Source organism: Cryptomeria japonica, chromosome 5 (genome assembly GCF_030272615.1).
Source record: "Cryptomeria japonica chromosome 5, Sugi_1.0, whole genome shotgun sequence".
Lineage (NCBI taxonomy): Eukaryota > Viridiplantae > Streptophyta > Pinopsida > Cupressales > Cupressaceae > Cryptomeria > Cryptomeria japonica.
Window position 1 is genome coordinate 864086059 of NC_081409.1, and position 72089 is coordinate 864158147.

A 72089-nucleotide genomic window follows, 5' to 3' on the forward strand; every position below is an offset into this window, starting at 1 on the left:
CCCTTGATTTGGCGGGGGAGAAACCGTGTTGTTATTAGGAGGAGGGTTTTTCCCCGCAAATCGGACCATAGGTTGTGCACTCTTGATAGTCCTTGCATCTACAACCCTGTCATTAATGATGTTTTTGTTTTTATTCCAAAAGTTGGGTTTATCATTATTAAAGCGTGAGCAAGGGTCATATTTTGGTTCATTGTATATCTTGATAAGCCCCTTTTTGATGAGGGCGCGTTCACATTTTAATCCCTGGGTGATCATGTCATTAAAGGACTCTATGCCTTTCATGTCTAAATGGAATTCTATTTCTTCATTTAAGCTGGAAATAAATGTTTCCACTGGCTCTCATTTAGGTAGTTGAAGAGAACGTCTACTAGACATTTGTCACCATCGTTGCAGGAAAGCTAAAAATAGCTCCCCTGGTTTTTGTTTGGTATTACATAGATCTGCCATGGTAACATCGTGTTCTATGTTGTGTGAATAATGTGTGATGAACTTTTGGATAAGTTCATCAAATGTCCTAATGCCGCCCGTTAGTCAGGAAAACCATTGCATGGTTGTCCCTCCCAAACTCTAAGGAAAGAGATGCATTAGATATGTGTCTTCATATTCCACTTCTAGGAAAGCTGAGTGAAATTCCCTGACATGATCTTGAGGGTCTCCTTCTCCCCGATACTTTTCAAACTTAGGTGTTTCAAACCCTTGAAGAAAAGATGGCATATGTAGATTCCTATCAAAGGGATAGGGACAAATATCATAAGTGAAAACTGGATAGTTTTCACACCACTATGGAGTTGTTGGGCTAGATTCTTGACTTGTTGCCTCAACATGTCAATGTCATTAGGAGGAGGAGGAGGAGGTGGGGGATTTCTTTGATTAAGGTCATATTTGAAGTTATCTCGACCTCTTCCACCCTCATTATGACTATGGTGTTCCAATGCTTGTCGTAATTGTGCAGTACCAAAATTAGAGGGTAGTTTGGCTCCCTCTTGAGCAAGTCTTAAAAAGTGAGCATCAGCGTTGTTTTTGAGAATTTCATTGAAAAGTCGATTGAAGAGGGGGTTGTGTTGTGCCCTTTCTATTTCTTTAGGAGTGGGAGTACTAGGATTTTCATCATTTGTGTTTCCTCCAAGGGCTTCTTGGAATTCATTGAGATTGTCCTCCTCTTCCTCCTCGATTTCTAGTTGTCTAGTCCTTGATCTGGTTTGAGTCATTTTGTTTGAAAGTAGTTGTTTAAGTTTGGTGAAAATGATTATGAGTTGGTGATGAAATGAGAGATAAATGTTTGGTGAAGTGTTTTGCATATGAATCTCTAATACTAAAGGTATATGTTACCAAAGTCCTTCTGTGAATTGCTTGTTATGTTTGGTTGACAATGTTTGATATGATAAGGTTTAGAGAGGCCTGAGATGTGTTACAGACCCAACTACCTAGTAATGAGAGGATGCACTCATAGAATAGTTTTAACCTGTGTAGAAATGCCTCTTAGGATGAGTTTATCCTAGATGTAGAGACACTCTAAAAAGTGATGTGTTTGTGTTTGATTCAAGCAATATCAAAAAATAACTTAGGACAAGACCTCTTTATATTTCGAGAGTTGGAATGGATTGATGATGTGTGAATGTGAGAATGGATGAAATGTTAACTTCAATAAAAAATTTGTGTTACAAATGCGACAAATTCTTCCTCTTCGCTTTCGGAGGTTGGTGGTTCTTCCTGAGCTATGTTATATGTGATGCAGATGTCTGGAAAGAAGGAAGGATTGATTTTACGTCCCTTGTTTTTATGATAACTCAAAGCTCTATATTGAGTAAAATCTCTATGGTTTAAAGACTCTTGATAAAACACGTTGGATTTCCTTGAAGATATAGATGCATGTGATGTAAGAAGGTTCTATATGAGACAAAGATTTGTCTATTGACATAGAAAAATTTCCTTCTTTTGATGAAAGCCTTTGAGCTCAATGATCTTTTCTTCAAATTGATATGTTGATGAAGATTCTTCTTTCTCAAAATGTGAAGGATAGTCATATAGTTTGATACTTTGTTTTTTATTTTTGCCAAATGTTGGTGTTGAAAATTTGTGTTGGATGAATACTTGTTTTTGAATTGGTTTTGATTTATTTGACAAGAAAACAAAGCAAGCACACAAACACAATAATGTTCCCTAAAAGAAGGCACAAATAAGTGTGGGTCTAGATCAACACAATCTTTGGACTTTTTTATCCCTTTTCCAAATGTTTTTTAGTATGTTTTTCAAAAAATCCTGAAGTCGACTTAGTTTATCACTAGTCTTGACACAAAATGAAGACACTTCAAACACACTTTATCCCTAAGGTCAAATGGCCAGTTGCGATAATTTCAGCCCACATCTTGATATTTATTCAACTTTGGTACTACATACCTTATGAATCCTGTCGTGGTAGGTAAGGATGTGATATACTAAGTCTTGCACGAGCATAACAAATAGATGATCCCTATGATGGGGGAGTCACCACTTTTATCAAGATACAAGTATCCTTTCAAAAAGCTATGTTTCTACTCAAGGAAATATATTTGGTGAGTATCTTGGGAGAAAAACCATCTATGCTCTTGCACTGAATTTATCACAAATGTTCTCAATCAATAGAACGGGTGAGTTTATATATAAAAAAGTGTCTAGTAATTTTTGATTTTTTTGGACATAAGTTCATTCTGTAGTGAACTTATGGTGGGGCCCATTTGTCTTTTCGGCAAGTTACATTGTAGGAACAGCTATACCCAAGGTTACAGCTTTTGCTCACAATTGATTTCTATAGTGGCTCGAAGGATTTACTCCGTGAGGTCGTTCCCAAGAGTGATGTGTCTCTTGGAAAGCCTCTCTTAAAAAGATAAACTTTGAGTGTTACTAATACTTTTCTCTTGCACCTAGGACCACGAAATCCAAGGGAGAGGATAGTGTGTGTTATAAGTAGGACCACTCGAAACACTTGTTCTTTTTAACTAATTTTCATTGTAATGTGATCTAACTATTTGGAGATGTTACTCCAACAGATATGGTGATCTTTTTAACCAAGATATCAAAATTTTTGACATGTGACAAACTTTTGGAAAGAAAACCTGGTCAACAAAAATAAAGTCATGTAGCCTTTGTAACAAAAAAGGTAAATGTGAGGCTCTTTTTATGCACCAAATGAAAATTTGAGTTTATTTAGTTGCACCAAATAGAAAATGTGAAGTAGTTTTTATTCATTTGGGAAAAACAAGAAAGATGAAGTTCTTTGTTATGCGCCAAATGAAAATTTGAGTTTGTTTTAGTTGCACCAAATGGAAAATGTGAAGTTCATTTTATCCCTTTGTGAAAAACAAGAAAGATAAAGTTCTTTTTTTATGCACCAAATGAAAAAGTTGAGTTTGTTTTAGTTGCACCAAATAGAAAATGTGAAGTTACTTTTATCCCTTTGTGAAAAACAAGAAAGATGAAGTTTTAAACCAAAGAAATTAAAATGTTTAAACTAACTCCTTCAAAAACCCGCACAAAAAAATATCGTCCAAGGGTTAGTCAAATCAACATAAAACTAAACCATTAAAAAGCATTATCAAGAAAGATTAAGCATAGAAGCATATGAGAGATAAAAATGAATAAACATTAAGACTTCACTCATGATGCTCCCTATGCCATTAACTCTCCCTTGTTCCTCTCCTCTCCAAGTTCCCAAATGAGTGTAGCTCTCAATAGCTTTTTGCACTATTTTTGGATGTCTTATGGAGATTCAAGAGTATAAAGTAAATGCTCATGAAAATGCAAACATGAACAAGCTAAGAAATTAGATATTATGTAACTAACTAAGATTAATTTTAGACCAAAGTGAATTATGCTAAACACTCTCTAGATTTTGCTATAAGTTAGATGCATGCAAGTTTTTAGGATCATAGTTAAAAATGCTAGATGCTTGAGGATTTGAAAATGAGGAATGTGAGCTCTATTTATAGGTAAAATGGAGCAATGGAGGGTTGAGATTGAGTAGTCTCAACAAGGGTCAGGATTGAATGGTTTAAGATCCATGTGAGGACTTTCAACCCAATCCCAGGATGACAAGTGTCATCATGAGAGGGGTTGAGGGGAGAGAGAAGAAGCATTAAATGATTGACATGACCTAAGGGTTAACTTGGGAGGTAAGGTTAAGGTTGAGTTGAGTGAATAAATTCCTTATTCAAAGAAAAATGCTTTTATCCAATGGATAAACTCTTGTGCAAGAGTTAGTGAGGATAACCATGGTCAAAGTAATAAATTCTTGAGGAGACACATGGGTTACATGAGGGATGAGTTAGGGGTCAAAGTCCCTAACCATGAGTGCAAGTGGATTTAACCATAAATAGTTATGTAAGAGCCATTAATGGTCATGTAAGAGTGATTAGTGGTTTGGAAGACTTTAGAGGTTAAATTATTGAACACATAAAGCATTTAATGCTTTTCAAAGATTTTGGAGTCTTTGAGAAGTGACTCCAAGTTGCTTAGGAATGTGACAATAATTAGGGGATGGATTAGGCTAATTAGGAAGGGGTTAGAAGAATCTAGAAGGGGATTATGATTGCAAGTGGGTTTGGTGGGTGAGGGAAAATAGGATTTTTATTAAAATAAAATTCATTTATTTCAACAAATAGGTGCAACTTGCATTTTTAGGAGAATGCAAGTGGGGGGGATTTAATGATTTAAATAAATGTTTTATTTCATTTAATTAAAAGAGGAAAGGGGATTAAATGAAATCAATAGAATTTATTCATTTAATTGATTGTGAATTTAGTTTAATGACTTCATTAAAATAAATTAAATAATTTATTTAATTAATAGGAGAATATTTGAAGATGAATTAATTAAATGTTAATTTAATTAACTGTTGGCTAGTGGATTTTTAATCAAATAAATAGCAAATATTCATTTAATTAAACTAGACAAATTTATGTAACTACATCTTCTATATAAGGAGATGCTTCTTTCATTATCAACCCTCAATCATGCATTCAAACTTTCATATGCAATCAAGCCTTTTGCGATCAAGCTATCAACCACATTTTCGTTCTTTGTTGAGCTCTTGCACACACATAAAATATGAGAGAAAATATATCAAGAAAGATCAATGGAGATAGGAAGAATGGAGATTGAAACCCTAGTGGAAATTTGATGGTATAATCTTTGTGATTTTGTTGATTTACTTTGTCTTAGGTAATCTTCATATGTTATGGTGGATCTTTGTTGTTGTTAGGCTAGGGTTTTATGGTTGAATCTAATTTTGTCTTTCAATATTGATAGTTCCATTATCCACTTTCACCATAAATATTTTGGCATGCCCGGTGGTACTCTTGTCCCATTTGCATTTAACATCTTTGTTGCAAATTTTTGTTTTTGAAGTTGTAGATCTGATACTTTCCGATAACATTTCAAATTTTCCCGTCTGAATCTTTTGGTACCACATTTTTATTTTTCTGTCGCATCTCTGAGCCCTAGAATCACGTCTGTGTCTCCAAAAACATTTATATTTTTCTAGATTGTAGAATCATGTCTGTGTTTCTGAACCGCATTTGTTATCATTTTAACCATGTCTATGTTGCAGAGTCACGTCTGTGTTTCAGAATCACATTCGTGAGATTTATAGTCGCATCTATGTGGCAAAACCGCATTTGTGTGGAATACAATCATGTCTGTGTTTTTTTTTTTGCAGTTTTTGGTTTTTGTCTCATCTTTTAGGGTTTCATTTTATCATTTTGAACAGATTTGGTTTATTCGAGCTAATATCTTGTGATCTAGCTAAAAATTTGGTGCAGCTTGTCCTTGAAGAAAATCGCATTGTCGAAGACCCCTATTTCACAAATTCTTTTGGATCTAAAATTTACCTAAATTTTTTGCTTGCAGGAAGGGGTAATCATTTGAAACAACCCAAACTACTAACAAATCTTTGTTGAAGAATCTTGGCAAGGGTTTTCTTTTGACTTTCATTATGTGTCTTATTTTCATAGATTAACAAACACTTCAATTGGTGTACTAAAATTGAATCAGTGTCTTTTGTGTCTTTGAGCAATAGGCTCTTTTTGTTTAATCTCTATAGGGTCTGCCTCCTTGTGTGATCATTAGGACTACTAGTGAGGAGGGAATGACCCAAGTGGTAGCGAGGAAAACCCACCTCTTCCGAACCACTATAAATAACTCCATCCATGGTGAAAGCCATGGGTAACGTGTTCTGATTAGTTCATACCGACACTATGTCTCCCCATAAACCCGTTTGATCAAATTTATTTGATCAATAGTAGGGCATAATCCCTACCAGCTGGGAGTTTTATGTATTTACAGAGTTGAAAGTGTTGCATGTATGGCCACACGAGTGGATGCCTTTACTAGCACCTTTTTATTTTAGAAAGCCAAAAACCTTATAGTTGTTGGGGTAGGAGGTTGGACCTTTGGAGCGACCCACACACATATGGTTCTTAGTAGAGATACAAAGTTTTCCACGAGGAGTTTTTGTGAAGACTGGTGCTTGACTGCCCTAGAGAAGTGAGTGTCGAGGGTGGAGCCAATGTGGTCAAGCATCTAAGTATCTGCTCTAAATAGCGTAGCCTCGGGGGAGATCCCATGTGGGATCAACAGCTATTGTCTTGGCCAACCATAGGAATTGTGCTTGTCTTCTTTTAAATATTCAAACATTCAAGATCAAACATTGTGTCTTTTGTGTCTTCAAGTGTATGTAAAACATTTTTACATCAAACAAAACACTTTGTTTTGAGTCATTTTGAGTCCAAACACCTACAAACATAGAGTTTTCATCAACATTGTGTCCTCTTGTCACGGAAAATGGTCAAAAATTCAGATTTGGTCACAACAACAACTTCACAAATTGGAAAAATTGCACTTAGATTCTGGAAATGCGTATATGTCTGACAGAAACACGTTTGTGTCTTGTAACTGCATCTATGTAAGATAAAACGTGTATGTGTTACCATAGCAAACTACATTTACAAAATTCTCAGAAACACATTTGTGTCTTGTAACCGCGTCTGTGAAGTATACATGGGCGTGTGTATTCAGTATTGGGAAAATATGCAGTCCAGCAAAACAAGAGCAATCAGTTTTAGAATTCTTGAATTTCCTAGGTTATTTCTCTGAGTTTTTATCTAGCATTCAGCCTATTTTGGGTCTCACAAAGTTCATCATTGCTTTACACCTTGCATTACATTCACATTTGTCTAAACTTGAGTCAAAAGGTCACTTGCTTGTCCTCATCTTACTTTGTCAACACACTACATACAACAACATTTTTCTAAGTGGTCCCTCATCAAGGTCTATCACCTTTGGGTCTCATTTGGTCTTACTTAGAGTCAAGGTCAACTTACCTCATCAAGAGAATCTATCATCTCTTTGGAAGCCACACCTACTCTACTGCATACATACATGGTCTTACACTTTGGACATTGCAAGTACACCTCAGATTCATTTACATTCAACCCAACTCTTGGTCTTCCATACTCTTTCCATTTTCATCAAGTCTCACACATCTTGGTCAAGACCTAGTTCATGGTTGAAACCCATTCCCAAAAATCTAGGAGGGAAGATAAAGAGGCTCAAGAGTCTGCAAACATGAGTGGCTATGCGTATGACAATGATATCTTTTTCAATTCTGATCATACCACTTTACCTGACATGGACATCTATAGAAACATTTAGAATGTTGAGAACATGGATAATACAAACAAAAATGACACACACAATGACAATGTGGACAACATCTCAGTACATTAAACAGAAGTGGAAGACTCTATCATGGATCCCCATTTTAATAGATTGGTTGAAGAGATCATGAAAAGAGATAGACAATATTTCTTACAAGTGATGGCACAAAGTGGAGCCAAGATACCTCATGATTTTGATATGTCCCAAATAGTGGAAAATTGACCTATGCAAGAAAGTCAACTCAACATGGATCAAAGGAGATCTACCAGTGGAGGTAATAGAGGACCACATTTCGTGCCTGAGTCACCATCATCCTTGTTTCAAAAACCCTAGGTCCCCAATACACATGGTCAAGCTTATGATACTCACAAAAGAACATCTCATGAACAACTCCATCTACATAGACCTTTATGGAAATAGTATGTAGATAAATACACTCAATCACATACCAATGCTAAGGACCAACCTCAAAAGCAATTGGATATCTAGAGGCATGCTCAAAATTTGGACACAATAAAACCCCATGTCAAATTTGGGGGAACTACACAAGAACAAAGTCATGACATGCCTATAGAATATGATATGCATGGACAAAGCAGATATTCCATTCTTCATTATGACTCTATACTAGGTGGTTCCTATATGCAATATCATTATAGACCTCCTCCATATAAGAATGTTTATGATCAATACCATCCATATATACAATATCCTCCTCTTGCACCTGGTGGCTCAGGCATGGGATATGGCCCAAGAAGTCGATCTCCACCTAAGAATAATTTGGAACAATAGATAAAGGACTTAGAAAAGAAGATGGAGGACATCAATACACCAAAACCAACTTACACAATGAGAGATATATGTCCCTGTAGACGTCTAAAAATGCTCCACGCTTGCGGAGTCATACTTTAACATTTGTGCATTGCCTTATTTTAGGGTTCTTGCGTTGCATTAACATTTCTTCTATGTTGCGCACTTGGTCTTTATCATTTGCGAGCATCAAGTCCTTCTTCTGCATTCCTCATTTTTCTTGCTTTTGAATTAGGTCTTGTCGATAGCAAATTTCAATCATGATTTTGGTCGATCCTTGTCCTTGCCAATTTTGTCATTTTGCAATCAATTCGTCATTGATCCTTGTCCTCTTTAATCATGTCAATTGACGTTTATCAATTTGATCTTCTTGTCAATTTGGATCAATTAGTCATTGTTCCTCGTCAATTGGCGCATTTATCAATCAAATTATTTATCAGCATTGGTCTTTTATCAAGTCAGAATCATGATCAAATCGATCCTACATCAAGACCTAATTGTCGTCCTTGCATTTCTAATTCATCTTCTAGGGTTTTATGATTTATTCATTTAACCTTGTTTGTCATTTTCCCTCTAGGATTAATAATTTATTTATTTATCCTAAGTCTTCTCATCACAATTAAATATTTATTTAATTGGCTAATTAATTCTTCCTCTTTTTGTAAATTAATTAATGAATGAAAAGTTATTAATTAATTTACCTAATTTTTATCAATTTCCTAATTTCCAAGTCATTATTTCTAACCTAATTTTCTAATTTCTCCTAAATTCCTAAATGTCTATTTCTATTTCAAATTCTTGTCACAATTCTTGCATAGCAATTTGTCATAAATTGTCATAAATTGTCATAACTCCTTGCATAGCAATTTGTCATACACTTGTCATAATTTTCCTATTCTTGATTTGAATTTCCATTCAAATCAATTTCATGATAATCTTGTATTTTCTCCAATTTATCTATAAATTGGATGAATTTCTTCATCAAAGATCCCCAATGGATTGCATTTTCTTCAATCAAAAGGTTGAATCAATCACGCTTCTAGTACCCTTATGCTGTCGTCTCGTCTCGTCAATCTCGCTTTCACATTAGGCTTATGCACTTGAAGGTGAGATCCACAAAACAAAGCAATTTGAAGGAGAAAGAAGGACAATGGAGCCACATGAAGGAGACATCTGCATTTGGTTTGCTTAGATTTCATTTTGAATGTCTTGTCTTCATGTTTTCATTGAATGTAATTAGGATTTGTCACTGCATTTTAGTTTTCGTGATTGAGCTAGTCTAGGCTAATTCCTATTTGCTTTGATGATTTCTAGATTCCTAGCTACATTAATTGGTGAACCCGGTGTGAAAATGCTTGGATCTAATTTTTTTTGAATGTTTTGTGAAGTTGGAGATTTTTTTGTGGAGAAATTGCAGATTTTTCTTCTAAAAAAAAATAGTCATAATCAATTGATCACGTAAACACTTTCGTGTAGAATTAAAATAAACGATTTCTGGGTATATTAGATCATGTTTTTACCTTTCCAGATCATTTTACAGTTTGTGATTTGGATAAATATTGAGGAAGTTATGACATTTTAAATTATGCTGCTGTAAATGGTCAAAATTTTCAAAAACAAAATCATGCAACCTTCATCTAGATTAATTTAGCTTGGCAAATTAATCATGCATTCATGTAAATTTTATCTAGATTAATCTAGGGTGGTAAATTTGATAAATTTCACATAGATTAATCTAAGAGGACAAAGAATCACAACTTTTATGGATTAATTTTGATGGTGATTCATTTCTCTTGATTCTCTAACATTGTTGGTAGCTTTGTGGTGAAACGCTTGACAAAGAATTTTTTCACAAACTACTAATGAATTGTTTGCAGGTTCGCTAGTCAAAGACCAAGCAAATCAAACTCCTAACTTAGTGATTTTGCAGGTTGCCTTATATTCCAACCAAACTTTGTGTTTGCATTTTTTTTTTTAATTAGGCACCTAGTATGTTTGCTAAGTAGGATGGAATGAACGTGTCTTCACTTTGCTTGTTGAGTTTGACATTGGAGTAGGAGAGTATGCTCTCATCCTTCTTTAGGGTGATCAGAAATCTAGACCTTCGATACCATTCTCATGTTTTGGATTGTTTGTTACCTTTAGAGGGCCTGCCTTCCTGACCATTTGCTTTCGTTTGCAAGCAAGTGACAATCGTGAGAGGGGAACGACCCAAAGTGAGCACAGCTAGAGTACCTTGGCATTCTAATTCACTATAAATAAATACCTAATGGGCGAAAGCTTTGAAGGAAGGGTTACGTGGGAATTGTAGTTACTTGGGAAGTGATGACCCTTGGACTCTTTCTCATATCAACATCTAAGTAGGGCCTCATGGTCTAAATCGTGTTTGCGTGACTACATTTGTTTGGTATCTTGGTGGGCCTATGTCTCAATCATGCTTGCGTGACACCAAGGAGTAATGCTTAACAGAAATCCTTACTAAACACCTTGTATTTAGAGGCCAAAAATCCTTCTAGTTGCTTGAGAAAGACAAGTTCGGATACTTGGAAAAGATACTAAATTCGCCATGGGGAGATTTCCATCGGGACTGATGCTTGGCTGCCCTGAGAAGTGAGTGCCATGGAGGGGAGCCCGTGGGGTCAAGCATCTATGTATTCTCCTTGAATCTCATAATGAGTCTACCTCTCAAGTACCTACTGTCCTTACCTATCCATAAGAAATGTGTGAATGAGCATGATTGTCCTGAGTCTAAGTTGAAATATCTTGTTTTCTTTGCTTGTCAAAAGTTGAGTTGTGTCTCATTTCAAAAACAAGACAAATTGATTCAAAACAAGGTTAAACACAAGAGTATTTCATTCAACAAAGTTCAAAACACCTTCAAACATGGTTGTCAAACATTTTTCAAAATCTTGTCTCAACATTCATGTCACTTAGATTTAGGTTCATCCTAGGTTTGCATTTTGCAAATTCATTGTCAACTACCAAGGTTAGGTTTCACCTAGGTCATACTCCTTTGCATATCAATAAGGGTCATCCATTTGCATGTGTCCTCTTGCATTAGAGTAATACCATTTCATAATTCAACCTTAGGTTTTGCCTTAGGTTGACATTGTCATACATTTGCATTTGCATCCTTGTCCTCATAACATTAGGTCACATTTGCATACCCTAGGTCTCTTCATTAAGGTTAGGTCATTATCATATCATATTAGGGTCGTTGGCATAGTAATTGAACCTTTGCATATAGTGTCAAAACTTTGGTTTGTCATACTTGAGTAATACAAATCTTTGAATAAACCCTAAGTCATTGTTAGGAAGTCTAGACCTTATCAAACTTTTGTCTTTTTGTCATCAATGTCATTTGGTCAAACCTAGCTTAGTATCCAAGCATATAGGGGGGAGACATTGTCATTTTGTCCTTTTGTCACTTGGTCCTTTTGTCCTTTGAGGTCTAGACGTCATTTCAATTTCCTAAGGGTCTCTTTCTTAGATTTGCATTCCAAAAGTTTGTCCAAAATCTTCAAAAACAACAAAAACATAGGTTGCATTCTTGCCATAGATTGCATTTTCATCTATTTAGGTTGCATTTAGTGCCATATCATACATCATCCTTTTAAAATCAAAAATCCCAAAAACATTGCATAGTGACATGTCTATTGAAACAAGGTTCCAAGCACCAATGATGCAACAAAGTTTGACGTATCAACCAACAATGCAATCTAATTTTAATCCAAGGCAATCACAATTCTATCCAACCCAACAACAAAGCAACATTGATCAAACTTTTTATGATGAAACAAGTCTCCAAATACAAAAACTAGAGGAGAAACTAGCTCAAGAAAATGAGATTTTGGAACAAAGAGTGAAAAACATTGAGAAGAATAGACCACAAATGTCCAAAATGTTTCAAAAATTTTCAGGTTGAAATCCAAAGATTGAGCCAATTGATGTAAGATCTCTTCTTGAATGATCAGACATACCAGCTCTCCTCTCACAAATAGAGATGATGAAACAATTTCAAGAAAAGAGACAACAACATTATGTGCCTCCACAACAAGAACAAGAAGGTGTTTACTATCAATCAGATTTTCAACCATCACAACTAATTGTTCAACAGTTCGAACATTTCCAATAGACACAACCAATGGTCCAACATATACAACCAACACAACCAATGGTTCAATTTCAACAATATGTCCAACCAACTATACAATGTCCACAACTAGTTCAACCAATAGTGGAATATCAACAAGTTCAATCAACATATCAGTGTCAACAACCACAACTAAACATTCAAAAACAAAGGTTGCAACATGCACCAAGCCAAATTTTGAACGTGTCAAACCAATTTGAGCAACATCTAGTTCAATATCAAAACATGACATCAAACCAAGACCAACTCCTTTCCAAACAAGTTCAAATTCCAGATACAACCATGTCAAAACCTCGAAAGAAAGGTGGCTTTATTGCAAGGCTCTTAAGGAACCTACCAAGTGAGTTTTTTGAGGAAGATCAAGATAATACACTTATGTCTAGCAATGCCTCATCCCCCCATAAACAAATTGACTCTCCAGTGGCATCTATCCCTACACCTTTAGAAGTTTCCCAAGAACCTTCCATATTGTCCTCATCAAACAATACACCCAAGGGCTATCCATAATTGATTGCCAAAATAATCCAATTCATGATGCACATCCTTGTCATGTTTCAGAAATACAAGACCCAATGCCACCATGCACTTTATTTCCATTACCTGTTTTAGAGGACCCCATTAGAAGTCCCTCTTCCTCATGTTCAAGCACATATTCCTTGCCAGAATCCATCACAAATGTTCAAAGTGCATTTCCTTCATGCCAAAACATTGATCCCTTGTCAGAATCCCCCATGCATATCCAAAGTCCAACCTCATGTCAAGAGGATAATTTAGAGCATGAAGAAACGTGTCTTGAAAAATATCAAGATCAAGATCCCGAAACCTTATCATCCCATCCAATTGTTGACCAGGACCCCATGTTCCCATACACTCATGATGATTCCCCTATTCTTGTCCATCCTATCCAAAGTCCTATTGACACTCCATTCCTTGAGCAAGATCAAGATATCCTAGTTCATCCAATCCCAAACGATCCCCTTCCATTTCATGAAAAAAGTGTCCTTTCAAATCCCATTGGCATTCCACTTCCTAAGAAAGATCAAGATATTTTTTCCATCCTTTATGATGATCCCATTAAAAGTCCAGAGAAAAGCAACTTTAAAGAGGATTCCAATGATCTTCCTCCTTGTCAAGATCAAATTATTCCTTTAAATCGTCCACAAGATCCTTTTGTTCCTCCATCTCCTTGTCTTAATACTCCATATACACTCCAAGATATCATTTCTTTTGATGATTCCATTATTTTTCCCATTCCATCTCTTGAAGAGCCTGTCATTGAACCATGTCCACTACACAATCCTAATCCCCCTCATGATTCTAACGTGTTAGTGCAAGATGTTCATGAACCCTCGACATGCATAATGGGTTCTTCCACTTTGGTGCAATCCGATCCACTTCAAGATCTCATTATTTCTCTCATATCATATCCACCTCATAATGGACTCGTGTCTTCTTCCCAAAGAAAAGAGTATCCTACAAGTCAAGATATTCATAAAGGAAAAGGAGTAGACCTTCATGAGAAAGAACCCCTCCATATCAAAGAAGATCTTAAGGGTCATTTCTACACAACTCACTCTCAAGACGTTGGTATCCCTCCATCAAAATCAAGACATACACCTTCCCCATCATACTTTCCATCCATCTTAGGTCCTTATATCTCTTCCTCCTCTATGCAAGGTCAGCAAAGGCACACATCCTTGAGTAAATTTCATCAATCCAAAAGAACTCCATTTCATTCATATCCATCCATGCATTCCTTTCCCCCTCCAAGCAATTTGGATGCCAAGTATAAAAGTCATAAGTCTAGCAATCCACATGTATTCAAGGATCAACATGTCCAATATAACCGACATGTCAAAAAAAAGACCAATATGATCTATAAAGAAAAAGAATATCCAAAAGGCCACAAAGGTCCACTGAGCAAAATAAAGCAAAGTCAAAATATATATGGGTTCCTAAATCCCTTGTGCACGCAATGCACTCCAATGAACCACAAAAGCATGAAAAATCAAAAACCATGTGGATCCCTAAGAAACTCCTTGAAGCACAAAAGCCTAAAGAAACATCAAAATTGGCATCTAAAATTTTTATTCCTCCATCCAAACCTTCCAAGTCTATTCCTCCACCACCTTCTTCATCCATTTTGGGCCCTTATGTCCCAAAATCCATAGCATTTCCTTCGTCAAAATCTCAATATCCAAAATACATCTTTCCTCCATCAGTCCATCACCCCTCAAGGTGTGTGCCAATGTCGATGTTGCCAACATTTCTATCCACTCAAGCACAATTCTTCCAATACCCTATCCATTATCCAATGCATATTTTCCATCCTTCGATCCCTTTGATCCCATCCTTTGCATAAATCCTCGCCTTAGTTTCATCTTATTTTCCATGTCCTTATCCTACCAACATCTTTGAGCATACTTTTAAAGGTCATGGTCCATTTTTTTTTCAAGGCTACTATCCAAACAAAAGATGTTTGAGTCCTTCTTCCATCCCCTATCATGTGTCCATCTTCTATTGAAAAAGTCAAAATGCGAAAAAAAAAAAAAAAAAAAAAAAGAGACAAAAGAAAGAAAAAAAGTAAAGCAAAAATAATTCGTCCACTAGTGAAAACCTGGCAAACAGGCACCTTGGGAAAGTACCATGATGAAATCCTGGCAAATAGGCGTCATGCATAATCTATGAACTTCTTGCATACCGTACTTGGGGACAGGTTTTATTCTATCATATCCTTTTGTCCTTCATTGTTTCGTTATCCTATCGAACCCCTATCATTACCCTTCATATCCTATTGTCCCTCATGTCTAGTTTCTCTTTCCACCTTTGATCTTGACAAGGCTAAGGATCTTCATGAGCATCATGCATCTTGTTTGCAGCTTTTAGTCCATCATAGCTTTTGGTCTTTATCCATTTGCTTATTATAACCTTTCATCCATATTCCCTAGCTTATTGCAACTTTCTGCCACTATCCCGACCTTCAGTCCATGTCCCTTATCCAATCTTGGTCTTGCTTATCCTATCCATATCTTATCACTATCCACACACTCTTTTTCATTCCTTGATCTTGATCTGACATAAGGATGCAAAATTTAAACATGGTTTCAAACACCTCTTGGCATGTCCCTCATGCCATGTCACTGCTTTACATTGTCATATCCAATCTCTTGTCCCATCACGCAATAGCCCTTGAAAATTGCATCTGTATTGTCTCCATGATAAAAGGCCTTTTGGCTTCCCTCTATCCACCAACATTTCATAAAGCCTATTTATTCACCTGGCATATTCCTTGCCTTGCTAGACACTGGGGGAAAAATCATAAAAATTGAAAAATGTCCTGAAAAAAATCCCTTAAAATCAAATAATGTCCTGAAAAAATCCCTAAAAATCACATAATGTCCTAAAATAATAATAAAAAAAAAATCAAATAATGTCCTGAAAAAAATCCAAAAAAATCAAATAATGTCCTGAAAAAATCTCTAAAAATCAAATAATGTCCTAAAAAAATCCCTAAAAATCATATAATGTCCTGAAAAAATCCAAAAAAATCAAATAATGTCCTGAAAAAATCCAAAAATATCAAATAATGTCCTGAAAAAATCCAAAAAAAATCAACTAATGTCCTGAAGAAACTCCAAATCCAAAAACAATTTCTTTGGCATTTTGCATTTTGTCAATAAATGGTCCCCTTTGTGCATAGACAGATCACTGAGCATACATCCAATGACAATTAATCAAACATTGTGGTTTAATGAAATCACGCATTAACAGATGAACTATTCGACCAAGCAAGCATTCAACCTGATCACAGTTGTCACATCAATCGAAATAGCATCAACATTACCATTGGTCCTTGTCAATATTATCATGGGTCTTATATAGGGTGTGGTATACTCGAAACCAGACTATGTCCTATTTTAGATGGGGTACCACATTCCCCAGAACCAGACAACATGATCATTCTTGTTTTCCACTTTTGACAATGACGATCAGACTGTTTGTTTGACTTGGTTGAATTTATGCGTCTTATATTTTTACTGATTTATCTTTGGCTTCGATCATATTCCTATGTTGTTCAATGATGTCACCGAGTGATTTAGAGTGACCGGGATGGTTCATGGAACCTTTCCTTTTTTTGTTGTGTTTGCTATTTGTGGAATGTTTGTCACAAACTGGGGCAACTATATCATTGGGTATTTGTGATAAGTACGTTCACTTTGTGAACGCCGCACATACCTTGACCCTTGATGTATGCACCCTAGGATGCTTCACTCATTCCTTGTGTGCAATGTGTCTATCTTTTGCAAAAGGGGTTGCGTTCTAGCTTTGGCTTTCAATGCCATGATGCTCTGCATCCTCTTTGCTATTATAAATAAAGGTTCTCACCTACTTATGTGCATTTGTGAAAGCAAGTTTTCCTTCATCTCTAACTGTCCTCTGTCTAATTTCTTCTTACTAACATTTCTTCCATCAGTCTTGGCAGTCCGTTTGATCTGTTCAAACATATCGTCTTCTATCATTCTTATCGATCACTTGGCCTCTTTTCTGGATTTTTCTGGCCAATTCCTCGAGGGGGCATGCATATGTCATTGTTATTGTCTGGGGCATTTTCATTATTGTTCTTTGAAACAACGCTTAGAATCGCATTTTCTCAAAGAGGGGCAGAATGTAGACGCCTAAAAATGGTCAACGCTTGCGGAGTCATACTTTAACATTTGTGCATTGCCTTATTTTAGGGTTTTTGCGTTGCATTAACATTTCTTCTATGTTGCGCACTTGGTCTTTATCATTTGTGAGCATCAAGTCCTTCTGCATTCCTCATTTTTCTCGCTTTCGAATTAGGTCTTGTCGATAGCAAATTTCAATCATGATTTTGGTCGATCCTTGTCCTTGCCAATTTTGTCATTTTGCGATCGATTCGTCATTGATCCTTGTCCTCTTTAATCATGTCAATTGGTGTTTATCAATTTGATCTCCTTGTCAATTTGGATCAATTAGTCATTGTTCCTCATCAATTGGCACATTTATCAATCAAATCATTTATCAGCATTGGTCTTTTATCAAGTTAGAATCATGATCAAATTGATCCTACATCAAGACCTAATTGTTGTCCTTGCATTTCTAATTCATCTTCTAGGGTTTTATGATTTATTCATTTAACCTTGTTTGTCATTTTCCCTCTAGGATTAATAATTTATTTATTTATCCTAAGTCTTCTCATCACAATTAAATATTTATTTAATTGGCTAATTAATTCTTCCTCTTTTTGTAAATTAATTAATGAATGAAAAGTTATTAATTAATTTACCTAATTTTTATCAATTTCCTAATTTCCAAGTCATTATTTCTAACCTAATTTTCTAATTTCTCCTAAATTCCTAAATGTCTATTTCTATTTCAAATTCTTGTCATAATTCTTGCATAGCAATTTGTCATCAATTGTCATAAATTGTCATAATTCCTTGCATAGTAATTTGTCATACACTTGTCATAATTTTCCTATTCTTGATTTGAATTTCCATTCGAATCAATTTCATGCTAATCTTGTCTTTTCTCCAATTTATCTATAATTTGGTTGAATTTCTTCAATCAAAGATCCCCAATTGATCTCATTTTCTTCAATCAAAAGGTCGAATCAATAACGCTTCTAGTACCCTTATGCTGTCGTCTCATCTCGTCAATCTTGCTTTCACATTAGGCTTATGCACTTGAAGGTGAGATCCACAAAACAAATCAATTTGAAGGAGAAAGAAGGACAATGGAGCCACATGAAGGAGACATCTGCATTTGATTTTCTTAGATTTCATTTTGAATGTCTTGTCTTCATGTTTTCATTGAATGTAATTAGGATTTGTCACTGCATTTTAGTTTTCGTGATTGAGCTAGTCTAGGCTAATTCCTATTTGCTTTGATGATTTCCAGATTCCTAGCTACAGTCCCTATCCATTTGATAAAAGCATTCTGATGCCTCCATTTCCTACACATTTTGTAACACCAAAGTTCAATAAATACAGAGGCAAAGGGGATCCTAAGGCACATATAAGACAATTTTTCATAGCCTACATTGAGGTAGCAATAGAAGAAACATACTTAATGAGATTGTTCCCACAAATTCTAGGTGAACAAGCTATGGAATGGTTCTCCCAACTTCCGCCCAGTATTAAGTCATGGGGTGATCTAGCAGAAGCTTTCATACAACATTTCTCATATAACATAGAGACAGAAATATCAGTTACCATTTTATGCAACACCAAACAGAAAGATGGGGAGTCATTTTCATCATTCTTACAAATATGGAGGAATTTAGCCAGCAGATGCTCTTGTGAAATTTCACAAAAACAAATGGTAGAGATGTTTACACAGAATGTCAACAAATAAATTGGTTATGACTTGAGGAAAGCTTGTTTGTCCACTTTCAAGGACGTCATTGAGAAAGTCTTCACAACAGAGAAAGTCTTAATTGAGTAAGGAATCATCAAGATATTCAAGGAAAATAAGGAGGAATTTAAAGGAAAAGACAAGCCCCGATTTTGGAACAAGAACAAGAACACAATAAATGATGGCATTGTCGATGCTAACACAGTGAGACCAAAAATATTTCTTTCAGGATCAAGTTCTACAAACAACCAAGTAAATACTCAAGCAAATTCAAAACCACGAAGGAAATACACCCCATTGAGAGAATCACTTGGGTCAGCCTTTAAGAAGCTAGTGGCAAACAAGATAATAACAATTCTAGAGAATCCTCCATATGAGCCAAAGATCAAACCAAATTGGTGGAATTACGATGAGTATTGCAAATATCACAAGAGCAACGGACATAAAACAGGAAATTGCCATCGCTTGAAGAAAATTATACAAGATCTTATTGATAGAGGTGACATTGAGATTGAGGGACATACATCCAACCAAGAACATGAGATGTTTAAGGAACCATTACATAAACATGAAAAGGGAAAAGCCAAAGCCACATATGAGCAAGCCAACTATACCAAAGCGTCCTATAACTATGATTCAATTGTTAATCACATTTCGATGGACAACTATGTTTCTACTATTATTATAAAGGAAAAAACACCTGAAAGTTCTACCCAAAGAGCCAAAGTTGTCCTAAAAGGCATTGGACCTTCTTTTGAATCTACCTCTGAATGTAATGTCACAACTCAACGAGGTAAGGTCACTTTGCAAGGTGATCCAGATAAAACCACTGCTTCCTCCTTGACCAAACCTGAGTACGACCTAGTAGAATAGTTAGGGAAGACTTCCACACTTATTTCCATCCTTGAGCTTTTACGCATATCCCCTACACATAAATCCATCCTTGATAAATATTTGAGAGAAACCTCTATCCCCACTGATCTCAATGTGGACCAGTTTCAAGCCATGGTGGGATATCTTTCCATTCCACAATCTCTTATATTCACCGAAGCTGATGACGGCTTTGTAAGCCAACCGCATAATGGACCTTTACACATTGAAGCCTTCCTATACAAACATCAAATAAAATGAGTCATGATAGATGGAGGAGCTAGTCTCTATATATGTACTTTGAACACTATAATACAATTGAGATATCCTGATAAAGCTATGAATGCTACAAACAAAATTACCATCAAGGCATATGATGACGAAGAGCGTTCATCCAAGGGCACAATAACCTTACCTCTTAGAGTTTGGCCAGTTACAAAGCATGTGGTTTGTCAAGTCTTAGACCTCGATCTCACATACATCATATTGCTAGGATGTATGTGGATTCATGAGATGAGGGTAGTCTCATCTACATACCATCAATGCATTAAGTTTCCTCATAATGGAATTGAAGTGACAGTTAACGGTGATCCTAATCCATTTATATATTACAATAATTTGAGGCCAAAAGCTGAGACAATAATTTTGATCAATAGAGAGGCTATCCCATCATCTGTATATATTGACCCTGAGTCACTAAAATCTTCAACATCAAAGCAAGGTGAACTTAAAGGAAAGTATCAGGATAAAAGCATGGGTGAATACACTTAAATCAAACCATGTGCTTGAGGCAAGTCATGAATTCACCAAAAGAATATGGACAACCAAATCCTTCTAAAAGGGTATCTATCATTACGCTAAAATGGGATCCTACTATATTCCAAAAGTGGGGAAAATGGAGGAAGACAATTTATATTAAATGATTTACAAACACCTTGAAGATGATGTGCAAAATCACATTGAGATACCATGTGAAAAATATGGCAAAGGATTTAAAATATTATAAAAGTTTGGGTATGATGGTAAAAATCTTCTTGGCTTAAGAAAAGAAGGTATTACTCAACCTTTGCAACTAGAATTAACATTTAAAAATCAGTGCTTGAAGGGCCTGGGATTCATACCTTTCAGGGTAAACACTCAAAAATTAGATAAGCATTGCAAATAAAAAATTCCAATGATCAACAAGAGAGCCGCTATTCCACCGACTCCAATAGATGGGAATGGGGTTCGGACAAATCATCTAGTGATTATGAACTCACTGAGATATTCAGAGAACCAGGTGAACCCACAAAGAAGAATAATTTTATAAAAAATTCAGAGTTGGTCAAGAAACAACCCCTATGGATTCCTTACAGTCTTTGTTTTTAGGTTCTAGGTCGAAATCATGAAGAATGAGGACACCCATTCTTGAATGCACTTTTACTGATGACAATTTGGACTCATTCACGATTGACACAAATGAGGAGAGTGCCATCGATGACCTCGACAACTACCTTGATATACCTGAATATAACTATATCTTCACCCTAACTCCTACTAACTTTGAAAACATTGATGGCCTTCCCCTTGTTCACCACCAACTTATTGATTGGGACCATGAAGGACCTGTACAATTCAACACATTCCAAAATGATGAGGCCTTCATCAACTATTTAGGCATACGAGATGATCTTTCACTTGGGGACCATAAGGCTAGATACACTATAGAACTCAATAGTGTGGCATATTTTAGTTAGGGTGTTGGGCCTTCTAGTCGTAAAAATGTAAAAATTAAAATGAATCATGGGTTTTACAGTAAAAACCACATTGTGGCACTGTCTAACTCTAAAAAAGTAAAAAGAAAGGACGTAATTGAGGGTGAAAACCTCTCCGAGGCATCTGAAGATGGAAGGCTCGATATTCTCCCGGTGTCATATTAAGAAAAATCATCCAGGTTGGTAGAGGATACTATCAAGATGAACATACAACAAAAGAGATTCCACATAACATATTCTTGGCACAATCTCTAACAAAGAAACAAAGACTGAAGTTCATAAGTTTCTTCATAGAGAGACAAATCAATTTTGCATGGTCATATGTTGATATGCCTAGAATGGATCCTGATCTAGTAATGCATCATTTGACAGTTAAACCAGGAGCAAAGCCAGTGAAACAAAAATTAAGAAAGATTCATCCACAAGTGGTATTATTGGTAAAGGTAGAACTTGAAAAATTGTTAGGTGTCGAATTCATACGACCAATTGATTATCCTGAATGGATCTCCAACTTAGTACTAGTCAGTAAGCCAGATCGCAACATCAGAATATATATAGATTTCAGAGACATCAACAAAGCTTGTCCTAAGGATGACTTTCCATTACCAATCATAGAACTAATCATGGATCTCACAGCAGGCCATGCAATGTTATCTTTGATGGATGGATTCTCTGGCTACAATCAAATAAAAATTGCATCTAAGGATCAACACAAAACAATGTTTACTTGTCCCCGGGGAATTTTCTACTGGAATGCCATGCCCTTCGGGCTAAAGAATGTAGGTGCTACATACCAGAGAGCCATGACTACTATCTTTCATGATCTAATGCCCGTAACTATAGAAGATTATGTGGATGACCTATTGGTAAAATCATTAGACAGATACACACATTTGGACATTCTTTTAGTAGTCTTTGATCAGTTGGAAAAATACAAAGTGAGACTAAATCCCAAGAAATATGTCTTTGGAGTAACTTCTGAGAAGCTCCTTGGATACGTTGTTTCAAAAAGAGGAATTGAAGCCAATCCAACAAAAGTCAAAGTTATATTAGAAATTCCACCACCAAGGAATATCAGTCAACTTTTATCTTTACAGGGAAGACTCCAGTCTATACAAAGATTCATAGCACAACTTGCGGATAAATGTCATCCTTTTCAGCACTTGCTGCACAAAAATATTAAATTCAAATGGGATGATATATGTCAATGGGCTTTTCAGATACTCAAATATTATCTTCTAAATCCACTAGTCTTGATGCCACCAGTTCTAGAACAACCCCTGTTACTCTACATATCAGCTACACCAACAACATTGGGGGCACTCTTGGCACAACAAGATGTTGAAGGCAAAGAAAAGGTAGTCTATTACATCAGTCGTACTTTGGTTGGTTATGAGCTTAACTACACACCAATTGAGTGTGTGTTTCTTGCTGTGGTTTTTCCTTCACAAAAATTATGACATTACATGCTCACTCATTAAACTAAGCTGGTCGCAAGGATCGATCCATTGAAATATCTTCTCAACAAGGTGATTCTTACTGGCATACTAGCCAAATGGGCCATGATCTTGAGTGAATTCGATATTGAATATGTGGACAAAAAATTAATAAAAGGAAAAGCTATTACAGATCAGTTTGCAGATGCACCCATGATAGATGATGCTCCTCTAACTTTGTAATTTATAGATGACTCCATCCTGATGGTATCACACCCGAAGCCTTGGAAATTATGCTTTGACGACTCATACATGCAACATGGTGCAAGAGTTGGCATCCTCTTTATCACACCCCAAGGGAATTTCATTCCAAAATCATATCAATTATCATTTCCTTGCACTAATAATATAGTATAATATGAGGCATTAACAACTGGATTACAAATTTTAGTTTAGTGGAAGATCCAAGATCTTCATGTTTTTAAGGACTCTCAACTTGTAATTCATCAAGCAACTGATGACTACCAAACAAAGGATGAAAAATTAATGCCCTACAAGAGAATGGTAGATGACTTCAAGAAATATTTCATAAATATCACCTTTGAGTAGATACCAAGAGAACAAAATTGAGCTGCAAATGCCATGGCTACTGTTGCCTCACTGATTGATCTACTGCAAAATGAAACCCGCTATGAGTTCTTGGTGGATAACATTTTGGTTCCCTTGTATGAGATGACTCCTGCTGAGATGATATGTGTTGTTGGTCCTGATTCCCATTTATACGGTTCCATTTTCACATACCTTCATAACAACACCCTTCCTCCTGACTTATCAAACAACCAACGTCGTGCTTTCATCCACCAATATTCCTGATACATCATTTTAGCTGATATCCTATATCATCGAGGTCTAGATGGCACTCTTCTTAGATGTTTAGAAAGGGACGAAGCTCAAATTGTGTTACGCGAAGTTCATGAAGGTATATGTGGTCCACATTTTAGTGGTCCTACCTTAGCCAAGAAAATCATCCACATTGGATATTACTGGCCTAATATGGAAAAAGGTTCATATCACTTTGTCAATAAATGTAAGAAATGTCAAATTCATGCGCCAACCCAAGAGCTTCAAACAATTGTGACTCCTTGGCCCTTTTGTCAATGAGGACTTGATCTCATAGGTAAGATTCACCCTCCTTCTTCTAATGGCCATAAATTCATTATCACTACCATAGAATATTTTACAAAATGTATTGAAACCATTCCTCTTACACAAGTCATTGGAAAACACATTGCTACATTCATTCTTAACTATATAATTTGCCGGTACGGTATTCCTCTTTCCATCATCACCGATAACGAACGTCCCTTCAAGAACCAGGATGTTCGTGAACTTTGTGATCACTACCATATTACTCATCACTTCTCCACTCCCTACTACCCCCAAGGTAATGTCAAGTTGAGGCATCTAATAAAACCATTCTTAAAATCCTCAAAAAAATAGTTGATGGTGCTGGCCGAAATTGGCATATCCAACTTAATCCTACACTTTGGGCTTATCGCACAAGTGTTCGCACACCTACAAGAGCCACACCTTATTCACTTGTCTATGACGTTGAAGATATATTTCCTATTAAGGTCAAGTTACCATCTTTACAAGTCTCTTTGCACAACATTATTAGTGATGAAGATCATAGGGTCTCTCACTTATAAGAACTAGAACTATTGGATGAATGAAGACAAATGGCTTTTAATCACCTCAAGGATTATCAACAATAAATGAGTTGCAGTTACAACCACAAAGTAAAGACTCACACATTTGAGGTGGTTGACTTAGTTCTTAGAGAAAATCCTAAGAATCAGCAAGACAGACAGAAGAAGGGCAATTTCAAACCAAATTGGCTTGGTCCTTACATAATCACAATAGTCTATAGATTAGGTGCATATCAGCTTTTGACACCAGAGGGATAACCTTTAGAAGATCCTATCAACAATGTAAACCTTCGCAAGTCTTACACATAGCTCATAAGAATATCCTAATTCAAAAATAATTTTTTTTTTTTTAAAATATCAAAAATACAAAACAAAATATAAAAACATAAAAAATCATTACTTGGTGAAAGCCTGGCAAACAAGTGCCTTGTGACACAAAAAAAATCAAAAAATATCAAAAAAAAAAAAGTAAAGAGAAATAAATCTGTGCAATGGTGAAAACCACTTTGGTGGCGCCCTGGACAAGCATCATGGTGAAAACTAGGTCACCGACGCCATGCATACAACCATTGCTCCTCCTTCCTTCAGGATTCCATCCCATCCTTTCACTCTTGCACACACTCACAACCTATTCATCCATAATAAACTTACCCATTCCCATCATGACTTGTTATTGATCTACCTAAGATTGTTTAGCCATTCATAATAAACCGTCCTTTTCACCCCTTTCCATCCATAATAAATCAGCTCATATCTGTAGCTAAGGCAAATCCTACGTCTAGTGATGGGTGTGGAACTAAGAGCATCACACATTCCAAGGAGTATAGTTTCTTCCTATTTTCTTCAGTGTATCCACGCACAATCCACAATAAAGAAACACTCACAATAAAGTTTTTCCTTCTCCGCAATGAAGTATCTGTTAGATGGATTTAGTCAGTTTTAGATGAGATGCAAACATCAGCATTGGGCTTCAACCAATCAAATCTTTCAACAGACTCAGACAACATTATGGTTCAGTGCTATCTATCCTTTTGTGAGGTAAACATTGTGACCACAATAAAATAGACTTATACAAGTGACAAGAGACATTAAACTTGAGGACTACAGTGGATGTTAGTGTCAAGTCCTGGTTTTCTTTTGAATTTTTATCTTTTTGGTGACATGTCTTTTAGCTTTTCTAGGATATCTTTGACTAGATATTTTATCTCCAAGATGTCTTTGACTAGAAAGGCGGGGATGGGGTATCGTCACCTATTGTTTTTCTATCTGTGGATAGTCTCTTATTAATTATATGACTTGTCCAAGGATATGAGGACACTGAGAGTCTAGTGTGAATTGGGGCATTCCTTGTTTGAAACTGTCCGATCTCCATGCAAATAGGTACAATGACTTTATGGGTCGAACCTATATCTAGATTGTCATAACCTATTTGCCATAATAAAGATCAATGATGATAATAGCACAATAAGCTCTTTCACTTCCATATCTTTTATCTTCCATCCCCCTTTCTTGATTGACCTCCATCATCTTTTCTTGAGTCCGTGTAGCCCGCTATCACATGACTGAGTATAATGACACGCCAAAAATATTTGCATTTCATGTATTCTGCATCTGCATTACCAAATATTAGCATTTTATAAATACACATAGCTATCACAATTACATCACATCCTGCACACAACACATGTTAGCATATCTCATTTCATACATACATATAGATATCAAAATTGCACCATATCCTGCACACAACACATGTTAGCACATTTTACATTTTCATCATGTAAATAAATATTTGCATTATCATACTTATCTGCATTTCATACATTCACATTTGCATGACATATAAAAAACATAAAAGACCAAAAAATATATATATTACATTCCATCATGTACATATTTGCATCCATATCATAAGCATCACATAGATACACATGCATATAGCTTCTGCAAGAATGAATCATCTCATATATATGTTGGCATATGATGAACTAACATGTTAATATCATGATAATGTATGTTGTCATTGATGTCAATAAGTGTAAGAGAACTAGTATGCAGATTGAAAGAAGTTGGTGAACCGGTATGAAGAAATGCAGTGAACCAGTGTCGGGGTTTCACTAAGTGTGACTATCGGTTGGTAGTCTCAGCTCTAGGGTTTCTGGTTTGGTAATCCAGCTTGTCTGATGCAACCAATGACATTTTGTGATGAGTTAGCTAAGAGATGAGAATGAGATCGAGGTTCCATGTCAGCTTTGTGCACATGAAGGATTTCCTTGAGAATCTTGCGTGAGAAGATCGACTGCATTAAAAGTCTACCTCGGGAATGAACATTTTTCGTGGCGGTATGAGAATAAAATGCGATGAGTTACTGATTCACATGTGCGGTGAAGAATGAATTATGCATATTGTCTTGTGATCTGTTTGAGATTGTATTGCTCTATGCAAAGTGTTTGGATGGTTAGGATTGGACCACTTGTATTGTAAACCTAAGATGCTTAGGGTTTAGGGTTTATGCTACTGACCTAATTGTTGTCTATAAGGTCAATGATGTTTTTTATTGTAAGTTGTTGGCAAATGTTGTGTGTGTATCCGAGTGATGAGATACTTGCCAAACCAGTAAGAGAAAACTACAGAGTGTGATTGTAGAAGTAGAGGAACTGAAAAAGGATCTGCCTTGGCATGTAGTGCTATTATCAAATCAGAGTTTTTACCTGTTGTCTTCTAACCATTTCAACAGTTGGAAAATCCCTTTATCGGGTAGCTTTAATAGGCTTACTATAAATCCTCTAACCAGGTGACTCAAGTTTATTGAGCTCTTTAAATCCTCTAGCAAGGTAACCTTTAATAGGGTATATAGCCATCCCTTAACCAGGTGATGTTTAACAGGATCGGTTCCTAGCAGAACCTTATTGTAAAGTCTTTAACCAGACTAGGCTCCTAACATAGAGAGATTAAAAAGAGTTCAAAAAAATGCTTGTGGGTATTCATCCCCACCGTGGTTTTTCCCATTTGGGTTTCCACGTGAAAAATCTATGTGTCATGTGCTGTGCATTTTTCATGTGATGATTAAGGGTTCTTTGTTTGAGTGATTATGCATGCAGAGTTATTAGGTTATGGTATTACTGTTACACCACATGTGTATGTTTATTGGTGAATTTGTTATCAAGTATTGATTATATTTGAAGTGTTCAGACTTATCAGTTTATGTTATCTAAAGTCTTACTATGTTTAACTGGTATTGCCATGGTTAAGTTCAATAATGAAGACAACCGGTTGGTATTGCTTTAACTTGATAATTTGTTGAGAAAGTTTTTGTCTGTACTGATTCACCCCCCCCTCCCCTTCTCAGTACCAGTTAGGGTATCTGTTGTTCATCATTATTCATCAATTGGTATCAGAGCAACTCTAGGTCCTCGGTGATATAAGCTTAACCGCTTAAGGTAAAAGATCATGCCTTAATGATGAAGAGGGAAGGTCCTAAGTTCAATAGAGATAACTTCAAAATATGGAAGGATAGAATGAAGATCTATATCAAGAGTTTGGGTGCTAAAAACTAAAGCTATGCTGAGAATACCTATGTGATTCCTACTGGCACTCTGATCGATGATCAAAAGAGAGAGATTCAAGAAAATGGGCAAGTCATGGAAGCTCTTATTAGCAATTTTTCTGATATCGAGTCCATTGATGTACAAGATAAGGACACTCCTAAAGATGTATGGGACACATTGGATACTATTTATGGTGGTGATGAACATGTAAAGCAAGCTAAGGAAGAGAGCCTTAGAGGAAAATTTGAAGACATGAGGATGGTTGAAGGTGAGACCATTCAACAATATGGCATAAGAATCAAGACTATTGTTGGAGATATCAAGAGCACAAGTGGAACGATTGATGATGCCACCATTGTTAGTAAAGTTTTGAGATCATTGTTACACGTCTATGCAATCAAAGTTGTTGCTATCTAGGAACTAAGGTCTATTGACAAAATCAAGGTATCCCTAGACTTTATCATTGCGAAGTTAACTGCATATGGGTTGAATAGCTATGATGGTAGTGTTCAAAAGACTGAGTCAGCTTTTAGAGCATTTGCTACACCAACTAGAAAAGGAAAAGAAGCAAGTACCAGTTATGAATCTATGCAAAGCAGAGGTATGGATGATGAAGAAATTCTAATGGAGTTTGAAGCTCTTCTTGCCAAGAGACTTCCAAAAGGTAATGGAAAATATAGAGGTAAGCTTCCTTTGAAATATTTTTCCTTCAATAAGATAGGACATATAGCTGTTAACTATCCTAACAATGAAAATAAGGATAAACCAGAGAGGTTTAGAAAGTATAAAGGAGGAAATAGAAGAAATTGTCTTGTTGCAGTGGATGAAGGTGTTACTGATGAAGAATCTGAGGATGAAGAAAATGAAGACATAGTATTTGTAGCTATGAAGGAAGAAGTGTCTGACAAGAAATCACTTGTCTCTCGCATTGACAACTCTAATGAGTAGATAATTGATAGTGGTTGTTCTCGCCACATGATTGGTGATAGGAGAAAGTTTTTGTCTCTAGAAGAATATGATGGAGGTGTTGTCAGATTTGGCAATGATGCACCATGTTTGGTGAAAGGTAAATGATCCATCTCACTGAATGGAAAAATCAGTGTAGATGATGTCTATTGGGTAGAAGGTCTTAAGCATAATATGTTGATTGTTTCTCAGATAAATGATAAAGGACTCATTCTGGAGTTCAAAGGTGGAGTTTGCAATATAATTGGAAAGAGAATTGAACTTATTGCCATCAGTAAGCAAACCAGAGGTAACTTATTTCAGTTGAGTGGCAATATAAGTCGGTGTCTAATGGCTAAGTTTGATGACAGTTGGATATGGCATAGGAGACTTTGTCATATGAACTTTGATAATATTGTAAAAGCTAGTAAGATCAAGGCAGTAAGAGGATTGCCTTTGCTGAACAAACCGAAGAATTCCTTGTGCAGAGAATGTCAACTTGGGAAGATGTCTTCCTCAACTTTCAAAGGTTAGTCTTTCTCAGCAGAAAACTTACTTGACCTTGTGCATACTAATTTGTGTGGTCCTATGAAAACTAGAAGTATTCAGGGAGATAGGTATTTCATGATTCTTACTGATGACAGCTCAAGAATGATGTGGGTCATATTCTTGAAAGACAAGTCTGAGGTGTTTGGAAAGTTCAAAGCCTTTAGAGAATTAGTAGAGAAGGAAAGTGGTCAAAAGATAAAATGCCTAAGAAATGATCAAGGAGGTCAATTCACTTCAGATGAATTCAACAAGTACTATGAAGATAGTGGTATCAAGAGGCATTTGTCTTCCCCAAGTACACCACAATAGAATGGCATAGCAGAAAGGAATAACAGGACTATAGTTGAAGCGGCTAGAACAATGTTGATCCAAGGAAAGGTTGCTCACACTTTTTGGAGAGAAGCGGTGAGCATTGCAGTCTATATAATGAACTGGGTACTCATCAAGAAAGGTAGAGTTAAAACCCCTTATGAGTATTGGACCGGGAAAACTCCCACTGTGAGTTACTTTAAAGTGTTTGGTAGTAAGTGTTATATCAAGAGAGGTGAGAATTTGAGTAAATTTGATGCTAAAAGTGATGAGGGAATATTTTTGGGATATTCCACTAAGAGAAAAGATCTCAAGTGCTACAATAATAGAACACAGAAAATTGTTGAGAGTATCAATGTCAGGGTTGACGAATCCCCTGAGGAACCTGAGGAAACCTACAGAGAAGAAGTGGAAGATGAACTGGGTATAGCCTTCTGAGAACCAGTTAAGAAAGAAACAAGTAAAGATCTTGGTGTTCCTGTACTAGTAGAAGTTGCAGTAGGAGAAGAAGAAGAGGTAAGTGAAGAAGAAGAAGAAGAAGAAGAAGAAGAAAAGCTAGTAGATCAAGCTAGAGTCATTCCTAGGTATGTGAAACTACATCATGATCCAAAGCAAATCATAGGAGATAAATATGTAGGGATACTCAGAAGAAAAAAAGTGAGAGAAAACTCTTGCATGATTTCTAAATTAGAGCCCAAGACTTCCAGAGAAGCACTTACAGATGAAGACTGGATTAAAGAATGGAAGAGGAGCTAGACTAGATAGAAAAGAATGCAACATGGTCTCTGGTACCCAGACCAGAACACAAAAATGTCATAGGTGCCAAATGGGTCTTCAAGAATAAGCTAAATGAAGAAGGCACAATTGTAAGGAACAAGGCAAGACTTTTATGCAAAGGATATGCTCAGGAGAAGGGAGAAGACTATGGAGAAACCTTTGCTCTTGTGGCTAGACTAGAAGGTGTACGAATGCTACTTGCATTTGTAGCATTTAAGGGATTTAAGGTTTATCAGATGGATGCGAAGTCTGCATTTTTGAATGGAATCCTAGAAGAGGAAGTGTATATTGAGCAACTAGAAGGGTTTGCCTTATCAGAAGATAGTAACATAGTGTGTGGATTACACAATGTCCTGTGTGGATTGAAACAAGCACCTAGGGCATGGTATGAAAGGTTACACTCTCATCTTGTAAAGATTGGATTTTAGAGAACAAGTGAGGATAGCAACATCTACTTAAAATTTGAAGGTGATCAAATTCTGATCTGTGAAGTATTTGTAGATGACATAATCTTTGGAGGAGATGATAAAATGAGTCATGCTTTTGCAGATGAAATGAAGAAAGAGTTTGAGATGTCTCTGATTGGAGAGATAAAATTCTTCATTGGTTTACAGATTCAGCAAATGAAAGAGGGTATCTTTATTACCCAGTCCAAGCATGTTTAAGAGGTATTGAAGACCTTTGGCATGTAGGAGAGCAAACCGGTTGGTACACTGATGGTGAAAGGTTGTAAAATGACTAAGAAAGATGATTTAGCATTGGTGAATGAGAAGGAGTACCGGTCAATGATTGGTAAGTTGCACTATGTGGTGCATAGCAGACCAGATATTGCTCATGCAGTAGGCATAGTAGCTCATTTTCAGAAAAGTCCAAGAGAATCCCACTTGGTAGCTGTCAAGAGGATTCTTAGATATCTAAAATGAATAATTGACTATGGATTGTGGTATCCATATAATAGTGACTATAACCTAAAAGTATATACCGATGCCGATTGGGTAGGTAATGTAAATGACCGGAAGAGAAAAACTGGTGGAGCGTTCTTTCTTGGTGAAAGACTAGTCTCGTGGACAAGTAAGAAGCAGAGTTGTACTTCTTAGTCTACAGCTGAAGTAGAATATGTGGCACCATTTATCAACTGCACTCAAGCAATCTGGATGAAACATGTATTGGAAGGTTTCAAAGTACCTGTATCTGAACCGGTGAATATATTTTGTGACAACACAAGTACAATAAATATTTCCAAGAATCTGGTATTATATACTAGAACTAAGCACATTGAGCTTAAATATCACTTCTTGAGAGAGAAAGTTCAAAATAAGGAGGTTTTACTACAACATGTTTCCAGTAAGGAGCAACTAGTAGATATATTCACTAAGCCCTTACTGAAGACTAAATCTACCTATTTGAGAGGTGAATTAGGGGTTCTGCCCCTTCATGAAGTCAACTAAAGTTGTGTGCTCCACATCAGTTAGGTACTACAGTGTCAAATCTTTCTGGATTGATGTGTTGAAGGATGCTACTCCATAGGGGGAGTAGCATAGTACAGAATGGAAGCTTGTACCTCCACTTTGGCATTGTTGTCAAAGGGGGAGAAGATATTTGATGTATGGGGAGAAGATATCTGTTAATGCAGATACACTAGTCTATGATGTCTATAGTAGCAATGCTACACTGAGTATTGCCATCAATGCCAAAGGGGGAGATTGTTGGCATATGATGAACCGACATGTTGATATGATGATAATGTATGTTGTCATTGATGTCAATAAGTGTAAGAGAACTAGTATGTAGATTGAAAGAAGTTGGTGAACCCGTATGAAGAAATGCAGTGAACCAATGTCGAGGTTTCACTAAGTGTGACTACCGGTTGGTAGTCTCAGCTCTAGGGTTTCCGGTTTGGCAATCCAGCTTGTGCGATGCAACCGATGACATTTTGTGATGAGTTAGCTAAGAGATGAGGATGAGATTGAGGTGCCATGTCATCTTTGTGCACATGAAGGATTTCCTTGAGGATCTTGCATGAGAAGATCGACTGCATTAAAAGTCTACCTCGGGAATGAACATTCTTCTTGGTGGTATGAGATGAAAGTGTGATGAGTTATTGATTCCCATGTGTAGTGAAGAATAAATGATGCAAATTGTCTTCTGATTTGTTTGAGATTGTATTTCTCTATGCAAAGTGTTTGGACGGTCAGGATTGGACTACCTGTATTGTAAACCTAAGATGCTTAGGGTTTAGGGTTTATGCTACCAACCTAATTGTTGTCTATAAGGTCGATGATGTTTGTTATTGTAAGTTGTTGGCAAATGTTGTGTGTGTATCCGAGTGATGAGATACTTGCTAGACCAGTAAGAGAAAACTGTAGAGTGTGATTACAGAAGTAGAGGAACTAAAAATGATCTGCCTTGGCATGTAGTGCTGTTATCAGATCAGAGTTTTGACCTGTTGTCTTCTAACTGTTTCAACAGTTGCAAAATCCCTTTACTGGTATCTTTAACAGGCTTACTATAAATCCTCTAACTAGGTGACTCGAGTTTACTGAGTTATTTAAATCCATTAGCAAGGTAACCTTTAATAGGGTTTCAACCTTTAACAGGGTATATAGCCATCCCTTAACAGAGTGATCTTTAACAGGATCAGTTCCTGGCATAACCTTATTGTAATGTCTTTAACCAGACTAGGCTCCTAACAGAGTGAGCTTCAAAGTATTACAAAAACAAGCTTGTAGGTATTCATCCCCACCATGGTTTTTCCCATTTGGGTTTCCACATGAAAAATTTGTGTGTCATGTGTTGTGAATTTTTTATGTGATGATTAAGGGTTCTTTGTTTGAGTGATTATGCATGTAGAGTTATTAGGTTATGGTATTACTGTTACACCACATGTGCATGTTTATTGGTGAAGTTGTTATCAAGTATTGAATGTATTTTAAGTGTTCAGACTTATCATTTTATGTTGTCTGAAATCTTACCATGTTTAACCTATACTGCCATGGTTAAGTTCAGTAATGAAGATAACCAGTTGGTATTGCTTTAACTTGATAAGTTGTTGAGAATGTTTTTGTTTGTACTGATTCACCCCACCCTTTCAGTACCACTTAGTGTATCTATTGTTCATCATTATTCATCAATATATATAATAAAAGTGTCGTGACACAATGATGTCAAAATACATATGGCTACAATCACCCGAATGTGTCTACATCATCATACAAAAATGGTGCAAAAATTGATACATAGGGAGCCCTCTAAGGCTATGATGAACTCCCTCCCTTGGAGCCAGCAGGCCTTGATGGAGTCTGAGCCCTGGAAGTCCTTGCTCCAGGATCATCTCTCCTTCCCCCTCTATCTAATGGTGGTGGAGGACCCATGATCCCACCAATAGATGCCTGTCTCTTGTCTCTCCCTCCAGTGGTTGTCGTAGTCCATGATGGTCTTTGAAAGCTCCTAACTTGCTGATCTAGTGGCACAAATCCATAGTATAGATCTCTCCAGTAGGCTATCTCCTCATTTGCCTATAGAACATAGGCGTATTTGGCCCCTTTGTCCTTTGTTGCCCATCTTCGTACCCTCAGTGTTGTCTCAACCTCCATGTAGCGGTGAATAGCCTGATCTCTCTCCTACTCAGTGTCCTTTAGTTGTCTCCTAAGCCTAGCCCCATCTCACTCTGGCTCTTGGATCTCATCTTCATATCCTTGACAGATCTCTCTCAGGGATAGTAGCTCATCCTCCTCCTCTCCTCCCTCCTCCCCTTGTCCTTGTGGCTGCTCCTGTGGCTATCCCTGTCCTTGTCCCTATCCCTGTCCCTATCCTTGTACCTATTTGGGAACCTGTGCTACTAACACCTATAAAGGCAATCCACCTCTCCCCTTGACTACATGTACTTGTCTCTCCTCTCCTCCATCTCTCCTTTGATCCACTCTCTTCTCTGCCACTACACCTCTCCTCTGTCATCAACCTCTACCTCCACCATCCCCACCATCCCCCTCTATCGGCTTCCGTGGATCCATTAGCTGTTGAAATGCATGCTCTACCCAATATGCACTGTACTCTGCATCCATCCTTGCATCCTCCACCTTTGCCCAAATATCCCAAGGCATGAGAACCATCTCCTAGATATCTGTCACTTCCTAATCATAACACAGTAATAGACCCAAATGAGCCTGATCTCTCACTGTCTGCGCATACACCCGTGGCATCCGTTGTATCATGTCAAACTGCTTGCATACCCTATCAATCAACTTCAACACAATAATATATGGTGTCTGCCTGATCATATACCTAATCCTGAATACATATGACAACTCCATTGCATCATCCTCCCACTCCTCACAATCTTGATAAGGCCTCTATACCACACTGTCTACCTCATCGATCACTCGACACTAATACTTTAGCCTCCCAATCTATGGCTGGGAAGTGATCATATCATATAGATGCACATAGCTACCCCTGTATCCCTTTCCTCTAAAATGTATCTGTCGTGTAACCGAAAGATTCTCATATGCCCATACCTACAACAATGTCACTTTGTACCCCAATCCCATTGATCCATGATATACAAACTGATGCAGCTCATAATACAAGTGTACTAGCAGACAAGACCCCTATGAAAACCTGGTGTGCTCAGTCACCAATGTCTCCAGTGTCATCCCCCATCCCACAACCAACCCTCGTGTCGCCTTATCTAGACAGAGAAACACACCAACAACTCTTGCCAGCACTTCCGATAGTGCTAATATTGTAGCTGTCATGGTGTCCCAAGCCACGCGTCCTACTCTCATCTCCAGTCCCGGATCCTGGAATACTCCTCTTAGTTTACCCCTATCTCCCTCTCAATCGTAATGAACCAACTCCCCAACGATCAATATCCTTAGTATCATGTACACATCCTCTAAGCTAACTATCATCTCACCCATCGACAAATGAAATGTACATGTCTCCAAGTGCCATCTCTCAGCTAATACAGTCAGCAATCCCATGTTCGCCCCAAAATCAGGAATATACATAATGTATTGCAAGCCCATGGCCTCAATTGCTACTCTATGCTCAAATGTCAACTCTACTCGTAAACTCTGAGTCAAAGGGAATCTCTCCCATGACTCTAGCATAGGTAAGTCCTCCTACAATAAAGCAAATCAACTGTGTCAATCCTAGTCGTACTCCCTGTTCATCACAAAGAGCTTCTTTTTTATCCTAGTGCTTATATCTATCATATGGCACTTCATCCTAGTAGTAGTCCCCGTTCATCACAAAGTGTTGCTTTTATCTTATCTTTTAGGGCACCTACTTGAGTGTATCCTCTTAAGTATCTTATCCAATTGACAATGTATGTTCTATCACAGAATTGTCAATTTCAGTCTTATCCAATTGACAACATATGTTCTATCACAGAATTGTCAATTTCTTTGGTACTCCTTATTCATCATAAAGTGCCTCACTTTATCCTATCCTAGGGCCTCTTCTTAAGTGTATCCTCGTGAGTAGTTTCCTGATTGGCGACGTATTTTTTATCACAGAATCGTCAATCCTAGCCCTATTTGTTATCCTAGTCTTCCCTAGAGGACCTGTTTGAGTGTATCCTCTCAACAACTTATCCAATCGATAGTGTATGTTTATCATAGAACTGTTGATTCGACCTTAAAGACATAAATGTGCATTCATGACACAAACGCGCTTACATACTTCACATATGTTTTTGCATTTCATAGATGCGCCTGAAACACATAGACGTGCCTACCCTACATAGATGAGCCTGCATTTCACAAACGCGCTTGCATCTGACATAGACGCTTTTACAATCATAGACGCGGTTACATTCTATGCAAACACGCCTAACCTAACCAAACGTGTTTGGCACCAATGCAGACGCACCTTCCCATCTTTTGACCCGCTTGACAATTTCTACAACATGCCTAATATGTATTTATTGCCCTACCTAACATACATTTATGAAAAAAATTAATGCAACAAGGTACAAGGAGGTTTTGTGGTACTCACCGACTCTCCTGCATCTCTTGGCCTCTGATATCGGTGAACATGATCAAATCTATGCACCAATGCCATCACTGTTGATTACTCTCTCCTTTCTCTGTACTTTGATGTCTTAGGTGTGTGAATGGCATTGAGGATGTTTTCCCTCGTAGTCTACCTAAGAATGACATTGAGGATATTTTCCCTCATAGTCTATCTTAGAGACTACCCTAGCCCTAGTCTCCCCAGTCAGTTTTCTTTATCATGTGACTCTGTCACTCTATCCTATCTTGTTACTCCTTTCTAGGCTTTCTTTCTTATCGAGAGATTGTATGCGAGCCTTTCAGACAAATTCATCCAATCTCTTGAGGAAGAATATCATTCTCATCTTGGGGAATTTTATATTAGTTCATCTTATCTTCTTTGAAACAATGCGACAAGCTACATTATCTCAAAGAGGGGCAAAATGTAGACACCTAAAATTGTCCTGTCTAATTAAATAAATATTTCTATTTATTTAATTATTTAAGCCTAATTCTTCTATTAATTAAATGAATCTTGATTTATTTAATTAATTCATTTTATCCTTTTCTATCCTTTTTCCTCATTTAAATAAATACTTTTATTTATTTAAATTTTCCTTTTTCTAAATTAAATAAATACTTTTATTTATTTAATTGATCCCACTTCTTCTATTAATTATAATAAATCTTTATTTATTTAATTAATTCATTAGCCTTTTCTACCCATGACACATGTCATTCATCTTTTAACTCCTACACTACCTACCCTCTCATTATTTTCTTATTTCTTTTACCTACCCTCTAATCCTAGCTAACCATTTATCTTTTACACCTCTTAATCTTATCCCTCCATTTCTTACAGTGTCTTCTATATAAGGAGATGCTTCTTTCATTATCAACCCCCAATCACGCATTCAAACTTTCATATGCAATCAAGCCTTTTGCGATCAAGCTATCAACCCCATTTCCATTCTTTGTTGAGATCTTGTGCACACATAAAATTTGAGAGCAAATATATCAAGCAAGATCAATGGAGATAGGAAGAATGGAGATTCAAACCCTAGTGGACATGTGATGGTATAATCTTTGTGATTTTGTTGATTTGCATTGTCTTAGGCAATCTTCATATGTTATGGTGGATGTTTGTTGTTATTAGGCTAGAGTTTTGTGGTTGAATCTATTTTAGTCTTTCAATATTGGTTGTTCCATTATCCACTTTCACTATAAACAACAATAAAATTGAATAATAACAATAATATTACATGATAGAAGTTGTGGGATTGCAAGAGTCAAGTTCTCCTCATTAAACTTCCTTATTTTACAAGTTTTATGACACTTGGATAGCGATCAATGATATTAAAATCAACCATGTAATATCCTTGATGATTTTGACGTAAAAATAAATGTATTCAAACAATAAATGTTACAAATAGTTGCACAAATGTGTACCAAATTGGGTTTTAGTGACTAAAAGGAGAGTGTTGGAGTTAATCTTTTGAAATTTAAAAATGTTTAAATTGGATTGGTCTTGCATTATACAATAGCACACTCACATTATGGGATTGACATAGGATTTGAAACAAAAAATATCAAGATAGGTATTAGATGCATAGAAAAAGGGGCTAATGAAAAGGCAAACATATAGAAATATGTGTAAATGGGGAAATATAGTTGAATGTATGAAAGTGTATAAAAATGAGAATAAATGATAATGGATAAGGATCAAGCAAATATCCAAATCTTCTATAACTAAAAAAATGATTAATATGATACATATTCAAAGTTTTTGCAATAAAAAAAACATCTTCAAATTACTTTAATATAATCTGAAGTCAAATCCCATAAATTGATAAAAGATTTTAAGATAACCTAAAGATAGGACAACATATCCTTTGAAATATATAAGCTAATTAAAAGTAAAAAAGAACATGCTAAAACTAATTTTAATCTAATTAAGAAGTCAATTCGACATAAGAATTATAAAAAATATTAAAATTGATCCAAAACTAAAAAAACATTATGTTTGGAGGAGCAAAAGTGCAGGACAGGAGGAGGTCTGAATGTTCTTGGGCTTTAGAACAAGGTTAGGATGACAGTGCAGGATGGCAGGGCATAGCAAGGCTTCGAAATAGGACTACAAGGAATGGTATATAGTGGCAAGGTTCCAGTGTCCCCCATCAGGCTCGCCAAGGACAATCAAAGGATGCCCCTCATTTCGGCCAATATTCAAAATTTGACATCAACCCCTTCGTCAAAATCTTCAAGGATAAACCATTTATTAAACTGGTTTCAGACTTACCCTCAAGAAACCGATGGTTGAATCATTTCGCATGTCTACAAGACCAGCCAAATAGCCCTGACACTTTTTTCAATAGTCCTCTTGCTCATCTGGCCCGCTCATTTCATTCCCATCCTCACAAAGCATATTGTAACCTGCAGAATCATTTTAACTCCAACACCTCTGCCCAGGGAGCTTCTCTTAACCATGGGGCTTGTAAGGTCCCCAGTGGTCACCTAGGCCACTGTCCACCTTTTCAAAAATCATTCGAGCGGGAAAAAAAATTCAAAATTCATTTGGGCGGGAAATTTTTTTTCAAAATCCTATCAAAAAGCTTCCACTTCTGAATGCTTTTCGCTCGAAACACTGACATAAACAACTGATTTTTGACATCTGCGAAGCATTTCCATCCATCCCTCATCAGCCCTCTCTTAAGGTTTGCCTTGCCGAAGGGAAAACTGGAGCAAACCAAGAAGGAGATCATGGAGATCTCCTCAAGTTGAAACCAGAGCACTTGTTGTGGAAAAGAAAACTGGCAGAGTGTAAAGAGACAGACTCCTCTTTCCCCATTCTGACTCGAGCTCCGATTGAGAACACCTCCGATATCAAGATATCCTTTCCTGACCACGTTCTCTCCCATTCGGTCTCTTTTCTTTGGAAATCGTCTCTCATCAGTAAGTTTAATTCTTTAATCCCTCTTCAAACCTTATGTTCATGGGCAAACAGTCACTAGTTGGGTCTTCGTGATATTTTCTTCATCGACAGCCACTCAGAGTTTTTTATAGCTCTATTTTCTTCACCAAAAGATAGAGATGCAGTTCATAAAAACAAAGGTTAGTTTTGTCAAGAGGCTCATCTTTTTACCTTATCCTGGATTCAAAATTTTAAACCAGATGCTAACCTTTCTAGATTTTATCCTTACTGGATCTCTTTTCTAGGTTTGCCTTTGGAATACAGAGGCTCAAATATTGTGGAGACCATGTCCAATCAAATAGGCATTTTTGTCACTCATGATCTTATACCCTTTGAAATAATTCAGAGAGATGTTAGGGTCTACCTTCTCCTTGCCTCAAATAAGACCCTGCCAAAGCACCTAACCATCTCATCAAAATGGGGTTTGTGGCATCAAGATATTGTATTGGATAATGTAGAGGTCATCTGCAAATATCAGCAACAATTAGGCCATTTCATGAATTCCTGTAGTGGTCATGAGCACTCAAAGCTTTTAGTTTGTAAAAATAACTGCTCAGACCCTCTTTTGTGTATTGCCCATCAGCATGAGGTAGTTTTGTCTTCTGATCCTGTACAATCATGTAATGATCCCTCTGAACCCCAAGATGCCTTAAATTTTGAACCATCCTACGTTCAATGGATTAATCAGTTGACCCACTTTTTTATCATGTATAGTTGGATTCTTTATAGCTATAAATCTGACCCCACGCCCACACTGGTTCTCCAATTATATGACAAAACATTTGATGACAGAGAAATTATAGTTCGAGACCTAATGTTCAATGAATCCCTAATTGATATCCAAAATTTAATGCTGAATTTATCAGTTTCAGGGATAGTTGCCTCAAATAAGGAGGGTCATATCTAGGAAGTAGCAGATGATATCCTATCTACTCTAGCTGCCACTATGATTGAGGAAATTGTAGAGGAGGAAGGTGTTAGTATGACAAATGTAACATGTCCCTTACAAAAAACAAGGTTTTATTGTCCAACTACTGACATCTTAGATAAAGGGAATCCCCCCTTGGAAATTAGTCAGGAAGAAATGGAAACCCTTTCACAAGATGGTGAGGAATTTTTTTTCTTTTTTTGTCTAGGCACAATCCTTATCGGTTGAGAAGAGCCCCAGTTTGAAATCAGATGGCTTTACAACCCCAAAAAAGAGAGGTAGAAAACCAAACTCTATGAAGATCCAAGAAGAAATAGAGGCAGGTGTGCAAAGTACTCTAGACGAAATTTAAAGTATCAAAAAGAATTACAAGGAGTGCAAAAGGCACTCCCTATTCACAATGAAAATGATTTCTTGGAATGTCAGGTGAATTAATTCCCTTGACAAAAGAGGGAGAATCAAATCTCACCTTGATTCTTCAAAGGCTGGCATTTTTTTACTCCAAGAAATGAAGCTATCACAGGAAATGTATCACAAAACAATGGCTAAATGGACACAATTTGGATCGGCCCACATGCAAGGTGTTGGGGCCTCGGGAGGATTGCTTACATTATGGAATCCTAAAAAAGTTCAAGTTCACTTATTAGAACAAGATAATAATTGGCAAATGTTGAAAGCAGTATCCTAAGACATGACCTTTACGGTATTCAATGTTTATGGCCCCATCCCCACTCAGGAAAAGAAAGACCTATGGGACAAACTGACTCTGTTACTCCAATAAGAAGAAGCACATAATTTCATCATTGGAGGAGACTTTAATGCAATATTGTCTCATAAGGAGAAACAAGGAGGAATCTGCCCACCCTCACGATCTATGCAAGATTTTCTAAGTTTCACCATAGAAAACAACTTATTGGATGTGATCCCCAATAATGGTCTCTTCACTTGGACTAACAGGAGATCAAGCTTCCTTCAGATTGCAGAGAGACTCGACAGGTTTTTCATTCCCTTGGAATGGTGCCTTAATCAAGTTAGTTATTACTAAGAGGGGGGTGAATCAGTATCTAACCGGTTAGAACATTTTCTTAACTTAAAACATGTAAAGCATATCAATACTGTATACCGGTAAATAGAAAGTAACGCAATAAACAGAGATAACAACAACCGCATGAAAAACACACCATAACACAGTAGTTTAACGAGAAAACCCGATGTGGGAAAAACCTTGGTGGGATTTGTGACCCACAATATTCACTTACTGGACAATGAGAGAATATTGCTGCTACAATAGGGGCCTGCACATGCAGGAAGGCCAAGTGCCTAGAGCTCACCGCTCAATTACAAAATGGGAAGTCTCACTGACTTACAAAATGGATTATATAAATCCAATGTCTTGTACTGCTTCAAAATAAAATATACTATGCCAGATCCAGTACCGGTTTATAGCTCTGCTTCATACATAAACCCTTAACCTATAATTCGCATAATAGGTCTGCCTTAATTCGCCTATCTATTTTCTTCCATGGTCTCTCAAATGTTCTACAATGATCTCTTATATATATGAGTCATTTTACAACTTTCCAAGTCGGCTTACAATGATTTTATAATAAATTACAAAATATATAATAAACAAAATTCATGTCGGCTTCTGTGCCGGTATACTTCCTTTCACCGTTGATGGTCTGTGTGCCGGTGTAGAGTCTGACCTTGCTGGTGCCAGTAAAGTGTCTTGCCGGTGTCATAGGATTGTAAGGTTGCCATCAATGACAAAACCTTCAATCACCTACAATATCTCATTGGAGTGTGCATTTGCCAACAATCTCCCCCTTTGGCATTGATGGCAACACTCATGAGAAAAATCCAAAAACTGTCATCCAAAAAGAATCTGCCAAAATTGTCTTACCAAAAATTGTGTACCAAAAGAATATGTGCTCCCCCTGAGCTGATGAGTCATTTGCTGATTATTTTTCTCATTTCCACTACTCCCCCTTTGGCATCAATGACAAAGGTTGTCAAAGTGTCAATTGAGTGTGGTTTCTAGTTTCATCCTTGTAACCAGTTGGTTACAATCTGAAAAAGATCTGCCAGTACCAGATTCATGCTCTCAATGAACTTTATGCTATCTTTTAGTGCGGCCTCTATCCTCTGAATTGTACTGATGAGGTGTTGCATTTGCTCTACCAGTGTTTTTTGTCCTTGAATTAAAGCCTCATATATTTCTTTTCTTAAGGAGGCGAGGTAGTCCAATTTTGGACTAAGTCTACATTTTAGATCTTTTGCCTTGCCTTTTATTCTTTCCTTTTCTCTTTCTAACTTTAGAAGTTCCTCCTCAAAACCTGTTATTTTCTGCTCAAAAATTGATAATGGTTCAGATGAATTAATGAAATTATCAGCTAGTTGATTTATTTCTTCCTGTTTCTTGCTGATCTTCCTGTCTATATCTACTATCAAAAAGTTAGTTTTGCATGTATCTATGTACAAAGTTTTAAATTCCTTCAATGTACTACATAGTTTCGATAAAAGAGTGTCAAATTGTCTTGTACACTTCTTTATTTCTTCCTCAAGGAAATTGTGTTTTTCCTTCTCTAGTCTCTCCTTGAATGCATGCTCTTTTATTTGGTCAACTATCATAGTGTTGTCAGTAATATACTTAGACAATGTGTCAAGTTGATTCAAATAATCTTTATTATCTACATTACACTTCGGTGCTATCATTTTAAAAATTGGAATGGTATCATCTATTGCTTTGTATGCTTGTGAGCTACACTCTGTTATCTTCTTGATAGAATCCAAAAGAACTTCTGTCACATTTGTTGGTTTGAATTCTGCATTTGAAGAACCAACAATCTATATCCCACCGGTGGGAGCAATTTCTTTGCTTGTGGTGACCTCTGGTAGGTCAGTTTGTGTTTGCATTTCTTCAAGCAAAGGTTTTGATTGCTTAGCTGATGTGGGTGGCACTGTCTCTGCATGAACCTGTTGCTATGAGGGAGCCTGTTGCTCTGCCTGTTGTTCAGTGTTGTCATCTGTCAGTTTACCTTCTGTGCCATCTGTTACCAGTGGCTCATTAGCCATATCTGTTTTCCCTATTGAATCCTTATCTACCACAATATTGACTTTCTGAGTTTCAATGTTCATTGTATATAACACCTCAGAATTAGGATTTGTGTCCTCAAGTGGTATGTCCATACTCTCACTAGCCAGTTGATTGTCAGTGGTAACTATCAGTGGAGTATCCAGAGGCGGTGGGGATAAGTTATCTGTTATTTTTATGCTGGGAGGTCCACCAACCTTACCTTAACCCTTATCCTTATCTTTTTGATATACTTTGATGGGTTTAGGGTTTCAATATTCTTCTTGCTTTTCCTTCTCTACAAGGAATATGTCCCATGCATTAGTTGTTTCCTCTGTTACCTCATTCACTCTACCAACCATAAGTGCTACATGCCGATGTGCAATTGAAAATATTGACCGGTTAGCCTCAGAGATCAGTTCATCTATCTCTTTTGGTGAGTTGACAGGATAAATAGCAAGTAGTTTTTCAACTTTTATTTTCTTATCAATCTCAACAACAACTTGCTTTCTAGCTTCAAGTCTTTTATATAGTTCTGCTGGTATTTCATCGATAACTTGCATCAGAAATTTCTTGTAAATGTCCAAGTGTAGGATTACACTGTTTTCTACTTTCTCCTTGGCATCAGTTGATAATGAATCATATAATCTTTTGATGTTTTTCAGCTTTCCATCCTCTGTTATTTCATTTAGAAGTTTGTCAATTGGAGCAATGGTTTGTTGAGTCTTCTTCTTAGGGGTTAACTTCTTCTTTGGAGTTAACTTCTTAGCCAGGGGCCTTACTGCCTCTTTTTTCTTTCTGGTTCTTCTAGGAGAAGGTGAAGATACTGGTGAAGGTTTCCTTTTTCTCACAACTCTTTTAAATGCAGCTGGTATATCACTTTCCGAAGAAGTTCCAACTGGTGAAAGGTGAGTTTCTGGTTGAAGTGCTTCTAACTCATCTTCAGTAATACTAGTTTGTTTAAGTACATCTTCCTTAATAGCTTTTGTTTGCCTGGATCCTCTTCTAACTATTGCTTCCACCTTTTTAACCCTTTTCTTTGATTGAATTTGGTTTTCAATAGTCTCAGCATTGCCAAATACCTCTTCTTTAGGTTCCTTAGGTGCTTCTAGGAGGGCTTTTGCATATGTTTATATTATGTGATCATCAGTTTCGTACCCCATTTTAGTAACCCAAATGGTTCTTGGGATAATTGCCTCCATCCAAATTTCATCCTTCTTAATAATAAAACAGATTTCATTCTTATACTTGTTTACAATTTCTTGTGACAATCTAACTCTGGTATTCATCTGGGCCTTCAATGCCTGAAAGTACTCATTTATGTTCTTTTCTCTGTTTTCTCCCATGTTGTTTAGTAAATCTGACAATTGTTTGCCTACCGGTATGTCAAAACCAAGATTTTTGTTACCGATATTGGGTACTTGTTTAGTTATGTGTAGCATTAGACAGACAAGTAGGTTTCCAAATCTGAATGTCCCCTTTTTGTCTTTCTTTATCTTTCCCAAATTGTCAATTAGTTCATCTTTAAGCCATTCACACACATCTATTTTTGCATTATCTTTAATCATGTCATAGGCACTCTTTATGCATAGGCTAGAGACTGAGTTTAACCTATTTGCATGTGTGGTTTTGTAGCCTAAGATCATACTGATGAATCTGACATTGATATCTGTTACATCATTTACTCTTAAGGATCTCTTATTAGATGTTGCACCTGTTAGGTTAATCACTAGGTCATTTGAGACCTTCTTTGTTTTATCAGGTTTGTTACCAGTGGAGGGTAACCTTGTCACAACCTTTACTACTTCTTTTGTGATTTTGTGAACTGAGTCCAACCAAAAGAATGCACCATGTACCCTGCTTAGTACTATCTTTATAACATCCTTAGGAAAATCTGGAATGCTGAGAATTTTAGTGAAACCTAGGGTTTCTACTATTTTGTGTTCAGGTTTGATATTACTAGATTCGTCACAAATTACTGATTTATACATATTCTTAATTTCCTCATCACCTAACTCATCTATATGACAATGTATATACATTCTAGGGTCTTTAGCAAAAACTACTCCTTTAGGGATTTGAGAAAAAGCACCAACATTATCATCTTTCTTGGCAATTTTGGGAACTAACTGAAATACGGGTCTAGGGCACTTAATTACTTCGACAACAGTAGGGTTTGCTATGAATTTAGGAACAGATGAAGAAGCCATGATTATAAATACCTTTATCTGCCTTAGGAATGATTTGCTTGATGTATTGCTTCACTTCTTTGCTCAGAATGCCTTTTCTTAGCAATTTTCGTGCTCTTCCAAGGTTGGAATGCTCGGTGAAATGAAAATGGAGCCAAAATATTTGTTTTATAATGTTAATTTTGCCAACCACCACATTTAATGCTTGTCGATTAAGTAATGACTTAACTTATCTATCGATATAGAAGTAATTTCAACTTCTCACCATCAACTGAGGGAATAATAGCATGTTTCACATTTAATTGCCAAACCCTCAAAGTAATTATCTTCAGTTAGATGAAGAGTCTCCTACTAGTGGAGTGCTACTCTGTTTTGCCAGTGGAGGAGTATTCCTATCAACATTCAGTTCTGATTTGTTGATCCATTGTTTTGAGAATTCTTGTTTTACCTCTTCAACCTTTTCTTTACCTTTCAAACTAGGACCTTTGTTATTTACCGGTGAGGACTTGCTTCTACAAAATTTAGCAATATGTCCAATCTTGTTACAGGCATAACAAGTCACATTATTTTTCTGAATAGCTTTCCCATATCCTATGCCGGTTTGTGTTCTGCGTTGATTAGATAAATGTCCAAATCTTCCACAAACATAACATCTTACATTCATTCTGCAATTTTCTGAATTATGACCAACTTTGTTGCATTTTGAACATTGACCAGTGGGTGTATTGGTATTTTGATAATTTCTAGATCTACATTGATTTTCTCTATGACCATACTTGTTACAGTTAAAACATTTGTCATTAAATTTATAAGCAGTAGGTTGTCTTACCGGTTTGCTATGATCCTGTGTATTTGCAGTACCAGAGCTTTCACGAGCTTCAAAGCCAAGTCCACAAGTGTCACCATTAGGTTTCTGATTCTTCAACAAGTCACTAAGTTCTTCTGAGCTTTTCTTGAAATTTCATTTCTGCTGATTTGCAGTATCCAGTTCTCTTTCCAAGATTTGTTTCTGTCTCATAAGTTCATTTGAGTCATTCTGTGTATGCATCAGATCTGTCTTCAACATATCATTTTCATAGCTAAGTCTTGTGTTCTCATTTGCAACATCACTTAGTCTTCTAGTCAGATCTTCTTCATTTTTCTTCCTATCTTCAATTTCTTTACAAAATATCATAGTCATATCCTGCATCTCATTCTTTGTTGTCATGTTTTCTTGTTTCAGCTTGTTTAACAGATCACTAAGAGTTTCCTTTTCATCATTCTCATTTTGCATCTTTTCACAAAGTTCTCTTATCTTGTTTCTCGCAATGGTAAGATTTTCTTGAAGTGCTTGAATAATATCCTGTGCAGCCTTTAGGTCATCTTCAAGTTTGATATTTTTCAACTTTTCTGCATCATAGTCTAAGAGAGCTCCTTCTAATTGCTTCATCAAGTTTTCCATCTCTACCGGTGTCAAGATCTTCCCCAAGTTGTTAGGCTTTTGAAAATCGAGGACCAAGCTCTGATACCAATTGTTAGGATTCCCACAGATACTGAGAGGGGGGGGGGGGGGGTGAACCAGTATCTAACCGGTTAGAAGATTTTCTTAACTTAAAACATGTAAAGCATATTAATACTGTATATAGGTAAACATAAAGTAATCCAATAAACAGAGATAACAACAACCACATGAAAAACACACCATAACACAGTAGTTTAACGAGGAAACCCGATGTGGGAAAAACTTTGATGGGATTTGTGACCCACAATATTCACTTACTGGCCAATAAGAGAATATTACTACTACAATAGAGGCCTGCACATGCAGGAAGGCCAAGTGCCTAGAGCTCACTGTTCAATTACAAAATGGGAAGTCTCACTGACTTACAAAATGGATTATATAAATCCAATGTCTTGTATTGCTTCAAAATAACATCTACTATGCCAGATCCAATACCGGTTTATAGCTCTGCTTCATACATAAACCCTTAACCTATAATTCGCATAATAGGTCTGCCTTAATTCGCCTATCTATTTTCTTCCATGGTCTTTCAAATGTTCTATAATGATCTCTTATATATATGAGTCATTTTACAACTTGCCAAGTCGGCTTACAATGATTTTACAATAATTTACAAAATATATTATAAACAAAATTCCTGTCGGCTTCTGTGCTGGTATACTTCCTATAGCATAGGAAATAGGAAATCATCACAAGCAATATAAAATATTAATCATTAGCTCAATCAGGAAAGCTTAAAAGTAATGATCTATCCTAAACACACTCAATAAAGACATAAAGACAAAACATTCAAAACTAAATACTATGCAAACCAAACGTAGATCTGAATGCTTCCTTCATGCGGCTCCATTGTTCTTCTTTCCTCTCCAAATAGCCTTTGTTTGTGGATCTCACCTTCAAGTGCATACACATGAGATGAAAGCAAATAGACAAGATTATGGTGCAAGAGTACTTGAAATGTGATTTGAAAAAGTGATTAGAAATTCGATAATCTGATTAGGGCATTTGATTGAAGAAATTCATCCAATTTATAGACAAATTGGAGAGAAGATCAAATTAGCATGACATGGATATTAGAAGCAATTGATTTCAAAATGGCAAAATTTAGTGAAAAGAAGAAGGTTATGACACCTTCTATGTCATGAATTATGACATATTGCCAATGCAAAGACCAGAGAACTAGAACCTTATGACATCTTGCCATGTCAAGAGTATGACGCATGAAGCACAAAACTAGGGAGAACTAGAGACAAGTTAATTAGGTGGAAAATAAAATTAGGAAATTAGAAAATAGGTGGAAATTAGGAATTAAAAAAATGATGAAAATTAGAAATTAGGAAATTAAGAATTAGAAATGATGAAATTAGGAAATGAATTAATTAATAATTTCTCATTTATTAATAATTCACAAAGAGGGAATTTTAGGAAATTAGGTAGATTAATTAATAAATTGTCATTTATTAATTAATTCACAAAAAGAGGAATAATTAGTTAGCCAATTAAATGAAACATTTAATTGCAACACGAAAACTTAGGGTAAATAAATAATTTATTAATCCTAAAGGAAGAAACGACAAACAAGGTTAAATGATTAAATCACGAAACCCTAGAAGATGAATTAGCAATGCAAGGATGACAATTAGGTCTTGACAAAGGATAATTGATATCGATGATTTTGAATTGATAAATGATCAATGTGATAAATGATTTGATTGATAAATAATTTTGATTGACGAGGAACAATGCCAAATTGATCCAAAATGACAAAATTGACAAGAGGACGAGGATCGATCGCAAACTAGATTGCAAGATGACAAGATTAAAAATGACCACGATCGATGACGAACCGATCACAAAATGACAAGGTTGAACATGACAAAGATCGATGAGAAATCGATCGCAAAATGACAAGATTGATAAGAGGACAAAACCTTAATTAGGATTGATGATGTCCAAAATGATGACAAATTAGCACGCACATTGATGCGACAGGATAAAATCGATCAAAATCATGACTGGATAGTGTTTTCGACAAGACCAAATTCGAAAGCGAGACGAATGAAGAATGTAGAAGAATGACTCGATGCTCGCAAATGATAAAGACCAAGTGCGAATCATAGGAGAAATGTTAATGCGACGCAAAAACCTAAAATGAGGCAATGCACAAATGTTAAAGTATGACTCCGCAAGCGTTGACCATTTTTAGGTGTCTACATTTTGCCCCTCTTTGAGACAATGCGATTTTAAGTGTTGTTTCAAAGAACAATAATGAAAATGCCCCAGACAATAATAATGACGTATGCATGCCCCCTCGAGGAATTGGCCGAAAACATGCAGAAAAGAGGCCAATTGATCGATAAAAATGATAGGATCGAACGGACTGACAATCGGATACCGGATGCATGAAGGACAAGCAATATAAGATGCAAAAGACCGTGACCAATATAAGATGGAGAGGATGCACGTCCATTTATGCACTGACAAAGATCTATAAATGAGACCAAGAGAGTGAAAAATGTTCATTTGCACTAGACAAAGAGGAGGATTTGTTGCTCTGGACAAGGACACTTGCAGATAGATGGCAAAAATTCCAATGGTGGATCACCTCGGAGAATGTGTACGCACATTCAGATGACCGGACGACGCAGGAGCAGCGGTATGGATCTCAAAAACCCATGTTTTCAATTTGATGAATTTGACTTGCTTGTGGGGCCCACAGGGGATGCAGAAAAGGACTCCTGCACTTGTGTAGGGCGAATCTTGCACTTGTGTAGGGTCTTCTGTGCTTGTGTAGGGAGACACAAGCATAGGTTACTTGACACAGGCGCAGGTTCCTTGATACAGGCGCAATTGTGCAATGCAAACCCTAATTTTGGTCAAAATGACATGCAAATGATCCGAAAAAAGGGGATAAGGGTAAGATAGGTCAGATTAGATGAAAAACACCCTGATTGGACATGAAAATGAGGAAATGCAACCCATAGGAGCAAACCCTAAAACTGACAAAATGTGCCCCAATTGTGATGCAGAGTCGACAGTATCCGTTGATCACATGAGAGAACCGACCGGATTGCTTCATGCTACGACATAGACTCAGGAGCACAGAGAGAGATACCTTAGCAAGACTTGGGATATACTATGTCACATTCATGCCTGAGATTAGGGCAAACATAGGACTGCTTACTGCATTGGCAGAGCAATGGCATTCAGAGACTTCCTCATTCCATCTGGCGACTGGAGAGGCGACTGTGACACTAGAGGATGTATGGCGTATCCTCCGCATTCCGATTCATGGAGAGATGATAGAGTACAACCCAGTGATAGGGAGAGACGCATTGTGCAGATTATTTGAGTGTGACGTAGATGATCTGGATATCATCAAGAGGGAGATTGGCTGGGAGACCATGGCATCAGAGTATGATCGACGATACGTGGTGATAGCAGTGGTGATAGCATGTCTACTAGCAGGAGACAGACGAGGACATGGATTCCCTATTGGATGGGGAAGAGTGCTAGAGCGGATGGCGACAGAGGGGACGGTGTATGCATGGGGACCATGTGTATTGGCTATGCTGTATTTTCAGCTGCATCAGATAGCATATCAAGGAGTTTAGACGTTGAGCTGTGGAGTCACATTGCTACAAGTATGGGCATTTGAGCACATAGCCATATGTTGACCGATTACAGAGAGACAGGTAGTACCACATCGACCATATGTGTACTGCTATGGGGGAGCACTGAGACAGGGTCCTTTTGGATACATATTATATTGGCGACATGAGCTAGATAGACTGAGAGAGTTCACATGGAGGCCATATCATGATTGTCCGAGATGGTCAGATGACAGTGAGGAGCTACCTTATTGTAGATAGGAGAGGTACCTGATTGGGCGACTAGTGAATCACCAGAGAGTGATTGAGATGTACCTGCCAGAGAGAGTCAGACGACAGTTTGGAGAGAGGCAGGATGTACCTAGGAGGACTGCACACTTTGCCCGATCTCACAGAGAGACGAGTCAGTGGGGTAGTATGATTCAGCCACACAGCATATACTGACTTCACACAGCTATAGCAGAGACAGTGGGATTGGAGATCAGATGTGGCAGATGCTGGGACGATAGAGGAGTATGAGAGATGGTTTGCACGACTACGGCCAGTGCCATTGACAGATCCAGATATTCTAGTACCGAGGCGATAGGAGGATTTCCCACTCGCTGGAGAGGAGGATGGAGATGATGAGGACGAGGAGGATGAGGGTGGTGATGAGGATGAGGAGGATGATGAGGACAAAGATGAGGATGAGGGCGGGGATGAGGAGGATGAGCCAGATTCAGGCGAGCAGGATATACCCATAGAGCCAGAGACAGCTAGGACAGAGGAGATGGAGATGTGTAGGGCTACCATAGCGAGTTAGCAGGATCACATTGCGACTTTAGAGAGAGAGCATGAGTAGTTCAGAGCAGAGATAGCCAGACTCATAGTGGCTCGAGATATAGCAATTGCTCAGGCACAGCGAGAGGAACAAAGAGTCACTGAGTACATTGGGTCGATTCGGGATGCTAGTGCATGGGAGATGGCACAGATGCTGGTAAAGACCAGAGAGGAGATACGCCATTGGAGGACACTATATGAGAGTGTAGTTCCACTAGAGCAGAGAGCACCTTCATATTGGGCACGATCGAGGATAGAGAGCAGGGCACGCTCTCGGAGGTCATTGAGCAGCATGGGGGTGAGTGGACCTATGAGACAACCATAGCCAGGACCAGGAGGGACATCATCCGCGAGACATGGCAGGGATGAGGAGGACAGAGGGAGCACCCAGTGACAGAGGCACATGCTCCTTAGATAGACAGTAGACATTTTGTAGTCAGCCTGTGGGCCATACTTAGGATAGACAGTCCAATTTTGTACTCCGATATTATTGTGACATATGATATGATATGCATCGATATGATGGGATGCAATGTGTTATGACTTATAGTTATTTTCCATGTATGGATGACTTATGCACTATTTATATACCATAGTGTAACATGTATGAATTTATATTTTTATGTATTTTTGAGACATTTATAATATGAAATGGATAAAATGCTTGATGTGATGCTCGATGTAATGCAAATGTATTAACCAAATGGATGCAAGATGCAGTATGTATGGTTGGAAATCGGAGCACTAGACCGAACTGACTATCCGAACTGATGGAAGAAATGTTAGTAAGAAGAAAATGAGACAAAGGACAGTTAGAGACGAAGAAAAACTTGCTTTCAATAATGCACTTTGTAGGTGAGAACCTTTATTTTTATGTAGCAAAACGGATGCGTAGCATCATGGCATTGAAGGCCAGAGCTGAAATGCAACCCTTTTTGCAAAAGACAGACACATCACAGACAAACAACAATCACAACAAAAAAGAAAAGGATCATGATCCATCCTGGTCACTCTAAATCACTCAGTGACATCATCGAGCAACATAGGAACATGACCGAAGCCAAAGATAAATCAATAAAAAGATAAGATGCACAAATTCCAACAAATCAAACAAACATCTTGATCTTCATTGTCAAAAGTTGAAAGCGTTGATAGAACGATCATGCTATCTGGTTTCAGGGAATGCGGTACCCCGTCTAAGACAGGACACAGTCTGGTTTCGAGTATACCACACCCTGTATAAGACCCATGATAGTGTGCCAAGGACAAGTTGATTTTGAGGTTGATTTATATGACAATTCTGATCAGTTTGAATGTCTGAGTTGTTTGAAAAGAGTTCATCTATTTAACGCATGATTTCATTAAAGTACAATGTGTGATTGCATGTCGTTGGAGGGGTGCTCAGTGATCGGTCTTATGCACAAAGGCGATCATTTATTGCAAAATGCATGTTTTTTGGATTTTAATGTTTTGAAATGTTTTTGTTCATTTTTTCAGGACTTTATTTGATTTTTTCAGATTATTTCAGGACATTTTTCAAATTTTTATTTTTTTATTTTTTCAGGACATTTTTAAATTTTTATGATCTTTTTTCAGGACATTTTTAAATGCAAAAGTTCCAGTGATCGATCATGACAAGGGAAACACACCCAATGCGCATCTGAAAGACATACATAGACCGGGACCAAAACATATGTACAAGAAACCGGGGTATGCAAGACAATGATGTTGACCAATAACAGGCCTAGAATAGAACATTGGGTTAAGACTACAATAGACATGATAGACCGGCCGAGAAAAAGCATAGCTTAGAGGTCATGACAGATAACAGAGCAACGATCTCATTTTACACATGGCTCCTGTTTGCCAGGTTTTCACCAAGGTACTTGCCCCAAGCGCCTGTTTGCCAGGTTTTCACTAAAGGGCGAATCATTTTTTTCTTTACTTTTTTGCTCTTTTTTTTTTTTTTTTTGTATTTTTTGCTTTTTTTTGTATTTTTTCCCTTTTTCAATTTTTTTGTATTTTTTCAGGATCATATTTGAAGTACTGATAGAAAATTATGCCCAGTACTTGCGAAGATGCATGCTATTTATAGGATCAGACAGAGGTTCACCTTCTGGGGTAGCAAGCTGATATGCCCCCGAGCCATATGCTGCGGTTACTATGAAAGGCCCCACCCAATTAGGTTCAAACTTGCCTTTGATGATGTCAGTAGACTGTGCATTCTTGGGATTTGCCTTTAAAACCAGATCTCCCACTCTGAAGTGTCGCCCTTTGACCTTCTTATTATAAGAGCGACGGAGATGGTTTTGATATGCTTGCAAATGTGTCAGAGCTGTCTGACGTTTCTCATCTAACATCTCAAGCTGATGCAGCCGAGAGACTCTGTGTGTCTCATCATCAATCAGATGTTGCAAGGAAACTCGCAAGGAAGGAATCTCCACCTCCAAAGGTAAAATGACTTCCACACCATACACCAAGGAATAAGGTGTTGCGCCAATAGGTGTGCGGATAGAAGTGCGATAGGCCCATAGTGCTGGATTCAACTATACATGCCAATCTCGACCAGCATCGTTGACAAGCTTCTTTAGGATCTTGATAATGGTTTTATTGGATGCTTCGGCTTGACCATTCCCCTGTGGATAGTATGGACTGGAGAAACGGTGTTGGATATGAAACTTTTCACAGAGCTCTTTAACATCTTTATTCTTGAAAGGACGACCATTATCTGTGACTATGGCAAGGGGAACCCCATACCGGCATATGATATAATTCAGCAAGAATTTTGAAATTTGGACACCTGTGATATAGGTCATGGGGATAGCCTCGATCCATTTTGTGAAATACTCTGTGGCTATAATGATGAACTTGTGTCCATTTGCAAATGTCAAGTGAATCTTGCCAATAAGATCCAATCCCCATTGAGAAAAGGGCCACGGAGATATGATAGAATGAATCTCTTGGGCTAGTGCATGAATATAGTTTCCATGAATCTGGCATTTGTAGCACTTCTTAACAAAATCATGAACATCTTTTTCAAGAGTGGGCCAATAATACCCAGCACGAATCAACTTTTTGGCTAAGCTTAGACCATTGAAATGGCCCCCACATATACCATCGTGAACCTCGTGTAAAGCCATTTGTGCTTCGTCAAAATCCAAACACCTGAGGAGGGTATGGTCAAAGGAACGTCGGTAAAGGGTGTCGACGATGATGACATATTTGGCTGTCTGTCGGTTAAAGGCTCGGCGTTGGTTAGCGGAAAGGTTGGGTGGTAAGGTTTGGGATTTCAAATATTGATATACGTCATTATACCATGGGGAGTTGGGACCAACAAGAACGCACATCAAATCCGCTGTCGGAATGTCAAAAGAAGGAACCAGCAATTGTTCGACTAAAAATTCACATTTGTCCATATTGTTTGGCATATTTAACATGGAGGCAATCGTATCCATTGCATCTGCCGACTTATTTTGCATTCTTGGAACTTGACTGAAATGGATAGCCGTGAATTTGGTCTTGAAGAAATCTACCATATGCTTATAGGGAATAAGCTTTTCATCTTTTGTTTCGTAGTCATCATTCACTTGTCGGATGACTAATTGAGAATCTCCATAGACTTGCAAATGCGTGATATTCTAGTGGACCGCTACTCGGAGTCCTGTAACCAATGCTTCATACTCTGCAATGTTATTGGTGCAGTGGAAAGTTATTCTGTAGGACTTTGGAATAGCATCACCTTGAGGGGTGACAAACAAGATGCCAGCTCCGAATCCGATACAAGTAGTTCGGATAGTGACACCACAGATGTTCATATCTTTACCATATCAACCCTCTCTCTCCTTACAACTGATGATGACATGCCCCTCATCTACCCCCAGCTTATCCAACATGACCAACAAGAACCGCAATATAAAATAGGAAATCATAGGAAATAGGAAATAGGAAATCATCACAAGCAATATAAAATATTAATCATTAGCTCAATCACAAAAGCTTAAAAGTAATGATCTATCCTAAACACACTCAATAAAGACATAAAGACAAAGCATTCAAAAAAAAAAAAATTATGCAAACCAAACGTAGATCTGAATGCTTCCTTCATGCGGCTCCATTGTTCTTCTTTCCTCTCCAAATAGCCTTTGTTTGTGGATCTCACCTTCAAGTGCATACACATGAGATGAAAGCAAATAGACAAGATTATGGCGCAAGAGTACTTGAAATGTGATTTGACAAAGTGATTAGAAATTTGATAATCTGATTAGGGCATTTGATTGAAGAAATTCATCCAATTTATAGACAAATTGGAGAGAAGATCAAATTAGCATGACATGGATATTAGAAGCAATTGATTTCAAAATGGCAAAATTTAGTGAAAAGAAGAAGGTTATGACACCTTCTATGTCATGAATTATGACATATTGCCAATGCAAAGACTAGAGAACTAGAACCTTATGACATCTTGCTATGTCAAGAGTATGACACATGAAGCACAAAACTAGGGAGAACTAGAGACAAGTTAATTAGGTGGAAATTAAAATTAGGAAATTAGAAAATAGGTGGAAATTAGGAATTAAAAAAATGATGAAAATTAGAAATTAGGAAATTAAGAATTAGAAATGATGAAATTAGGAAATGAATTAATTAATAATTTCTCATTTATTAATAATTCACAAAGAGGGAATTTTAGGAAATTAGGTAGATTAATTAATAAATTGTCATTTATTAATTAATTCACAAAAAGAGGAATAATTAGTTAGCCAATTAAATGAAACATTTAATTGCAACATGAAAACTTAGGATAAATAAATAATTTATTAATCCTAAAGGAAGAAACGACAAACAAGGTTAAATGATTAAATCACAAAACCCTAGAAGATGAATTAGCAATGCAAGGATGACAATTAGGTCTTGACAAAGGATAATTGATATCGATGATTTTGAATTGATAAATGATCAATGTGATAAATGATTTGATTGATAAATAATTTTGATTGACGAGGAACAATGCCAAATTGATCCAAAATGACAAAATTGACAAGAGGATGAGGATCGATGGCAAACTAGATTGCAAGATGACAAGATTAAAAATGACCACGATCGATGATGAACCAATCACAAAATGACAAGGTTGAACATGACAACGATCGATGACAAATCGATCGCAAAATGACAAGATTGATAAGAGGACAAAACCCTAATTAGGATTGACGATGTCCAGAATGATGACAAATTAGCACGCACATTGATGCGACAGGATAAAATTGATCAAAATCATGACTGGATAGTGTTGTCGACAGGACCAAATTCGAAAGCGAGATGAATGAAGAATGTAGAAGAATGACTCGATGCTCGCAAATGATAAAGACCAAGTGCGAATCATAGGAGAAATGTTAATGCGATGCAAAAACCTAAAATGAGGCAATGCGCAAATGTTAAAGTATGACTCCGCAAGCGTTGACCATTTTTAGGTGTCTACACTTCCTTTCACTATCGGTGGTCTGTGTGCTGGTGTAGAGTCTGACCTTGCTGGTGCTGGTAAAGTGTCTTGCTGGTGTCATAGGATTGTAAGGTTGCCATCAATGACAAAACCTTCAATCACCTACAATATCTCATTGGAGTGTGCATTTGCCAACAGTTATTACTCAGACATTCTCCCTATTGCTGAATCAGATCACTTCTCAATCCAAATCATCCTTTAATGGCAAAAACAGAACCCCATGCCAGTTTTTGGCTCCTCCTTCAAGTTTGAGCGTATGTGGTTTAGACATCCACATTTTCAGGGTTTATTAAGACAATGGTGGGTATCTGCCCTCACATGTAGTGGAACAAAGATGTTCCAATTTTTTAAGAAACTTCAGTTTATTAAGGTCCAGGCTAAGGAATGGAATAGAAAGATCTTTAAGAATGTTTTTGCTATAAAAAAATCATTGCTCAAAAACTGGAAGAAGTTAACCAAAACATAATTTCCAAGGGCTTGGATCCGCTCCTGCACTCTACACAGAAGGGTTTTCAAAATGAGTGGGAAGAAGTCTGTAAGAGAGAAGAAGAATATTGGAGATAGAAATCAAGAGAGCTCTGGCTGAAGCAGGGAGATAAGAACACAAAAAAAATTCATGCTTCCACAAAACAAAGAAAAGCATCTAATGTTATATTCTCAATTAAGCATGAGGACTCAGGGGTATTGATTAAAAATTTAGCAGACATTCAAGAACATGGATTAAAGTTTTTTAAGAATCTTCTAGCCCCCCCACCCTCTAATTTAGATCCTTTTGGGAAGGATAATGTTGAGCTTTTACTGCAATCTATCCCACCTTTGATCTCTGACCAGGATAATAGAGCCCTACTGGCCCCCTTCACTATGAATGAAGTCCACAAAGTGGTATTTTCCCTTTCCCCAAATAAAGCCCCAGGTCCAGATGGGTTCAACGCTCTCTTTTTTCAAAAGTGTTGGGATGTTATTGGTTTTGACCTCTTAGAGGTAATGGAAGAATCCAGGAAAAGGGGAGCAATGCTAAAAAATTTTAATGTAACAAATATTGTTCTCATCCCAAAAACTCCTTCCCCCTCAACATTCACAGAGTTTAGACCTATTTCTCTTTATAACATAATATATAAGATTGTAACTACGGCCATTTACCTTAGAATGCACTACCTTATACCTAAGATCATCTCAGAAGAACAAGGGGGTTTTGTCCTTGGTAGGGAGACTATGGAAGGAGCCCTAGTAGCACATGAGGTTTTACACTCTATCCATGAAAGCCAACAAGAAAATTTTGTTATCAAACTTGATATGATGAAGGCATATGACTAGGTTAAGTGGGATTTTCTTTTTAAAGTATTATCAAAATTCAGCTTCTCAGACAAATTGTGCAAATGGATCAAAACTTGCACCTCAAGCACGCATTTTTCTATTCTAATAAATGGTCATCCCTCAGGGTTTTTTTAGGGTACACAGGGAATAAGATAAGGCAACCCTTTGTCACCTTTTCTCTTCATTCTCATGGCAAATGCCTTGAGCAGATACATAAATTTTCAATCTTCAAAAGGGATTTGGCTTGGTGTCACTCTTCCAGGTACTTCAATAATAGTAACTCACTCTCTTTTTGTTGATGATACATTGTTATTTGGTAAGTCTTATCTAAAAGAAGCCAAGCTCATCAAGCAAACACTGGATATCTATTCTTTTGCTTTGGGTCAGAAAATTAATGCTACCAAGTCTAAGATTTTCATTTTCAACACACCTTCAATCTTGTAACAAAGAATATGCAAGACCTTGGGCTTCTCAGTGGACCAATTATCATCCTCCTACCTTGGCATCCTCTTTTCTATGGGATCAAACAAATCGTCTTATTGGTCTGTTGTCATTGGTAGAATCCAGGCACGAATCTTAGCTTGGAAAGTAAGGTGGTTTTCACTATCAGGAAGAATCCTTCTTATCAAGTCAATGCTAACAACAATACCAAACTATTACATGTCTGTCCTCAAATCTCCCTCATCTATCATCCAACAATTGCAGAAACTCGTTAGAGATTTTCGATGGAATAGTAATATGACAAATGAGAGGAAAATCCCCTTAACCTCTCTGGAAAATATGTCATGCCAAAAATCCCAAGGGGGAGTGGGACTTCACAATTTGAAGCATCGCAACAAGGCCTTTGGAGGGAAACTGGTTTGGAAAATTTACACTAACCTTGTCTCCAAATGGTGCCAGGTTATGCAAGCTAAATATTTGGACAACACTCAACCATCGAGAGTGTTGACGATTTTAGACCCTCCAAAGGGGTCTGCTATTTGGAACTTCATGATGGATTCAAGGAATCTAATATCTAAGTATGTTTCATGGGAAATCAATAATGGCCTTAGTGCTAACTTCTGGACAGACTCATGGTGTGGGCATCCTCCTATTGCTCATTTGGATAACATGGAAGAAATTATGAACACAACTATAACTCATTGGGGTACAAAATTGAGTGACTATGTGTTTGTTGTAGAAATATTTTCAGGGAAAATAATCTGGAAAGATCCCACTCTTCTCCCAATACCCATCCAACAATCTTCCTCATTGGCCAATATTTTATTGAATAGGATAGTTATCATGTCTAACAGAGATGATGTGTTATTTTGGGCAGCTTCAAAATCAGGGCAATATTCAATTAAAGAAGGTTACAATACCCTAGAACAGGGTTGCAACAGTAAGGTAAGTAGTTGGGCATACTCTTTCTGTTGGAATGACATTGTTTTACCAAAAGCAGGGTGTTTTGCATGGCTAACATTGAACAAAAGAATCCTAACAGCAGAGAGATTAGTAAAACTAGGCATTACACAAGCTTTTAATTGTGTATTTTGTGACTTAGAGGAAGAATCAGTTGATCATTTATTTATACACTGCTCCTTTGCCTCCCAATGTTGGTTCTTCATCATGAATAAATTCCAAGTTATGTTGCCCTTTCCGAAATCACTGTGGGATATGTTTAACTCTTGGCCTCTTTTATTTTCTACATCAGCCTTCTCAAGCATTTGGAAATGTGCTCCTGCTCACATTATTTGGGCCATTTGGTGGGAGAGGATTAAAAGAATCTTCAGAAAAACACCCTCATCTCTAGATCAAGTTTTGATCAAACTGGAAAATTCAATTACAGAAATCATAAATTCTTCTCTCACTAATTCCAAGGACATCCAGTCATTTACTCGGTGGGATAAGGAAATTGCAAAACTATGGCACGGTATTATTTTGCCAATAGGGATTCCCTTGAATTGGTCCTCAATTCATGTGAGAGACAGGTCGTCCATAAAATGGGTACCCCCAGCACCTAATTTCTTAAAGATCAACTTCGACGGCTCTTCCCGTGGAAACCAAGGAAAGCTGGGAATTAGAGTTTGCATTCAAGATCAATTTGGCAAAATGTGTGCTTTCCAAGCTTCACCCATCCCTCTAGGTATGAATAACTTGGCAGAGGCAAATGCCTTACTAGTTGGTTTGGTGTTAGCAAGGAAGTGTGGCTTCTCTAATATACACATAGAAGGTGATTCATTAGTTATTATCAACTCCATTACCTCAAAAAGATCCAAGACCTGGCAACTAACTTATGTTCTGAAGCACACCTTGGATCTTCTCAACACTCTTTCGGACTACATTATCAGTCACACACTAAGAGAGGGCAACCCCTTTTCTATGGGATCAAACAAACCGTCTTATTGGTCTGTTGTCATTGGTAGAATCCAGGCACGAATCTTAGCTTGGAAAGTAAGGTGGTTTTCACTATCAGGAAGAATCCTTCTTATCAAGTCAATGCTAACAACAATACCAAACTATTACATGTCTGTCCTCAAATCTCCCTCATCTGTCATCCAACAATTGCAGAAACTCGTTAGAGATTTTCGATGGAATAGTAATATGACAAATGAGAGGAAAATCCCCTTAACCTCTCTGGAAAATATGTCATGCCAAAAATCCCAAGGGGGAGTGGGACTTCACAATTTGAAGCATCGCAACAAGGCCTTTGGAGGGAAACTGGTTTGGAAAATTTACACTAACCTTGTCTCCAAATGGTGCCAGGTTATGCAAGCTAAATATTTGGACAACACTCAACCATCGAGAGTGTTGACGATTTTAGACCCTCCAAAGGAGTCTGCTATTTGGAACTTCATGATGGATTCAAGGAATCTAATATCTAAGTATGTTTCATGGGAAATCAATAATGGCCTTAGTGCTAACTTCTGGACAGACTCATGGTGTGGGCATCCTCCTATTGCTCATTTGGATAACATGGAAGAAATTATGAACACAACTATAACTCATTGGGGTACAAAATTGAGTGACTATGTGTTTGTTGTAGAAATATTTTCAGGGAAAATAATCTGGAAAGATCCCACTCTTCTCCCAATACCCATCCAACAATCTTCCTCATTGGCCAATATTTTATTGAATAGGATAGTTATCATGTCTAACAGAGATGATGTGTTATTTTGGGCAGCTTCAAAATCAGGGCAATATTCAATTAAAGAAGGTTACAATACCCTAGAACAGGGTTGCAACAGTAAGGTAAGTAGTTGGGCATACTCTTTCTGTTGGAATGACATTGTTTTACCAAAAGCAGGGTGTTTTGCATGGCTAACATTGAACAAAAGAATCCTAACAGCAGAGAGATTAGTAAAACTAGGCATTACACAAGCTTTTAATTGTGTATTTTGTGACTTAGAGGAAGAATCAGTTGATCATTTATTTATACATTGCTCCTTTGCCTCCCAATGTTGGTTCTTCATCATGAATAAATTCCAAGTTATGTTGCCCTTTCCGAAATCACTGTGGGATATGTTTAACTCTTGGCCTCTTTTATTTTCTACATCAGCCTTCTCAAGCATTTGGAAATGTGCTCCTGCTCACATTATTTGGGCCATTTGGTGGGAGAGGATTAAAAGAATCTTCAGAAAAACACCCTCATCTCTAGATCAAGTTTTGATCAAACTGGAAAATTCAATTACAGAAATCATAAATTCTTCTCTCACTAATTCCAAGGACATCCAGTCATTTACTCGGTGGGATAAGGAAATTGCAAAACTATGGCACGGTATTATTTTGCCAATAGGGATTCCCTTGAACTGGTCCTCAATTCATGTGAGAGACAGGTCGTCCATAAAATGGGTACCCCCAGCACCTAATTTCTTAAAGATCAACTTCGACGGCTCTTCCCGTGGAAACCAAGGAAAGCTGGGAATTAGAGTTTGCATTCAAGATCAATTTGGCAAAATGTGTGCTTTCCAAGCTTCACCCATCCCTCTAGGTATGAATAACTTGGCAGAGGCAAATGCCTTACTAGTTGGTTTGGTGTTAGCAAGGAAGTGTGGCTTCTCTAATATACACATAGAAGGTGATTCATTAGTTATTATCAACTCCATTACCTCAAAAAGATCCAAGACCTGGCAACTAACTTATGTTCTGAAGCACACCTTGGATCTTCTCAACACTCTTTCGGACTGCATTATCAGTCACACACTAAGAGAGGGCAACCCCTTTTCTATGGGATCAAACAAACCGTCTTATTGGTCTGTTGTCATTGGTAGAATCCAGGCACGAATCTTAGCTTGGAAAGTAAGGTGGTTTTCACTATCAAGAAGAATCCTTCTTATCAAGTCAATGCTAACAACAATACCAAACTATTACATGTCTGTCCTCAAATCTCCCTCATCTGTCATCCAACAATTGCAGAAACTCGTTAGAGATTTTCGATGGAATAGTAATATGACAAATGAGAGGAAAATCCCCTTAACCTCTCTGGAAAATATGTCATGCCAAAAATCCCAAGGGGGAGTGGGACTTCACAATTTGAAGCATCGCAACAAGGCCTTTGGAGGGAAACTGGTTTGGAAAATTTACACTAACCTTGTCTCCAAATGGTGCCAGGTTATGCAAGCTAAATATTTGGACAACACTCAACCATCGAGAGTGTTGACAATTTTAGACCCTCCAAAGGGGTCTGCTATTTGGAACTTCATGATGGATTCAAGGAATCTAATATCTAAGTATGTTTCATGGGAAATCAATAATGGCCTTAGTGCTAACTTCTGGACAGACTCATGGTGTGGGCATCCTCCTATTGCTCATTTGGATAACATGGAAGAAATTATGAACACAACTATAACTCATTGGGGTACAAAATTGAGTGACTATGTGTTTGTTGTAGAAATATTTTCAGGGAAAATAATCTGGAAAGATCCCACTCTTCTCCCAATACCCATCCAACAATCTTCCTCATTGGCCAATATTTTATTGAATAGGATAGTTATCATGTCTAACAGAGATGATGTGTTATTTTGGGCAGCTTCAAAATCAGGGCAATATTCAATTAAAGAAGGTTACAATACCCTAGAACAGGGTTGCAACAGTAAGGTAAGTAGTTGGGCATACTCTTTCTGTTGGAATGACATTGTTTTACCAAAAGCAGGGTGTTTTGCATGGCTAACATTGAACAAAAGAATCCTAACAGCAGAGAGATTAGTAAAACTAGGCATTACACAAGCTTTTAATTGTGTATTTTGTGACTTAGAGGAAGAATCAGTTGATCATTTATTTATACACTGCTCCTTTGCCTCCCAATGTTGGTTCTTCATCATGAATAAATTCCAAGTTATGTTGCCCTTTCCGAAATCACTGTGGGATATGTTTAACTCTTGGCCTCTTTTATTTTCTACATCAGCCTTCTCAAGCATTTGGAAATGTGCTCCTGCTCACATTATTTGGGCCATTTGGTGGGAGAGGATTAAAAGAATCTTCAGAAAAACACCCTCATCTCTAGATCAAGTTTTGATCAAACTGGAAAATTCAATTACAGAAATCATAAATTCTTCTCTCACTAATTCCAAGGACATCCAGTCATTTACTCGGTGGGATAAGGAAATTGCAAAACTATGACACGGTATTATTTTGCCAATAGGGATTCCCTTGAACTGGTCCTCAATTCATGTGAGAGACAGGTCGTCCATAAAATGGGTACCCCCAGCACCTAATTTCTTAAAGATCAACTTCGACGGCTCTTCCCGTGGAAACCAAGGAAAGCTGGGAATTAGAGTTTGCATTCAAGATCAATTTGGCAAAATGTGTGCTTTCCAAGCTTCACCCATCCCTCTAGGTATGAATAACTTGGCAGAGGCAAATGCCTTACTAGTTGGTTTGGTGTTAGCAAGGAAGTGTGGCTTCTCTAATATACACATAGAAGGTGATTCATTAGTTATTATCAACTCCATTACCTCAAAAAGATCCAAGACCTGGCAACTAACTTATGTTCTGAAGCACACCTTGGATCTTCTCAACACTCTTTCGGACTACATTATCAGTCACACACTAAGAGAGGGCAACCCCTTTTCTATGGGATCAAACAAACCGTCTTATTGGTCTGTTGTCATTGGTAGAATCCAGGCACGAATCTTAGCTTGGAAAGTAAGGTGGTTTTCACTATCAGGAAGAATCCTTCTTATCAAGTCAATGCTAACAACAATACCAAACTATTACATGTCTGTCCTCAAATCTCCCTCATCTGTCATCCAACAATTGCAGAAACTCGTTAGAGATTTTCGATGGAATAGTAATATGACAAATGAGAGGAAAATCCCCTTAACCTCTTTGGAAAATATGTCATGCCAAAAATCCCAAGGGGGAGTTGGACTTCACAATTTGAAGCATCGCAACAAGGCCTTTGGAGGGAAACTGGTTTGGAAAATTTACACTAACCTTGTCTCCAAATGGTGCCAGGTTATGCAAGCTAAATATTTGGACAACACTCAACCATCGAGAGTGTTGACGATTTTAGACCCTCCAAAGGGGTCTGCTATTTGGAACTTCATGATGGATTCAAGGAATCTAATATCTAAGTATGTTTCATGGGAAATCAATAATGGCCTTAGTGCTAACTTCTGGACAGACTCATGGTGTGGGCATCCTCCTATTGCTCATTTGGATAACATGGAAGAAATTATGAACACAACTATAACTCATTGGGGTACAAAATTGAGTGACTATGTGTTTGTTGTAGAAATATTTTCAGGGAAAATAATCTGGAAAGATCCCACTCTTCTCCCAATACCCATCCAACAATCTTCCTCATTGGCCAATATTTTATTGAATAGGATAGTTATCATGTCTAACAGAGATGATGTGTTATTTTGGGCAGCTTCAAAATCAGGGCAATATTCAATTAAAGAAGGTTACAATACCCTAGAACAGGGTTGCAACAGTAAGGTAAGTAGTTGGGCATACTCTTTCTGTTGGAATGGCATTGTTTTACCAAAAGCAGGGTGTTTTGCATGGCTAACATTGAACAAAAGAATCCTAACAGCAGAGAGATTAGTAAAACTAGGCATTACACAAGCTTTTAATTGTGTATTTTGTGACTTAGAGGAAGAATCAGTTGATCATTTATTTATACACTGCTCCTTTGCCTCCCAATGTTGGTTCTTCATCATGAATAAATTCCAAGTTATGTTGCCCTTTCCGAAATCACTGTGGGATATGTTTAACTCTTGGCCTCTTTTATTTTCTACATCAGCCTTCTCAAGCATTTGGAAATGTGCTCCTGCTCACATTATTTGGGCCATTTGGTGGGAGAGGATTAAAAGAATCTTCAGAAAAACACCCTCATCTCTAGATCAAGTTTTGATCAAATTGGAAAATTCAATTACAGAAATCATAAATTCTTCTCTCACTAATTCCAAGGACATCCAGTCATTTACCCAGTGGGATAAGGAAATTGCAAAACTATGGCACGGTATTATTTTGCCAATAGGGATTCCGTTGAACTGGTCCTCAATTCATGTGAGAGACAGGTCGTCCATAAAATGGGTACCCCCAGCACCTAATTTCTTAAAGATCAACTTTGACGGCTCTTCCCGTGGAAACCAAGGAAAGCTGGGAATTAGAGTTTGCATTCAAGATCAATTTGGCAAAATGTGTGCTTTCCAAGCTTCACCCATCCCTCTAGGTATGAATAACTTGGCAGAGGCAAATGCCTTACTAGTTGGTTTGGTGTTAGCAAGGAAGTGTGGCTTCTCTAATATACACATAGAAGGTGATTCATTAGTTATTATCAACTCCATTACCTCAAAAAGATCCAAGACCTAGCAACTAACTTATGTTCTGAAGCACACCTTGGATCTTCTCAACACTCTTTCGGACTACATTATCAGTCACACACTAAGAGTGGGCAACTCCATTGTTGACATGTAAGCAAATATGGGTTGCGATGGCATTTTAGTGGAGTCGGTCGCAATTCCTACTAAACTGCCTTCTTTTCCTAAATTGCTTGATTTAGTACAAAAGGAAAGTACAACACTCTTATCACAAGCTACTTCCTATTAAATACTCGCATGTAAGCATTTAACTGGTGCCTGTGAACAAGAAGGATGACATGACACTTGCATTTATGCTTTTAAATGCATTTTGTAGATGACATGTATGGAAATTTAGTGCGAAGTACCCGGGGATTTCCATAACGTCACTTCACATGGGGAAAACTAGATTTAGGCCTCTCACACATCCCCTCGACTACATTACGGTCACAAAATTAATGCAAGAATCGCAAACATGATCCTAAAGTCCGATCATTTATTGCATTTTGAGAAAGTAATTTTTGTTTATAAATGGAACCAGCCTGTTCTTATACACACAACTCTCAGTGGAAGTTTTCGAAATTTAAATTTTTGAAGTACCTCAATGCTCTGCAATATGGAGAACGGCTCTTTCGGAGGATGTAGGAAAATGTACTGGGAGTATATGCCATGGAATGATCGAGTTTCAGTGCAAATTTCAAAACCTTTGGCGGCTTTTCATGGACACATCAATGACAGGGACCTCGACCAACTTTTCTTCTACACAATCCACAATTGAGAAGATATGTCAAATACTTCATCTGTGAGGAGATGTTATCCCCTCAAGCCAAAAGGATTCTGTATCCCTATCAACTTCTCAGTTCCTTTCTGTCAAATACTTTGGATCTCTTGCAATCTATCGCTTTGCTTGAATTAGTGTTCTTCAAGTTGGTAATACAAGATATGCTTGCTCCGGCCTCGTTCCACGAAGCCCTGGCAAAATATACTCTATGGCAGGGGTCAGCACTCCTTGGGGGCCTCTTTCCATGCCACTTTATTCAATCAAGCCATGCTTACATGGTACTCTATGACCGAATAAAATATGCCCTCGAACGAAAAAACTTCCGCCATGTGAAGAATGGCCTGCATCAATTCGACAGATAATTGGACGACCACATTGTGCAGAGAGTCAAAATTAAAGTTGGGGCTCTAATGGAGATCCTGGAAATAGAAAATGTTGACCCCTGTGTGCCAATTTCATAATTTGTGGAAAGGGGACGGGCTACAGATAGGGTTCCAGACCTCAACGTACCAGTGCACGATGAAGCTATGGGATGGACTACCCCATCTCTGCCTGCCTTCGATGCCCCTGTAATTGAGACCCAAGAAGACGCCGCCATGGTCAAGTAAAATTATTCTGGCTTTGTTTTTTGCTAATCAGAATATGCTCTTTTTTGACAGGTGGAAAATATTACAGCAACCGGTATGACCAAAAACTTTTTGACTGCCCCTTGCTTTTCGGTGTCAACTCTTACATTTATTTCCACTGGTATACTAGAATTGGTAGAGGAGTCATCCTCTTAGCTTGTCGACTAGCACCGGTATTGGAGGCTTTTCTTTTTTATGAACCGGTCATGAAGACAACAGACCGGTATCAAAGTACTGGTACAACATAACCAGAAACCGGTCGTGGTAGCTCTTTAGTGTTCCGACAACCAGATTCCTGCTTCTCAGTCTCCACAACAACTGGTTGTGGGGGTCAGTTTTTTATGGTTCCCTCTGGTCCCGTCTCGACCTGTTACTCCAATTTTGGCCCCTAAGAGGTTCATTCTATGGGCAAACCCTATCTATCTCTCCAGATTCAGGGGGCTCCTTCTCATAGTCCCTTTTCCCTTTTTCATTTTATCTGAGCAAGGATATAGGGTTTTCTTCCTGATTCTTTCCCTATTGAGCTATTGAATCGGTTTTCTTATCTATATATATATATATATATATATATATTAGTGGCTTGCCACTTTTGCTAGGGAAAAAAAAATAAAATTATGTTTGTTTATATTGAAAAATAATTTATTTTAATGTACATTTTGAATCACCACTAACATTAAAAAAATGGGTACTAATATTCACTTTTCATGTGTAACCATTTAATATATCAACAATAATACTTTATAAACATCCTTTTCATTTATGTTAATATTTTTATTAATCCACAAAATCAAACGCAACAGAGCACCGTAACTTTGTTTTTACCCTTCTTTTTTACTGTCTCCATTTTTTATTTTTTATTTTTTATTTTTTGTTGATGGAGATCTAGACCTACGAGCATGACAACCTAGCAAGGGCATGAAGCCCGCGAGATACCAGCTCAGCGAGGGCCTTCACAAAGTATTTTTTGCCACCCGATACGGGGGCACGAGCCAATAGGTTGAACCTCTTCGACTAAGAGCCAAGGACTGAGGGGTATGCATTCCACCAAATTCGCCTGGGGGACGATCCTAGCCTCATCCCTTATGATGTTAGATCCTTGCACTCAGCAAGACTTGATCCCTGGTGGGCTCATTTGGAGCCATTCAACTTCACCAGTAGACCAAGGGCCCATTGACCCGTCTCCATTTTTTTCTTTCACAGTGGTATTTGGTGTTTGATTATTCAGACGTTTCATTCATGGATGGTGCAATTGAGTAGTGGGTCATGGATGGTGCACATTTGTTCAGTATTAAGTTTAATGGTGATTGAAAATGAAATGTTATCAACATTTGCCAAACGAAAATAAAACACCATCTGTAATGTAAATGTGAATCTGGGCTTAGTCTATATGCATCCTGCAAATAATGTATTTAATATTTTTATACTATTTATAAATTGTGACATATACGTTAAATGCTTCCTTCCACGAAGGACCTTAGAAATTTTAAAACTATTTACCTCCTCATAGTCGTTAGAGGGTGCAAGTGGGGTGTTTAAAGTCACACAAGTGGTAGATTTTGACAAGAAATATCTTCCATTGTTGAAGGTGACATGTACAAACACATTTGATCCTATTTATTAATTAATTAAAATAAAAATATTTAATATTTTAATATTAAATTAATTAATAAGTACAATCAAATATACATTCTGATATATCTATCTTTTATGAATATTATTTTTATTTGTATATTAAAAAACTGTTTACTATCAAATTTAAGAATATGAAGAGATAGAATAGTGATAAGTAGGAAATTTTTCCACAAGTAGTCAAATAATTGGGCGTAAGAATGCTTGAGTTGGAATAGTAATGGGTGATGTCTTGAGGATAATTTATTGTAATATACATTTTAACTACATTTATAATTTTTCTATCCGATTTGCATTAAAAGGATTCACATCGACTAAAAAATAAATTACTCTTTGCACAGAGTGAAATTTACCCTCCTAGATCTAATCCTTAGATTGATGAATCTAATTTTAAAGTTCATATCAAGAACTTTTGTATAAGTTGTCATTAAATTCTATGAACTTTATCTTGAAGTTCATTAAATATATTTTTTTAATTTTAATCTTTGAAATTTAATGTATTTATATTTGTTAAAATAAAAATAATTAGAAATAACTTGTGTAAAATATTTTTATGATGGCTCAACCATGCTCTAGTTGGCAAAAACTTCACCTACAAAATCCCTCAATTAATGGCCATTTTTCTTTGAGGAATACTCAAAAATGGAGTTCGCATAACTCAAATCACATCATGCGATTTCCTATTTCAACTCCTCACTTTGATCGAGCTTTCATTAACAAGAGGTGGGAGAATAGGAGCCCAAAGCAAAGGCTTGAGGCAAACAAGGGAGCCTTCTCTTTCTTCACAAACAACTGAGAAAAGGCTTGCTTGTCAACTTCCCTCCTAGTTCCTTCATTTGTTACTGGTCGTATGAACTTTCCTATTCAAAATGTAGAAAATCACAAAGTGGTCAAATCAGGCTCTTCAAGGAGAAGGGATTGTGATACCAAATAGAATATAGAGATGTTAAATGCACACATTGAAGAGAATTCTGAATGTTCACTATTGGTCGAGGAAAAATTGTTACCTCCTCATCCACATTTTAATTGTTCTTTTCAAAAAAGGGGATGGGAGAGGAATCATACCAAAGAATTTAATATAAGGAAAGACATGTGTTCCAACAAGCTACCTCTATCCAAATTCCAGGGTCAGATAAACAAGAAAAGCCTAGGTAGCAAACTCTTTGTGATGCCTGTAGATTTTATTGAAGGGAATGCAAACAGGCTAAAGGAGAAAGATTTATTGGTTAAATTGTGTGGCATGGGTGGCTCTAATAATGAAATCATGGAATGGTGGATAATTTCTCTCCTTGGTAAGATATGCATTCATTGTCTTTAGACTCTTTTATCCTAATTGAATATATTGATTCAAACTTAAAAATTGAACTGGTGTATGGCTCTTCTATTTTCTTTAAAGGTATAAGCTTCCATAGAATAAATTAGTCCACAAATTTCAACCCCTCCAAATACCATTTTTAAAGGTATACACACACACACACATATATATGTATGTATGTACATACATACATATGTATAGATGTATGTATGTATGTACATACATATATATTCATATATGTATGTGTGTATACATATACACATACATATATGTATGTATGTATACATATACATACACATACACATATGTACATGTGTATATATATATATATATATATATATATATATATATATCTATATATATATATATATCTATATATATATATATATATCTATATATATATATATGTGTGTGTGTGTGTGTGTGTGTGTACATATAGATATATACTTGTATATACATACATATATATGTAGTTAGTTAGTTAGAATTATATTCAATATATATAATTATAAAGATTGTTAAATTTTTAGTTATATAAACACTTGATTATAGGTATCAAGAACCACAAGTTAGGCCAAAGGTCACGGGAAAAAGCCTAAAAGAACCATTACAAATGCAATATGATCATAAAACTACAGAAGTAACAAACCCCTACCACCCACCAAGGGCCAAAGGGAGAGAGAAAACAAGACCCACACCAACAACAACAACCAACAAAACAAAAATTAGTATCCATGAGCGCAATCCAACCTGGCATCAAGGTGGGGGGAGGTTCTCCTTTATATCCTCTTGGAATAACTTAAATACTTTATAGGAGAATTTTGACCACCGAATCCTATCAATCTCTCTAGTTTTGGCCAAAATATTGACACTATAATGTTTAGCTCAATTCGCAACCTTGTTGCCCATTTTCTTGAGATGAGAGAATCAAATATCTTCAAATTCAAACTTAGAAGCGATAACAAAATCTAGAATCACTCTCATCTATCATCTCCAAAGATTCCTTGGACTCTTTTTTAATTCCTCTTCTTTCCTATAGCAGCCACATATATAGTATACCTACCAATAAGGTCAAACTTCTCTATATTCATTGTTGTCTTATATTCTTTCAAATACTTT